General features: G+C 44.1%; 1 protein-coding gene across 2 annotated transcripts; it reads right to left on the bottom strand.

Annotated features, from left to right (window-relative positions):
- Positions 1-27,291: 27,291 nt before the first annotated feature.
- LOC138353889 (uncharacterized) lies at positions 27,292-65,681 on the bottom strand. 2 transcript variants are annotated; one of them, XR_011223308.1, is made up of 3 exons: positions 36,523-36,638; positions 31,574-31,690; positions 27,292-27,558 (listed from the first exon to the last, which is right to left on the bottom strand). XR_011223308.1 is itself a non-coding variant. In XM_069307308.1 (3 exons), the coding sequence occupies exons 1-2, from the start codon at positions 64,814-64,816 to the stop codon at positions 31,580-31,582; spliced, it is 354 nt and encodes a 117-aa protein (XP_069163409.1). In that variant the 5' UTR covers positions 64,817-65,681; the 3' UTR covers positions 27,292-27,558; positions 31,574-31,579. The 2 variants fall into 2 exon arrangements, 1 of the variants encoding a protein (XP_069163409.1); XM_069307308.1 differs by lacking the exon at positions 36,523-36,638 and adding an exon at positions 64,574-65,681.
- Positions 65,682-72,089: the final 6,408 nt, after the last annotated feature.

The following is a 72,089-nucleotide window of genomic DNA, read 5'->3' as shown; positions in this document are numbered from 1 at the left end:
TAACACTCTTTTCAGCAACTAACACTCTCCTCAGCAACTAACACTCTCCTCAGCATCTAGCCCTCTTCTCAGTAACTAACCCTCTCCTCAGCAACTGTCCCCTCTCCTCAGCAACTAACCCTCTCCTCAGCAACTAACCCTCTCCTCAGCAACTAACCCTCTCCTCAGCAACTAGCTCTCTCCTCAGCAACTAACCCTCTCCTCAGCAACTAGACCTCTCCTCAGCAACTACCCCTCTCCTAAGCAACTAACACTCTCCTCAGCAACTGTCCCCTCTCTTCAGCAACTAACACTCTCCTCAGCAACTAACCCTCTCCTCAGCAACTAACCCTCTCCTCAGCAACTAGCCCTCTCAGCAACTAACCCTCTCCTCAGCAACTAACACTCTCCTCAGCAACTAACACTCTCCTCAGCAACTAACACTCCTCAGCAACTAACCTCCTCAGCAACTAACCGTCTCCTCACCAACTAACACTCTCATCAGCAACTAATCGTCTCCTCAGCAACTAACACTCTCTTCAGCAACTAACACTCTCCTAAGAAACTAACCCTCTCTTCAGCAACTATCCCTCTCTTCAGCAACTAACACTCTCCTCAGCAACTAACCCTCTCCTCAGCAACTAACCCTCTCCTCAGCAACTAACCCTCTCCTCAGCAACTAACCCTCTCCTCAGCAACTAACCCTCTCCTCAGCAACTAACACTCTCCTCAGCAACTAACACTCTCCTCAGCAACTAACACTCTCCTCAGCAACTAACACTCTCCTCAGCAACTAACACTCTCCTCAGCAACTAACCGTCTCCTCACCAACTAACACTCTCCTCACCAACTAACAATCTCCTCACCAACTAACACTCTCCTCAGCAACTAACCGTCTCCTCACCAACTAACACTCTCCTCAGCAACTAACCTCCTCAGCAACAAACCTCCTCAGCAACTAACCGTGTCTCCTCACCAACTAACACTCTCCTCACCAACTAACACTCTCCTCACCAACTAACACTCTCCTCACCCACTAACACTCTCCTCACCAACTAACACTCTCCTCAGCAACTAACCGTCTCCTCAGCAACTAACACTCTCATCAGCAACTAACCCTCTCCTCAGCAACTAATCCCTCTCCTCAGCAACTAGCCCTCTCCTCAGCAACTAGCCCTCTCCTCAGCAACTAACCCTCTCCTCAGCAACTAGACCTCTCCTCAGCAACTACCCCTCTCCTAAGCAACTAACACTCTCCTCAGCAACTAACACTCTCCTCAGCAACTTACACTCTCCTCAGCAACTAGCACTCTCCTCAGCAACTAGCACTCTCCTCAGCAACTAACACTCTCCTCAGCAACAAACACTCTCCTCAGCAACAAACACTCTCCTCAGCAACTAACACTCTCCTCAGCAACTAACACTCTCCTCAGCAACTAACACTCTCCTCAGCAACTAACACTCTCCTCAGCAACTAACACTCTCTTCAGCAAATAACACTCTCTTCAGCAACTTACCCTCTCCTCAGCAACTAACACTCTCCTCAGCAACTAATACTCTCCTCAGCAACTAACACTCTCCTCAGCAACTAACACTCTCCTCAGCAACTAACCTCCTCAGCAACTAACCGTCTACTCAGCAACTAACCATCTCTTCAGCAACTAACCCTCTCCTCAGCAACTAACCCTCTCCTCAGCAACTAACACTCTCCTCAGCAACTAACACTCTCCTCAGCAACTAACCGTCTCCTCACCAACTAACACTCTCCTCACCAACTAACACTCTCCTCAGCAACTAACCGTCTCCTCAGCAACTAACACTCTCCTCAGCAACTAACCTTCTCTTCAGCAACTAACACTCTCCTCAGCAACTAACCCTCTCCTCAGCAACTAACCCTCTCCTCAGCAACTAGCCCTCTCAGCAACTAACCCTCTCCTCAGCAACTTACACTCTCCTCAGCAACTAACACTCTCCTCAGCAACTAACACTCTCCTCAGCAACTAACCTCCTCAGCAACTAACCGTCTCCTCACCAACTAACACTCTCCTCAGCAACTAATCGTCTCCTCAGCAACTAACACTCTCTTCAGCAACTAACACTCTCCTCAGAAACTAACCCTCTCTTCAGCAACTATCCCTCTCTTCAGCAACTAACACTCTCCTCAGCAACTAACCCTCTCCTCAGCAACTAGACCTCTCCTCAGCAACTAGACCTCTCCTCAGCAACTAGACCTCTCCTCAGCAACTAACACTCTCCTCAGCAACTAACACTCTCCTCAGCAACTAACACTCTCCTCAGCAACTAACACTCTCCTCAGCAACTAACCCTCTCCTCAGCAACTAACCCTCTCCTCAGCAACTAACACTCTCCTCAGCAACTAACACTCTCCTCAGCAACTAACACTCTCCTCAGCAACTAACACTCTCCTCAGCAACTAACACTCTCCTCAGCAACTTACCGTCTCCTCACCAACTAACACTCTCCTCACCAACTAACACTCTCCTTACCCACTAACACTCTCCTCACCCACTAACACTCTCCTCACCAACTAACACTCTCCTCAGCAACTAACCGTCTCCTCAGCAACTAACCCTCTCTTCAGCAGCTAACACTCTCCTCAGCAACTAACCCTCTCCTCAGCAACTAACACTCTCCTCACCAACTAACACTCTCCTCACCAACTAACACTCTCCTCATCAACTAACCGTCTTCTCAGCAACTAACACTCTCCTCAGCAACTAACCCTCTCTTCAGCAACTAACACTCTCCTCAGCAACTAACCCTCTCCTCGGCAACTAGACCTCTCCTCAGCAACTAACTCTCTCCTCAGCAACTAACACTCTCCTCAGCAACTAACCTTCTCCTCAGCAACTAACCCTCTTCTCAGCAACTAACCCTCTCCTCAGCAACTAACACTCTCCTCAGCGACTAACACTCTCCTCAGCGACTAACACTCTCCTCAGCGACTAACACTCTCCTCATCAACTAACCCTCTACTCACCAACTAACCCTCTCCTCACCAACTAACCCTCTCCTCACCAACTAACACTCCTCACGAACTAACCGTCTCCTCAGCAACTAACCCTCTCCTCAGCAACTAACCCTCTCCTCAGCAACTAGCCCTCTCCTCAGCAACTAACACTCTCCTCAGCCACTAACACTCTCCTCAGCAACTAACACTCTCCTCAGCAACTAACACTCTCCTCAGCAACTAACACTCTCCTCAGCAACTAACACTCTCAGCAACTAACACTCTCCTCAGCATCTAACACTCTCCTCAGCATCTAACACTCTCCTCAGCATCTAACACTCTCCTCAGCATCTAACACTCTCCTCAGCATCTAACACTGTCCTCTGCAACTAACACTCTCCTCAGCAACTAACACTCTCCTCAGCAACACTCTCCGCAGCAACTAACACTCTCCGCAGCAACTAACACTCTCCCCAGCAACTAACACACTCCTCAGCAAATAAAACTCTCCTCAGCAACTAACACTCTCCTCAGCAACTAACACTCTCCTCAGCAACTAACACTCTCCTCAGCAACTAACACTCTCCTCAGCAACTAACACTCTCCTCAGCAACTAACCCTCTCCTCAGCAACTAACCCTCTCCTCAGCAAATAACCCTCTCCTCAGCAACTAACCCTCTACTCTGCAACTAACACTCTTCTCAGCAATTAACACTCTCAGCAACTAACACTCTCCTCAGCAACTAACACTCTCCTCAACAACTAACCCTCTCCTCCGCAACTAACCTCCTCAGCAACTAACCGTCTACTCAGCAACTAACCATCTCTTCAGCAACTAACCCTCTCCTCAGCAACAAACCCTCTCCTCAGCAACTAACACTCTCCTCAGCAACTAACACTCTCCTCAGCAACTAACACTCTCCTCAGCAACTAACACTCTCCTCAGCAACTAACACTCTCCTCAGCATCTAACACTCTCCTCAGCATCTAACACTCTCCTCAGCATCTAACACTCTCCTCAGCATCTAACACTCTCCTCAGCATCTAACCCTCTCCTCAGCAACTAGACCTCTCCTCAGCAACTAACCCTCTCCTCAGCAACTAACCCTCTCCTCAGCAACTAACACTCTCCTCAGCAACTAACACTCTCCTCAGCAACTAACACTCTCCTCAGCAACTAACACTCTCCTCAGCAACTAACCCTCTCCTCAGCAACTAACCCTCTCCTCAGTTACTAACACTCTCCTCAGCAACTAACCCTCTCCTCAGCAACTAACCCTCTCCTCAGCAACTAACCGTCTCCGCAGCAACTAACACTCTCCTCACCAACTAACACTCTCCTCAGCAACTAACACTCTCCTCAGCAACTATCCCTCTCCTCAGCAACTAGCCCTCTCTTCTGCAACTAATCCTCTCCTCAGCAACCAACACTCTCCTCAGCAACTAACACTCTCCTCAGCAACTAACACTCTCCTCAGCAACTAACACTCTCCTCAGCAACTAACACTCTCCTCAGCAACTAACACTCTCCTCAGCAACTAACACTCTCCTCAGCAACTAACACTCTCCTCAACAACTCTCTCCTCAGCAACTAACCCTCTCCTCAGCAATTAACACTCTCCTCAGCAACTAACACTCTCCTCAGCAACTAACACTCTCCTCAGCAACTAACACTCTCCTCAGCAACAAACACTCTCCTCAGCAACTAACACTCTCCTCAGCAACTAACACTCTCCTCAGCAACTAACACTCTCCTCAGCAACTAACACTCTCCTCAGCAACTAACACTCTCTTCAGCAACTAACCCTCTCTTCAGCAACTAACCCTCTCCTCAGCAACTAACACACTCCTCAGCAACTAACACTCTCCTCAGCAACTAACACTCTCCTCAGCAACTAACACTCTCCTCAGCAACTAACACTCTCCTCAGCAACTAACCCTCTCCTCAGCAACAAACCTCGTCAGCAACTAACCGTCTACTCAGCAACTAACCCTCTCCTCAGCAACTAACACTCTCCTCAGCAACTAACCCTCTCCTCAGCAACTAACACTCTCCTCAGCAACTAACACTCTCCTCAGCAACTAACCGTCTCCTCACCAACTAACACTCTCCTCACCAACTAACACTCTCCTCAGCAACTAACCGTCTCCTCAGCAACTAACACTCTCCTCAGCAACTAACCTTCTCTTCAGCAACTAACACTCTCCTCAGCAACTAACCCTCTCCTCAGCAACTAACCCTCTCCTCAGCAACTAACCCTCTCCTCAGCAACTAACCCTCTCCTCAGCAACTAACACTCTCCTCAGCAACTAACACTCTCCTCAGCAACTAACACTCTCCTCAGCAACTAACCCTCTCCTCAGCAACATAACCCTCTCCTCAGCAACTAACCGTCTCCTCACCAACTAACACTCTCCTCACCAACTAACACTCTCCTCACCAACTAACACTCTCCTCACCAACTAACACTCTCTTCAGCAACTAACCCTCTCCTCAGCAACTAACACTCTCCTCAGCAACAAACCCTCTCCTCAGCAACTAACCCTCTCCTCAGCAACTAGACCTCTCCTCAGCAACTAGCCCTCTCCTCAGCAACTAACACTCGCCTCAGCAACTAACACTCTCCTCAGCAACTAACACTCTCCTCAGCAACTAACACTCTCCTCAGCAACTAACACTCTCCTCAGCAACTAACCCTCTCTTCAGCAACTAACCCTCTCTTCAGCAACTAACCCTCTCCTCAGCAACTAACCCTCTCCTCAGTCACTAACACTCTCCTCAGCAACTAACACTCTCCTCAGCAACTAACCGTCTCCTCACCAACTAACACTCTCCTCACCAACTAACACTCTCCTCACCAACTAACACTCTCCTCACCAACTAACCGTCTCCTCAGCAACTAACACTCTCCTCAGCAACTAACCGTCTCCTCACCAACTAACACTCTCCTCACCAACTAACACTCTCCTCAGCAACTAACCGTCTTCTCAGCAACTAACACTCTCCTCAGCAACTAACCCTCTCTTCAGCAACTAACACTCTCCTCAGCAACTAACCCTCTACTCAGCAACTAACACTCTCCTCAGCAACTAACCTCCCCAGCAACTAACCGTCTCCTCAGCAACTAACACTCTCCTCAGCAACTAACCCTCTCCTCAGCAACTAACACTCTCCTCAGCAACTAACCGTCTCCTCACCAACTAACACTCTCCTCAGCAACTAACCTCCTCAGCAACTAACCGTCTCCTCAGCAACTAACACTCTCCTCAGCAAATAATCGTCTCCTCAGCAAATAACACTCTCTTCAGCAACTAACACTCTCCTCAGCAACTAACCCTCTCTTCAGCAACTAACCCTCTCCTCAGCAACTAACACTCTCCTCAGCAACTAACACTCTCCTCAGCAACTAACCCTCTCCTCAGCAACTAACCCTCTCCTCAGCAACTAGACCTCTCCTCAGCAACTAGACCTCTCCTCAGCAACTAACCCTCTCCTCAGCAACTAACCCTCTCCTCAGCAACTAACACTCTCCTCAGCAACTAACACTCTCCTCAGCAACTAACACTCTCCTCAGCAACTAACACTCTCCTCAGCAACTAACACTCTCCTCAGCAACTAACACTCTCCTCAGCAACTAACACTCTCTTCAACAACTAACTCTCTCCTCAGCAACTAACCCTCTCCTCAGCCACTAACACTCTCCTCAGCAACTAACCCTCTCCTCAGCAACTAACCCTCTCCTCAGCAACTAACCCTCTCCTCAGCAACTAACCGTCTCCTCACCAACTAACACTCTCCTCACCAACTAACACTCTCCTCAGCAACTAACCCTCTCCTCAGCAACTAGCCCTCTCCTCTGCAACTAATCCTCTCCTCAGCAACCAACACTCTCCTCAGCAACTAACACTCTCCTCAGCAACTAACACTCTCCTCAGCAACTAACACTCTCCTCAGCAACTAACACTCTCCTCAGCAACAAACACTCTCCTCAGCAACTAACACTCTCCTCAGCATCTAACACTCTCCTCAGCATCTAACACTCTCCTCAGCATCTAACACTCTCCTCAGCATCTAACACTCTCCTCAGCATCTAACACTCTCCTCAGCATCTAACACTCTCCTCAGCATCTAACACTGTCCTCTGCAACTAACACTCTCCTCAGCAACACTCTCCGCAGCAACTAACACTCTCCGCAGCAACTAACACTCTCCTCAGCAACTAACACTCTCCTCAGCAAAAAAAACTCTCCTCAGCAACTAACACTCTGCTCAGCAACTAACCCTCTCCTCAGCAACTAACACTCTCCTCAGCAACTAACACTCTCCTCAGCAAGTAACCCTCTCCTCAGCAACTAGCCCTCTCCTCTGCAACTAATCCTCTCCTCAGCAACCAACACTCTCCTCAGCAACTAACACTCTCCTCAGCAACTAACACTCTCCTCAGCAACTAACACTCTCCTCAGCAACTAACACTCTCCTCAGCAACAAACACTCTCCTCAGCAACTAACACTCTCCTCAGCATCTAACACTCTCCTCAGCATCTAACACTCTCCTCAGCATCTAACACTCTCCTCAGCATCTAACACTCTCCTCAGCATTTAACACTCTCCTCAGCATCTAACACTCTCCTCAGCATCTAACACTGTCCTCTGCAACTAACACTCTCCTCAGCAACACTCTCCGCAGCAACTAACACTCTCCGCAGCAACTAACACTCTCCTCAGCAACTAACACTCTCCTCAGCAACTAACACTCTGCTCAGCAACTAACACTCGCCTCAGCAACTAACCCTCTCCTCAGCAACTAACACTCTCCTCAGCAACTAACCGTCTCCTCACCAACTAACACTCTCCTCACCAACTAACACTCTCCTCACCAACTAACCGTCTCCTCAGCAACTAACACTCTCCTCAGCAACTAACCGTCTCCTCACCAACTAACACTCTCCTCACCAACTAACACTCTCCTCAGCAACTAACCGTCTCCTCAGCAACTAACACTCTCCTCAGCAACTAACCCTCTCTTCAGCAACTAACACTCTCCTCAGCAACTAACCCTCTCCTCAGCAACTAACACTCTCCTCAGCAACTAACCTCCTCAGCAACTAACCGTCTCCTCAGCAACTAACACTCTCCTCAGCAACTAACCCTCTCCTCAGCAACTAACACTCTCCTCAGCAACTAACCTCCTCAGCAACTAACCGTCTCCTCACCAACTAACACTCTCCTCAGCAAATAACACTCTCCTCAGCAACTAACCTCCTCAGCAACTAACCGTCTCCTCACCAACTAACACTCTCCTCAGCAAATAATCGTCTCCTCAGCAACTAACACTCTCTTCAGCAACTTACACTCTCCTCAGCAACTAACCCTCTCTTCAGCAACTAACCCTCTCCTCAGCAACTAACCCTCTCCTCAGCAACTAACCCTCTCCTCAGCAACTAACCCTCTCCTCAGCAACTAACCCTCTCCTCAGCAACTAACACTCTCTTCAGCAACTAACCCTCTCCTCAGCAACTAACCCTCTCCTCAGCAACTAACCGTCTCCTCACCAACTAACACTCTCCTCACCAACTAACACTCTCCTCACCAACTAACACTCTCCTTACCAACTAACACTGTCTTCAGCAACTAACCCTCTCCTCAGCAACTAACACTCTCCTCAGCAACAAACCCTCTCCTCAGCAACTAACCCTCTCCTCAGCAACTAGACCTCTCCTCAGTAACTAGCCCTCTCCTCAGCAACTAACCCTCTCCTCAGCAACTAACACTCTCCTCAGCAACTAACACTCTCCTCAGCAACTAACACTCTCCTCAGCAACTAACACTCTCCTCAGCAACTAACACTCTCCTCAGCAACTAACACTCTCCTCAGCAATTAACACTCTCCTCAGCAACTAACACTCTCCTCAGCAACTAACACTCTCCTCAGCATCTAACACTCTCCTCAGCAACACTCTCCGCAGCAACTAACACTCTCCGCAGCAACTAACACTCTCCTCAGCAACTAACACTCTCCTCAGCAAATAAAACTCTCCTCAGCAACTAACACTCTCCTCAGCAACTAACACTCTGCTCAGCAACTAACACTCTCCTCAGCAACTAACCCTCTCCTCAGCAACTAACACTCTCCTCAGCAACTAACCGTCTCCTCACCAACTAACACTCTCCTCACCAACTAACACTCTCCTCACCAACTAACCGTCTCCTCAGCAACTAACACTCTCCTCAGCAACTAACCGTCTCCTCACCAACTAACACTCTCCTCACCAACTAACACTCTCCTCAGCAACTAACCGTCTCCTCAGCAACTAACCCTCTCTTCAGCAACTAACACTCTCCTCAGCAACTAACCCTCTCCTCAGCAACTAGCACTCTCCTCAGCAACTAACCTCCTCAGCAACTAACCGTCTCCTCAGCAACTAACACTCTCCTCAGCAACTAACCCTCTCCTCAGCAACTAACACTCTCCTCAGCAACTAACCTCCTCAGCAACTAACCGTCTCCTCACCAACTAACACTCTCCTCAGCAACTAACCGTCTCCTCACCAACTAACACTCTCCTCAGCAACTAACCTCCTCAGCAACTAACCTCCTCAACAACTAACCGTCTCCTCACCAACTAACACTCTCCTCAGCAAATTATCGTCTCCTCAGCAACTAACACTCTCTTCAGCAACTAACACTCTCCTCAGCACCTAACCCTCTCTTCAGCAACTAACCCTCTCCTCAGCAACTAACACTCCCCTCAGCAACTAACCCTCTCCTCAGCAACTAACCCTCTCCTCAGCAACTAGACCTCTCCTCAGCAACTAACCCTCTCCTCAGCAACTAACCCTCTCCTCAGCAACTAACACTCTCCTCAGCAACTAACACTCTCCTCAGCAACTAACACTCTCCTCAGCAACTAACACTCTCCTCAGCAACTAAAACTCTCCTCAGTGTAAATATAAATCTTTATATTTAGAAAAACATCTAATCAATTTGGAATTTAATTTTTCGTTCACCTACAGTTACCAGCTACTATTTCATTGTTATATTTTATGTCGCTGGTCATTACAATTTTCCAAGAATTTAAACAGCTAAACAGCAAGTAGCATCTTGTTAGAGTACAGGAATTTACCTATGGAGAACCTCGATAGCTGCCGAAAATTATTAATGATTATATATGTAATTTAAAATAATGAATTATATACCATTTCTTATGTTACGTCTTTGGCGGGTAGGCGGTTCTGCGGGTTTACAACCGAATTGTTTAAAAATCACACTATTTTAAATGTATGAGTCACTAGTATGCTCTGATATATGTTCTGCAATGAAAATAAAGATTGTTTTGTTGTTAATTACTCCATAAATGTGTAATGTGTTAATTCAGTCTAAAATCTTTTTGCAACGTTTATATGCGATATACGTAGCTGGAAACTACCTAATATTTAAAAATAATAGTTACAACATTCTATTAATATATAATGTTGAAATAAATATCACACAAAGTCTGTATATCTGTTTTTAGATGTCTTAAAAATCTTCTTTGAAAACAGTATTAATGATTTTTATGAATCTTGAGTAAAAATTATGTTAATTATTATTAATCTAATTGTTATTATTTTAAGTAAAAGAATTGCAAGTATTCGCATAACCACGGGATCTCTGTTTGTGTATGAATGCACGGATTTGTTTTTGTTATGAGAGGGACGCCTTAGAAAGCATGGTGTAGGCCACCTGTGGCTCGCATCCGATCCCACGATCGTCGTCGCCCCTAAATCAACACAACAGGTATTTAGTATTTACGATTATAATAAGTAATATTTCTTTTATAATAATATTGCAGCAGGTGGTGTAGTGGTAGGACACTCGCCTGGCGTTCCGCGAGCGTTATGTCATGGGTTCGTATCCTGGCCGGGGAGGATTTACTGGGCGCAATTCCTTAACTGTAGCCTCTGTTTAACGCAACAGTAAAATGTGTACTTGGATGAAAAAACGATTCTTCGCGGCGGGGATCGTATTCCAGGGACCTGCCCGAAACGCTACTCGTACTAGTGGCTGTACAAGAATGTAACAACTCTTGTATATATCTCAGGTTAGGGGCTAGGCATTTACACTCTTAGGTCAGCAAACAAGCTAGAAGGTTAGACTATTAGACTCCACTGGTCAATCGGGGCCCTGCATGACTCAGCTTATCCTAACCTAGCCCAGCTTAAACCATCTTAGCATAGTTCATTCTAGCTGTGCATAGTGCTTGCACAGCCTTGCTTATCCTAGTTTACCTCTTCCTAGCCTACCGTAGCCAAGCCTATCCCAGTATACCCTTACCTAGTCTTGCCTAGCCTAACCCTGCCTTGCTTTTAAACATGACCAGTCCTTCCTATCCTAGCCAAGCCCTGACCAGCTTAGCCAAGCCAATCCCTGCCAAGATTTAGCATAGCCTTACCTTTTTATTAATATATAGAGGGTACCACCTCTGGTTGAGTATGTAGGAACCCTCCACTTATAGGGTTGAGGGTTCCATATATATATATATATATATATATATATATATATATATATATATATATATATATATATATATATATATATATATATAGGGGGGTACCACCACTATTGTAATTATAGGGACCCACAGCCTCAGAGAAGGGAACACAGAGCACTCAGGGAAAAACTTGACATTTAACTCTGAATGCGAAAGAGTGTTCACTTCTCCTACCACCCCCCTTTTTTTTTATTATGATGTACACTTTATTATGCAAGGTTATACAGTTACATATCTGATTTCATACAAAAAATGAACATTAAGAGGACACAAGAAAAAGTTCGCTTCCTAGAGGCTGTAGATTTCCTCGAACTCCTCCGACGCCGGGCAGGAACCGAGGATGCAGCGGGCATTTCCCCTCTGGATCGCGACACTGAGGCGCTGAAAGAGAAAACTTGCTGCTCTAGGGTCTCTTGTGGTGTCAATGAGCTTGGAACCAAGATCCTTAAGAAACCTTCTTGCACTCTCACCCCATGGGCCTAGGGTCTCAGACCCTATTGGAACGAAATTGTACCTTTGATCTAATTGCCTGTACTTGACTGACTTTTGTTTTTCTCTGTGTGTCGCTGCGGCTCCTGCCGTGCCGGCAGAGAGGGTGATGTATGTCGTTGCCAGGGTGGATACGCAAGTATAGTCCCATGCTAACTGCCTGCCACCCTTCCACGGACGCAGTGTGATTCCGTCTGGTCGGCCGGCAAAGCTAACAGAGTCACGGTTCAGTAGGTTGCGGGGCTCTCTCTCCGCTGGACACTGAGCAGAGGCAAGGCTTCTTTTAATGATGTCGTTGACTTCGTCGTGTCTAATGTGCCAACCACCCGATTTTCCACAGTGCAGGCCATGCAATCCATATTCGTCAGCATCTGCCTCGCCGCAAATACACCTGTGAACAGTGTGGATAGGGGCAGCAAGGCGGAGAGCGACTGCAATACGGAGCTCCTGCGGATCAAGACGTGTGCCTGTCGCAGACATAGGGACTGCCAGAAGGAAGTCCCCTGCATGTGGAGCCTGCACAGCTGTGAGGCGTGCACGATCACTGGGGGTTGTTGCTGCCTCCAGCAAAGCTGTGGCTTCTTTGTCTACAATGGGGCTGTCCCAACTGGATTGTTTCTTGGCTTTCGGCATGGCTGGTCTGAGTGCTGGGTCTGTCATGGCACCCCATTTCGTGTCACATTCCGTGTAGTGGGGGTCCTGTATCCCCGCTACATCACTCAGGGTGTCAGGTAGAATTTCCTTAACCAGGTCATCTGATGCTGAGGAGGAAGACAGGAAGGCTGGGACTGCAATTTGGGTGGCGGTGCGGACACCCAAGCCACCGAGCCTGACAGGAAGAGTGGCTTGTTTCCACTGGCATTCGTTGAGAGAGAGGTTAACAACTTTTTCCAGCATGGTCTTCAGTAGGAGGTCATACTCGTCAAGCTTTGGGTTGTTGTAAGATGGGGCGCACCTCAGAAAGTAGGTTAGCCTCGGAAGGGATAGGCATTTGGTGAGGAGATAAAAAGCATCGTGGGCATCGATGTCACCTATTCTGTCTTCCATCCTCCTAAGGTCTGCGATTTTCTTGTCGAGGATCTCCTCAATGGCGTTAGACCCGAGGGGAGCTCCAAGGAGGGTGCTGTTCTCGGCCCTAATGACATGGGCTCCAGGCAAGGCAGACCTTATTCTAGCTACGATGTCTGGGTTGGAGGAGACTACTTCACACTTGGAAGGGTTCAGGACGAGACCCAGGCTTACTTCTTGCTCCCTTATTTTCCTGATATCTGACAAGAGGTGGTCTACGGTGCCAGCTATAGTGCCATCATCCAAAAACCAGATGTTGAACTCGCTGGACAAGCTTTCGGTGATTTCTTTTAAGACTAAGCAGAAAAGAAGGGGAGCAAGAGGATCACCTTGCTGAACACCTTCACATGATCTGATTTCATGTTCACCAAAGAGCAGTTTTGACTCGCCACTGTAGCACGATAGTATGAACGGGTAGAGGGGCCGGAAATGGCGATGTACGGCACAAAGTACTGCATCTCTTCTTACCATGTTGAAGGCATTCTTAAAGTCCAGTTTGAGCAGGGCCTTTTCATCAGAAATGTTTGTGATGTATGCTCGTGCTGCATGGGCAGCCGCTTCACAGCCTTGGGGGATTCCAAATCCTAGCTGGATTGGTTTCAGCAATTCAGCCGCTTGCTGGCTGACAACCCTCGTAGCAGCCTTGGCAATCAGGCGTCGGAGAGTGTTGCCAACAGCGATTGGCCTGATTCCTTCGTCCTTCTTTTTGAGAGCACAGAGGGAGGCACCAAAAAAGAGAGGCCTGATGACCTCAGGTATCTCACCAGCCAGACACATGTTGACGAACCTTGTGAGTTCCATAAGAAGATCTTGTGCAGCATCACCAACCGCAGGATTTAACATTTGCTTGATATGTTGAGGTTTTAACCCTGTAAAGCCGCCTGCTGACCCAGGTGGAAAAGAAAGGGCTGCTTTGTAGACCTCAGATTCACCAACTGTTAATGGGTCTGAAATGGTGTCGGCTGATGGCGGAACGATGTTGTCGCCTTGAGGGGCTCTGGGTGGGTGCTTGCTTTGCAGGGCCCGTGCTGTGGCTGAGTTTCGAGGAGCAATTTTCTCGTCACTGGTGAGGACTCTAATAGCACTTGCGGTATTTCCCTCTTCAATTTTCTTGGTGATTTGTGCTCTGATTTTGTACGTTTCCGGTATGTTGTTGTTACCATTTCTGCGGTGGGTGTGTTTTGCTCGGAGAGGCAGGCGAACTAGGTTGTCCCCCCTTGGGTATTCATTTATCGCCCTCAGGACCGAGGAAGCAAGTGATTTGTCCCTCCTTGGAGGGACGGTGAGGCATACATTGCCAAACAGAAGGACATTATGCCACGCTATATATATATATATATATATATATATATATATATATATATATATATATATATATATATATATATATATATGCGGAAAATCCACAGAGAAATATGCAATGAGGTGAACGTTTCGGCTTTGTTAAAGCCTTTGTCAACACCAGACTGACCACGGGATCAGTTAGATCAGTTGCGTTAGGTCAGTCTGGTGTTGACAAAGGCTTTAACAAAGCCGAAACGCTCACCTCATTTCATATTTCTCTGTGGATTTTCCGCATAAAATGATCAGTGTTTTGTGATCGTCAATTGCATATATATATATATATATATATATATATATATATATATATATATATATATATATATATATATATATATATATATATATATATATACATATATATATATATATATATATATATATATATATATATATATATATATATAATATAAATAATGTGTGTGTAAACATGCCATGTGTGTGTAAATCACAAAAATTAACACTTGATGAAAAATGTGACAGTGTCAGATCACGGAGGAAGAATTGAAACAGGAATTTCCTTAAGTACTTTCATATATTAATACATCTTCAGAAGGAATAATTTTTTATATAAATTAAATTAAAAAAAATCATTCCTCCATGGTCTGACACTCATATATATATATATATATATATATATATATATATATATATATATATATATATATATATATATATATATATATATATATATATATATGTCGTACCTAGTAGCCAGAACTCACTTCTCAGCCTACTATTCAAGGCCCGATTTGCCTAATAAGCCAAGTTTTCCTGAATTAATATATTTACTATAATTTTTTTCTTATGAAATGATAAAGCTACCCTTTTCACTATGTATGAGGTCAATTTTTTTTATTGGAGTTAAAATTAACGTAGATATATGACCGAACCTAACCAACCCTATCTAACCTAACCTAACCTATATATATAGGTAAGGTTAGGTTAGGTGGCCAAAAAAAGCTAGGTTAGGTTAGGTTAGGTAGGTTAGGTAGACGAAAAAACATTAATTCATGAAAACTTGGCTTATTAGGCAAATCGGGCCTTGCATAGTAGGCTGAGAAGTGAGTTCTGGCTACTAGGTACGACATATATATATATAATGTGTGTGTGTGTGTGTGTGTACTCACCTAGTTGTGCTTGCGGTGGTTGAGCTCTGGCTCTTTGTCCCGTATGTATGTATTCATATATATATATATATATATATATATATATATATATATATATATATATATATATATATATATATATATATATATATATATATATATGACCGAAAAAGTAAGATTAATAATTCTAACACGAATTTTCTCAATCTTTCGTACATTACGCTTCACTGTTGAAGGTAATGTACGAAAGATTGAGAAAATTTGTGTTAGAATTATTAATCTTACTTTTTCGGTCATATTTAATAATATATGTCTACAGGAAAGACTGCTACCAAAATATACTAATATATATATATATAATATTTTATATATCCTGCCTGAAATGCTGCGTGTACTAGTGGCTTTACAAGATAGTTCTTATAAAGATAGCATTTTGTGGTTATTCTCTATATCTGGTTCACCTAACAGTAAATAAGTACCTGGGAGTTAGACAGCTGCTATGGGCTGCTTCCTAGGGATGTGTGTGTGTGTTTGTTTTCATGTTGAATTTTACAAAGTAGGAAGAGATGTTTGTAAAAAAAAAAATCAAATATTTTTGAAAGTATAAGTAGATTTGATATTTTTCTTTAATTGTTTATGTCTGCTGTCTCGCCTCCTTTATAAAATGGCATCATTCTTGCTTTTTTAAAGATATCAGGAAAAGTAAGGCACTCCAGAGATTTGTTGACTCCTTCCTAGTGTTGCCTAGCCCAGCCCAGCCTAGACAAGGCAGGCTGGGCATCCTAGCCTCACGCAGCTTAGCCCCAACCTACATGTAGCATCCCAGTCCATCCTAAGTGATCATTACCTTACTGGCTGTGTTTTCTCTTCAGCCCTGAATGTAATGTGGTGGAACATAAGCAGATACATATCAGGTCTTAGAGAATCTGTACTTCATACATTTCTTAATAATGTCTCACAAATATTTAAATAATTAAAAAAAAATTGTATAATAACTTCATATTATTCTTGCAATTTATTTTTGCATTTTTTTTTTATACAAAATTTACATTTTAAAAGATTACCTCTATTTTTAGATTGATGACTTGAAGACTACAGTGCCATCCACAGCAAATCATGGTCTTAAAATATCTCCTAGCAATGACGAGACCAATTTTCACAGAGATCAAATTTTTGCTAAGCAGTAGTCACAGGTAAATATATATTATATATATAAAATTAACTACTTCATTGCTCAAAGCACCTTCAGACATTCTGAGAGTTGTGCTATTTTATTAAAAAATTAATTAGGCTATATTTTAATGTTTTGTAATGTTTTCATTACTTTTTTTGTTTTGAAATATAAATTGTTGAGTTTTGAAACATTTTGACATTAACTATACCTGAATATTTATAAACAAAAAAATACCAGAACTATGTCCTTGACAATTGCACTAAGAAATCTTTGCCAAAATCAGGTGCTCAGTGCAGTAGTTAAAAACTTAAAAGTTGTACCACCTCTGGTGCAAGATTAGGGACCCATAGCCTCAGAGAAGAAAATAGAGAGTACTCAGAGAAGGCCTTGAATAATAGGCAGGCTGTTTGTGTGTGTTTCGACGGTAAGCTTGCTGACACCAAATGTAGTTACCTAAGTGTAGTTATAGGATTAGAGCTACGCTCGTGGTGTCCCGTCTACCCAGCACTCTTTGTCACATAATGCTTTGAAACTACTGACGGTCTTGGCCGCCACCACCTTCTCACTTAACTTGTTCCAACCGTGTACCACTCTGTATGCGAAAGGAAATTTTTTTATATTTCTTTGGCATCTTTGTTTAGTTAGTTTAAATCTATGACCTTTTGTTCTTGAAGTTCCAGGTCTAGGGAACTCTTCCCTATCGATTTTATCAATTCCTGTTACTATTTTGTACATAGTGATTTTATCACCTCTTTTTGTTGTCTTCTAGTTTTGGCATATATAATGCCTCTGACCTCTCCACATAGCTCTTGCCCTTTAGTTCTGGGAGCCACTTAGTAGCATGTCTTTGCACCTTTTCCAGTTTGTTGATGTGCTTCTTAAGATATGGGCACCACACAACCGCTGCATATTCTAGCCTTGGCCGAACAAAACTCGTGAACAATTTCTTTAGTATTTCGCCATCCATGTATTTAAACGAAATTCTGAAGTTAGAAAGCGTGGCATAGGCTCCTCACACAACGTTCTTTATGTGGGCCTCAAGTGATAGTTTTCTATCTAGAATCAACCCTAGACCTCTTTCTTTTATCAGAATTATATAAAGATTTCTCACATAATTTGTAGGTTGTGTGGGATCTATGTTCTATTCCACATTCCATAACATGGCATTTATTCACATTAAATTTCATTTGCCAAGTGGTGCTCCATATATTTATTTTGTCCAGGTTTTCTTGAAGGGCATGACAATCATCTAAATTTCTTATCCATCCCATTATCTTAGCATCATCAGCAAACATGTTTATATAATTCTGTATTCCAACTGGTAGATCATTTATGTAGACAATGAACATTTCTGGTGCATGTACTGTGGTACTCCACTTGTGACACTTCTCCAGTCCGATTGCCTCTGATTACTGCCCTCATTTTTCTATCAGTCAGAAAATTTTTCATCCATGTTAGAAGCTTACCTGTCACCCATCCAAAATTTTCTAGTTTCCAGAACAACCTCTTATGTGGAACTCTGTCGAAAGCCTTTTTTATGTCTAGATAGATGCATTCGACCCAACTACCTTTTTCCTTTAAAATCTCTGTGGCTCAATCATAGAAACTGAGTAAATTCGATACACAGGATCTTCCAGATCGAAAACAATACTGTCTGTGTGATATTATATAATTTCTCTCCAGGTGTTCTACCCATTTAGTTTTTATTATTTTTTTTTCAATCTTTTCACTGTTACACTTGTCAATGATTCAGGTCTATAACTGAGAGGGGTGGGGTCTTCCCTGTTGCCACTTTTGTAGATTGGAACTATGTTAGCCTTTTTCCACATTTTTGCTATGACTCTTGTACACAGGGATGCCTGAAAGATCAGGTGAAGTGGAAGGCTGAGCTCAGATGCACATTCTCTCAGAACCCATGGTGAAACTCCATCTGGACCAACTGCTTTGTTCTTACTTAGCTACTTTAGCATATTTTCCACTTCATCTCTAGACACCTCTATACGCTCTATGATGTTCTCAGAAATTCTTATTGTGTCTGGTTCTCTTAAGATTTCATTTTGTATAAACACACTTTGGAACTTTTGGTTTAATGTTTCACACGTTGCATTATCATTTTCTGTGAATCTGTTTCCTATTTTCAACCTCTGGATATTATCCTTTACCTGCAATTTGTTGTTTATGAATTTGTAGAATAGGCCCAGTTCTGTTTTACATTTATCCATTATCCCTTTTTAAAAATTTCTTTCTGCCTCTCCCCTTACTGCTGTATAGTTGTTTCTCGCATCTTTGTATCGCTGGTATGATTGGGGGTTTGGCTTCTTTCTATGTTGATACCTGCTTGATGGGGTTCTGCTCTTCTACTCCCCAAGCCCGGCCCGAGGCCAGGCTCGACTTGTGAGAGTTTGGTCCACCAGGCTGTTGCTTGGAGCGGCCCGCAGGGCCACATACCCACCACAGCCCGGCTGATCCGGAACTTCTCTTAGAAAACAGTCCAGTTTTCTCCTGAAGATGTCCACGGTTGTTCCGGCAATATTTCTTATAGTCGCTGGGAGGACGTTGAACAACCGCGGACCTCTGATGTTTATACAGTGCTCTCTGATTGTGCCTGAGCCACCTCTGCTCTTCACTGGTTCAATCTTGCATTTTTTTCCATATCGTTCACTCCAGTACGTTGTTATTTTACTGTGTAGATTTGGGACCTGGCCCTCCAGTATCTTCGATGTGTATATTATTTGGTATCTCTCTCGTCTCCTTTCTAGAGAGTACATTTGGAGAGCTTTGAGACGATCCCAATAATTTAGGTGTTTTATCTCGTCTATGCGTGCCGTATATGTTCTCTGTATTCCCTCTATTTCAGCAATCTCTCCTGCTCTGAAGGGGGAAGTGAATACTGAGCAGTACTCGAGACGGGACAACATAAGTGACTTGAAGAGTACAACCATTGTGATGGGATCCCTGGATTTGAAAGTTCTCATAATCCATCCGATCATTTTTCTGGCTGACGCAATATTTGCTTGGTTATGCTCCCTAAACATTAGATCGTCGGACATCATTATTCCCAAATCCTTGACATGCTGTTTTTCTACTATGGGAAGATTCGATTGTGTTTTGTACCCTGTATTATGTTTCAGATCCTCATTTTTGCCATGCCTGAAATTTATCACTGTTAAACATCATGTTATTTTCTGCTGCCCAATCGAAAACTTTGTTGACATCTGCTTGTAGTTTTTCAATGTCTTTCATTCCATTTTTGTGTCTTTTGGTCTGTGGCCCTCTCTCAATTTCTGTTGAACCAATCCTGTTTTCTGGCCCTGCATCTCTGTTTTGGTATGAATGTTTGTGTGCATAAATATTTGCAAAATATTGTATATTTTGCAAAATTTGGCATACATTTAATTTACTTCCCTGTCTAGCAACAAGTCTGCCTAATTACTTATTAAAAAAAATTTGAAGTTCCCCATAGTGACCTCTCTCTCTTGAAATCAAGTTTATCAACTGTTTCAATGTCCCCATTTTCTGTGTGTGTGTGTTTGGAGGCTAAGCTTGCTGATACCATGTGTGTGTGTGTTTGGAGGCTAAGCTTGCTGATACCATGTGTGTGTGTGTGTGTGTGTGTTTGAAGGCTAAACTTGCTGATACCCTGTGTGTGTGTGTGTTTGGAGGCTAAGCTTGCTGATACCGTGTGTGTCTGTGTTTGGAGGCTAAGCTTGCTGATACCATGTATGTGTGTGTGTGTTTGGAGGCTAAGCTTGCTGATACTGTTTGTGTGTGTGTGTGTGTGTTTAGAGGCTAAGCTTGATGATACCATGTGTGTATTTGGAGGCTAAGCTTGCTGATACCATGTGTGTGTGTGTTTGGAGGCTAAGCTTGCTGATACCATGTGTGTGTGTGTGTTTGGAGGCTAAGTTTGCTGATACCATGTGTGTGTGTGTGTTTGGAGGCTAAGTTTGCTAACACCGTGTGTGTACTCACCTGTTTAAATAATAATAGGGGTGTGTACCACCTCTGGTGCAATTGTAGGGACCCACAGCCTTGAAGAAAATAGAGTATTCAGAGAAGACCTTGTGGATTCTCACTGAACACTAATCTTTTCTTCTCCTATCACCCCTCTTATTTTGTTTTATGCTGTATTCTATTATATATCATATAAATACATAGCCAAATGGCAATATTTATTATGTCTATACAAAAAGAAGACATCCACTTTATTTTTTTCTCTCCTTTGTTTCTATGTGGATTTTGTTGTGACTAATGATTCTCCTCCTTCCCATCAACAGGTCTTCCTCACTGGGCTTGCTCGGCTTTTGTGTTACTGTGAGGGTGCCATCATCGTTTACCCTTCAAGACTGACTCATGCTGGCATTGCATTTGTGGACTTCCCTTCACAGTAAACAGTCCTTCTCCATATGGTGATTGTCCAGGGCAAGCAGGGTGTGACTGCCATCTTGGAGAAGCAGAGTCTTTTAATATGAAGAATCTTCCGTCTTCTCTACTTACGCCAGCTTGTGCCGGCCTTGCATTCTTGTTACTTCATGGCCCTTGGGCCTTTTTTATTTATTTTACATAATAAATTTTTTTATTAATACCCGTGTTTCACAAGAGATCCTTAACATTTTAAGCACCAATTGTATTGACTAATGTACGTCTTGTAACCTTTAAGACATAAATAGACAAGACATAGATAAATGAGTGAGTAATACTGAGTGACTAGGTTAGGGCGAGGAACATAGTTCAGTGTCTGGCTTTGGAAGAATGCCTACTGTTTTAGAAACCTTATTGCCATGATCATAATCGTATGGGTTAAAAAGCATTTGTTGTCACTCCTACACTGTGGCTTGTTGAGCTTGAAACCTTTGCTCCTTGTTCGTGTTACATCTGACCTTTTGAAGAAATTGTATGAATCAATATCCTCCAAATTGTTCAGTATTTTAAAGGTTTCGCTCTATTACTCTCTCATTTGCATATATCTAAGCATATAGATTAGATATAGATTTAGATTAGATTTTTTAGTCAGGTAAAGGTACATACATTGCAGATGAGTTACAAAGGGAAAGACATTGACTAGAGTTCACTAGCTCTATTGGAAGAGAAACGTCTGCAAGACAAGTGTGGGCAAAAATTAAGGTAGCAGCGGCTCACAACGACCCCCAACGGCTTCATTTTGTATCTTCTCCAACTTGCCCATCCTACCTTTACCAAAACAAGAAATGACAGGTGCAGCATAATCAATAAGAAATCTTACAGTACTCAAGTACATCATTCGTAGCACTTGGACTCCCACTCCTTTCCACAGCATGCCAAGGCCTTCAGAGGTCGTAATCTCTTCCGACATTGACTCAACAGTCTGTTCATCTCAGTTTCCAAACTCTCATAGGTATATCCAACATATATGCCTAAATATTTATATATATTAACTCTATATTTTTACCGTTTATTTCCAATATAATGGGCCTCCGACTTCTACATTCAAACTTTAGTTTTGTCTTCATTAACCACTAGTCCCATGTGGTGACACTGGTTTCCGAAATTGTCCAACACTGTTTGAATCTTTGAAATATCTTTGCCCTGAAACAAAATATCATCAGCATATATGATTGGAGTTACCCAATTTGAGTATTTCTCAGATGCTATCTTATTCATTAGTACATTAAACAGGGTGAGACTCAACACTCCTCCCTGAGGTGTGCAGAGTTCTTGACCTTGATACCTTGAACCTTGAACCATACAACCTTGATACCACACCTGAGCCTTCCTTTCCTGAAGATAATCCCCTATCCAGCGCAATAATCTCCCTTCAACACCAAGACCAGCTAATTCATATAAAATAACCTCTTTGTTGGCTTTATCAAAAGCTCCTTATAAATCAATAAAAATTCTATAATAATCATTACCATTAGCTAGACATTTAATAATACAGTCAGAGGTACTTTTTCCTCTGAGGAACCCGAAAAATTACTAGACAGCTGATCACCTATTATATACAAAAGTTTATTTAAAATGATCCTCTCCATCATTTTACAAAAACACGAGGTTAAAGACACAGGTCTGTACTCTCCATTGGCTTTAGGGATAAGGATGATCATAGTTCTTTTTCATTTACTGGGAATTCTGCCCTCTTTATAACTAATATTAAAGAGGTCTAACAGCGGGCTTTTCGTCATAATGGCAAGTTCATTAAGTATTTCATAAGTTACTCCATCCTCCCCAGGGGGCGGTAGATTTCCCAACTTTAATCGCCGTTATTAGTTCTTCTCTGGTAATACCTGTGCAAGTGACATCACCACTGTTACCTGCTGTAAGTATAAAATCCTTTCTTAGATCTTTCCAAGAATCAAACGACTCTCTCGTTACAGCGGGTAATTAAATGAACTAAGTTTGGCAGCTTCCGCCCATTTATTTACGAGACCTTTTGCAATTCCTTACGGGTCAGGATGTGCAACAAAATTATGCTTTTTACCCCTTATTTCATTTATGTCTTGCCAGATTTCCTTCAAGTTTGTTACTCCCAACTTTCTCTGCAAACTCCTGCCAATACTTGCTCCAAATTTCCTTTCTCTTCTCCGCACACTTTTCTGGGGGGATGCTTTTCTATACCAGATGTTTTCCGGTTCAATGTTGCATTAAATACATCTACCTCCTTAATTAAATCTTAATAAAATGCTTCTGCCGAAACTGGCTTATAAGTATCATACCAAGACTTAATATGACCAACAAGACCCCTTAATTCTCCCTTATTAAACTTTAAGCTTTTCCTCTGAAGGCAGGCATGCTTTTTATCTAGTTTAAGCTGTATTTGTAATGCAAAATCTCTTAGCATTTCATCCACAGTAAGACAATTCTCCTCTATGCCCTCAGCATTTATCAAACAAGCATAATCTAATCTCCCTCCCCTCAGATGAGTAGGAGAGGGCTCGCCCAGCAGCTGAACATCTTCATGTTCAACATGTTCATCTTCATGTTCAGAATGTTACCATCCCTATCCCCAGTTTCCTGGAGTGCTGCTATGTTAATATTCTCTCTAAGAGTATAATAGTGTACATCCACCGCTCTAGTTTTTAATCCATTAACGTTCCAAGATAATATTATCAATCTACTTTCATCCATGAACTCCGTAATATTTTTTCTTTCTCCTCACTTGCACAACTACTACTAACATCGAAGGTAATAGTATTCATATCTATTTTCTTTGTTATTTCTGTATACCTTTTTACTTTAACGAAGGTACCCCCCAGGTGTAGGGAGGAATGATCTTTTCCAGGTATATTTTGAAAATCAGCATCGTTTTGCCACGTACCGCTTCGGTGGGTAGGCGGTTCCATGAGTTAATAACTCTGTGGGTGAAAAAGTATCTCCTGTAACTGGTAACTGGCTATTCAGACAAAGGACTTCGGGTAGATGTAGTTTACATGGACCTGAACAACGGTCGTAGTCTGCTACATGTCTGCTCTGTGTCGAGGCTGTATATATCGTCTTGGGTCGATTAGAACTGTACACGCCGAGTGCTACATTCTTGACTGGAGATTGTACTGTGTGCTATTCGATTGATTGATGAAGATTAAGCCACCCAAGAGGTGACACGGGCATGAATACCCCGTAAGTGGTGGCCCTTTTGAGCCATTACCAATATCAAGAGCTGATACTGGAGATCTGTGGAGGTGCGACTGCACCCTGCGTGACGGGAGATGTCTCCCGTGTGGTGTGTGATTGATAAAGATTAAGCCACCCAAAAAGGTGGCACGGGCATGAATAGCCCGTAAACAGTGTGGTGTGTGCTATTTTGATTTATTTATAAAGATTAAGCCACCCAAGAGGTGGCACGGGCATGAATAGCCCGTAATGTGCTATTCTCAAGTCGCTTGCTTATGTACGGTGACGACACCTCACAGTAAGATATAGAAGGGTGGAAAACCGTTACCTGTAAATAGGGATAGGATTAATGCTTGTGTAATTAGTTATGCCATTATGATGATGAGATAATGGAATATAAGGATTACTCCATCACTACATCACCTTCAACTATTACTAGGGGAACTATTCCATGGTCCAGCGATTTTCTGAAAAGGACTTTCACTGGCAAGCATAGTGAATTAAGAGCATAAGAATAAAGGTAACTGCAGAAGGCCTATTGGCCCATACGAGGCAGCTCCTATCTATAACCACCCAAACCCACTCATATACATGTCCAACCCACGCTTGAAACAATCGAGGGACCCAACCTCCACCACGTTACGCGGTAATTGGTTCCACAAATCAACAACCCTGTTGCCAAACCAGTATTTACCCAAGTCTTTCCTAAATCTAAACTTATCCAATTTATACCCATTGTTTTGTGTTCTGTCATGTGTTGATACTTTTAATACCCTACTAATATCCCCTTTGTTATGTCCATTCATCCACTTGTAAACCTCTATCATGTCACCCCTAACTCTTCGCTTTTCCAGTGAATGCAATTTAAGCTTTGTTAATCTTTCTTCATATAAAAGATTTCTATTTTGGGGAATTAACTTAGTCACCCTACTCTAGACACGTTCAAGTGAATTTATATTCATTCTATAATATGGCGACCAAAACTGAACTGCATAATGTAAATGGGGCCCAACCAGAGCAAGATATAGCTGAAGAACCACACCAGGTGTCTTGTTACTAACACTTCGATTAATAAATCCCAGTGTCCTATTTGCCTTATTACGAGCATTCATGCATTGATCCTTTTGTTTTAAATTCTTGCTAATCATAACTCCCAGATCCCTTTCACAATCCGACTTCGCAATCTCAACACCATCTAGCTCGTATCTTGTAACTATCATCATTACCTAGTCTCAAAACTTTACATTTATCAGCATTAAACTGCATCTGTCAATCTTTTGACCATTTCAAAACCCTATTTAGATCAACTTGAAGTGATAGTGAGTCTTCTTCCGTGTTAATTTCCCTACCTATTTTTGTATCATCTGCAAATTTGCAAATGTTGCTACTCAACATAAGAACACAAGAACACAAGAACAAAGGCAACTGCAGAAGGCCCACCGGCCCATACGAGGCAGCTCCTACCTACAACCACCCAATTAATTTGCCAGTTCCTTTACGACTTGGGACTTAAATCCATTTACACTTTGGGCTTCTGAGTCTTTTAGTTTGTCAATGCTCTTCCTGATTGTGTCGCGTGTAATTGGTATTTCTCTTAATTCATTCTCCTTACCTCCGACAAACATTTGTGTTGGTGATGGGATGTCATTCAAGCTTTCTAGTGTGAACACTGATGTTAGGTATTCATTGAGAGTGTTTGCCGCCCTTTTATCATGCAACTTAAAATTGTTAGTCTCATCTTTTATGGGTCCTACGGAGTCAGTTCTTTGTTTGGGTTTTACTTCGTATATACTTGCCCGAAACGCTATGCGTATTAGTGGCTTTAGGTATTGTATTTTAAATTTTAAAATTTTGCCCCGAGGTGCGAGTTTATTGGGAGTACTTAGCTGTATCATTAGCAAGGTAATTAACTATAGTTTGCTGTCCTCCGTCCTTTAACAAATCCATTGACCCCTCCCCTAACCTGCCTATTTTGTGCAATAGTCGGTTTAGGATGATCCTTTCAAGCATCTTCCAAGTGCATTACATGAGACTGATAGGTCTATAATTGCCAGGGTCATTGGGTTTCGGTATTGGGACCATTATTGCATGTTTCCATTGTGTGGGCAACACTCCACATAGGAATGACTTGTTAAACAGGTGGAGTAGTGGATTGCCAGACACTTCACACAGTGCACCGAGTATGTCGTAGGTGACGCCATCTTCACCAGGTGCTGTACTTTTACCCTTTTCATAGCCCCCTTTACTTCCTTGGCTGTAATTGGTTCCCCATACTCGTCATCACTAGATTGTGCTCTTGTTATCCTAATCCTTCTGTCATTATGTCGGAGGAGCTGTTCCCTGCTTACTTCTGCAGGGAGGGAGGAGGATGATGCTGCATCACTCCACTTGTGAATTAGTTCTTCAGCCTTACCCTGGGGGTCGTTGTGAGCCGCAGGCCGGGCTCTGCTCCCCTTAGCTACCTTAATTTTTGCCCACACTTGTCTTGCAGACGTTTCTCTTCCAATAGAGCTAGTGAACTCTAGTCATTGTCTTTCCCTTTGTAACTCATCTGCAATGTATGTACCTTTACCTGACTAAAAAATCTAATCTAAATCTATATCTAATCTATATGCTTAGATATATGCAAATGAGAGAGTAATAGAGCGAAACCTTTAAAATACTGAACAATTTGGAGGATATTGATTCATACAATTTCTTCAAAAGGTCAGATGTAACACGAACAAGGAGCAAAGGTTTCAAGCTCAACAAGCCACAGTGTAGGAGTGACAACAAATGCTTTTTAACCCATACGATTATGATCATGGCAATAAGGTTTCTAAAACAGTAGGCATTCTTCCAAAGCCAGACACTGTACTATGTTCCTCGCCCTAACCTAGTCACTCAGTATTATTCACTCATTTATCTATGTCTTGTCTATTTATGTCTTAAAGGTTACAAGACGTACATTAGTCAATACAATTGGTGCTTAAAATGTTAAGGATCTCTTGTGAAACACGGGTATTAATAAAAAAATTTATTATGTAAAATAAATAAAAAAGGCCCAAGGGCCATGAAGTAACAAGAATGCAAGGCCGGCACAAGCTGGCGTAAGTAGAGAAGACGGAAGATTCTTCATATTAAAAGACTCTGCTTCTCCAAGATGGCAGTCACACCCTGCTTGCCCTGGACAATCACCATATGGAGAAGGACTGTTTACTGTGAAGGGAAGTCCACAAATGCAATGCCAGCATGAGTCAGTCTTGAAGGGTAAACGATGATGGCACCCTCACAGTAACACAAAAGCCGAGCAAGCCCAGTGAGGAAGACCTGTTGATGGGAAGGAGGAGAATCATTAGTCACAACAAAATCCACATAGAAACAAAGGAGAGAAAAAAAATAAAGTGGATGTCTTCTTTTTGTATAGACATAATAAATATTGCCATTTGGCTATGTATTTATATGATATATAATAGAATACAGCATAAAACAAAATAAGAGGGGTGATAGGAGAAGAAAAGATTAGTGTTCAGTGAGAATCCACAAGGTCTTCTCTGAATACTCTATTTACTTCAAGGCTGTGGGTCCCTACAATTGCACCAGAGGTGGTACACACCCCTATTATTATTTAAACAGGTGAGTACACACACGGTGTTAGCAAACTTAGCCTCCAAACACACACACACACATGGTATCAGCAAACTTAGCCTCCAAACACACACACACACATGGTATCAGCAAACTTAGCCTCCAAACACACACACACACATGGTATCAGCAAGCTTAGCCTCCAAACACACACACACACACACATGGTATCAGCAAACTTAGCCTCCAAACACACACACACACATGGTATCAGCAAGCTTAGCCTCCAAACACACACACACATGGTATCAGCAAGCTTAGCCTCCAAATACACACATGGTATCATCAAGCTTAGCCTCTAAACACACACACACACACACAAACAGTATCAGCAAGCTTAGCCTCCAAACACACACACACATACATGGTATCAGCAAGCTTAGCCTCCAAACACAGACACACACGGTATCAGCAAGCTTAGCCTCCAAACACACACACACACATGGTATCAGCAAGCTTAGCCTCCAAACACACACACACACACACACACATGGTATCAGCAAGCTTAGCCTCCAAACACACACACACAGAAAATGGGGACATTGAAACAGTTGATAAACTTGATTTCAAGAGAGAGAGGTCACTATGGGGAACTTCAAATTATTTTACTAAGTAATTAGGCAGACTTGTTGCTAGACAGGGAATTAAATTAAATGTATGCCAAATTTGGCAAAATATACAATGAAGGCACACAAACATTCATACCAAAACAGAGATGCAGGGCCAGAAAACAGGATTGGTTCAACAGAAATTGAGAGAGGGCCACAGACCAAAAGACACAAAAATGGAATGAAAGACATTGAAAAACTACAAGCAGATGTCAACAAAGTTTTCGATTGGGCAGCAGAAAATAACATGATGTTTAACAGTGATAAATTTCAGGCATGGCAAAAATGAGGATCTGAAACATAATACAGGGTACAAAACACAATCGAATCTTCCCATAGTAGAAAAACAGCATGTCAAGGATTTGGGAATAATGATGTCCGACGATCTAATGTTTAGGGAGCATAACCAAGCAAATATTGCGTCGGCCAGAAAAATGATCGGATGGATTATGAGAACTTTCAAATCCAGGGATCCCATCACAATGGTTGTACTCTTCAAGTCACTTATGTTGTCCCGTCTCGAGTACTGCTCAGTATTCACTTTCCCCTTCAGAGCACGGTTGCACGGTTGTTCCTGCCGGAACAACCGTGGACATCTTCAGGAGAAAACTGGACTGTTTTCTAAGAGAAGTTCCGGATCAGCCGGGATGTTGTGGGTATGTGGCCCTGCGGGCCGCTCCAAGCAACAGCCTGGTGGACCAAACTCTCACAAGTCGAGCCTGGCCTCGGGCCGGGCTTGGGGAGTAGAAGAGCAGAACCCCATCAAGCAGGTATCAAAATAGAAAGAAGCCAAACCCCCAATCATACCAGCGATACAAAGATGCGAGAAACAACAATACAGCAGTAAGGGAAGAGGCAGAAAGAAATTTTTAAAAAGGGATAATGGATAAATGTAAAACAGAACTGGGCCTATTCTACAAATTCATAAACAACAAATTGCAGGTAAAGGATAATATCCAGAGGTTGAAAATAGGAAACAGATTCACAGAAAATGATAATGCAACGTGTGAAACATTAAACCAAAAGTTCCAAAGTGTGTTTATACAAAATGAAATCTTAAGAGAACCAGACACAATAAGAATTTCTGAGAACATCATAGAGCGTATAGAGGTGTCTAGAGATGAAGTGGAAAATATGCTAAAGTAGCTAAGTAAGAACAAAGCAGTTGGTCCAGATGGAGTTTCACCATGGGTTCTGAGAGAATGTGCATCTGAGCTCAGCCTTCCACTTCACCTGATCTTTCAGGCATCCCTGTGTATAGGAGTCATAACAAACATGTGGAAAAAGGCTAACATAGTTCCAATCTACAAAAGTGGCAACAGGGAAGACCCCACCTCTCTCAGTTATAGACCTGAGTCATTGACAAGTGTAACAGTGAAAGGATTGAAAAAAAAAAAAATAATAAAAACTAAATGGGTAGAACACCTTGAGAGAAATTATATAATATCACACAGACAGTATTGTTTTCGATCTGGAAGATCCTGTGTATCGAATTTACTCAGTTTCTATGATTGAGCCACAGAGATTTTAAAGGAAAAAGGTAGTTGGGTTGACTGCATCTATCTAGACATAAAAAAGGCTTTCGACAGAGTTCCACATAAGAGGTTGTTCTGGAAACTAGAAAATTTTGGATGGGTGACAGGTAAGCTTCTAACATGGATGAAAAATTTTCTGACTGATAGAAAAATGAGGGCAGTAATCAGAGGCAATCGGACTGGAGAAGTGTCACAAGTGGAGTACCACAGTACATGCACCAGAAATGTTCATTGTCTACATAAATGATCTACCAGTAGGAATACAGAATTATATAAACATGTTTGCTGATGATGCTAAGATAATGGGATGGATAAGAAATTTAGATGATTGTCATGCCCTTCAAGAAGACCTGGACAAAATAAGTATATGGAGCACCACTTGGCAAATAAAATTTAATGTGAATAAATGCCATGTTATGGAATGTGGAATAGAACATAGATCCCACACAACCTACATATTATGTGAGAAATCTTTATATAATTCTGATAAAAGAAAGAGGTCTAGGGTTGATTCTAGATAGAAAACTATCACTTGAGGCCCACATAAAGAACGTTGTGTGAGGAGCCTATGCCACGCTTTCTAACTTCAGAATTTTGTTTAAATACATGGATGGCGAAATACTAAAGAAATCGTTCACGAGTTTTGTTCGGCCAAGGCTAGAATATGCAGCGGTTGTTTGGTGCCCATATCTTAAGAAGCACATCAACAAACTGGAAAAGGTGCAAAGACATGCTACTAAGTGGCTCCCAGAACTAAAGGGCAAGAGCTATGTGGAGAGGTCAGAGGCATTAAATATGCCAAAACTAGAAGACAACAAAAAGAGGTGATAAAATCACTATGTACAAAATAGTAACAGGAATTGATAAAATCAATAGGGAAGATTTCCCTAGACCTGGAACTTCAAGAACAAAAGGTCATAGATTTAAACTAACTAAACAAAGATGCCAAAGAAATATAAAAAAATTTCCTTTCGCATACAGAGTGGTACACGGTTGGAACAAGTTAAGTGAGAAGGTGGTGGCGGCCAAGACCGTCAGTAGTTTCAAAGCATTATGTGACAAAGATTGCTGGGTAGACGGGACACCACGAGCGTAGCTCTAATCCTGTAACTACACTTAGGTAACTACATTTGGTGTCAGCAAGCTTACCGTCGAAACACACACAAACAGCCTGCCTATTATTCATGGCCTTCTCTGAGTACTCTCTATTTTCTTCTCTGAGGCTATGGGTCCCTAATCTTGCACCAGAGGTGGTACAACTTTTAAGTTTTTAACTACTGCACTGAGCACCTGATTTTGGCAAAGACTTCTTAGTGCAATTGTCAAGGACATAGTTCTGGTATTTTTTTGTTTATAAATATTCAGGTATAGTTAATGTCAAAATGTTTCAAAACTCAACAATTTATATTTCAAAACAAAAAAAGTAATGAAAACATTACAAAACATTAAAATATAGCCTAATTAATTTTTTAATAAAATAGCACAACTCTCAGAATGTCTGAAGGTGCTTTGAGCAATGAAGTAGTTAATTTTATATATATAATATATATTTACCTGTGACTACTGCTTAGCAAAAATTTGATCTCTGTGAAAATTGGTCTCGTCATTGCTAGGAGATATTTTAAGACCATGATTTGCTGTGGATGGCACTGTAGTCTTCAAGTCATCAATCTAAAAATAGAGGTAATCTTTTAAAATGTAAATTTTGTATAAAAAAATATGCAAAAATAAATTGCAAGAATAATATGAAGTTATTATACAATTTTTGTTTAATTATTTAAATATTTGTGAGACATTATTAAGAAATGTATGAAGTACAGATTCTCTAAGACCTGATATGTATCTGCTTATGTTCCACCACATTACATTCAGGGCTGAAGAGAAAACACAGCCAGTAAGGTAATGATCACTTAGGATGGACTGGGATGCTACATGTAGGTTGGGGCTAAGCTGCGTGAGGCTAGGATGCCCAGCCTGCCTTGTCTAGGCTGGGCTGGGCTAGGCAACACTAGGAAGGAGTCAACAAATCTCTGGAGTGCCTTACTTTTCCTGATATCCTTAAAAAAGCAAGAATGATGCCATTTTATAAAGGAGGCGAGACAGCAGAAATAAACAATTAGAGAAAAATATCAAATCTACTTATACTTTCAAAAATATTTGATTTTTTTTTTTACAAACATCTCTTCCTACTTTGTAAAATTCAACATGAATACAAACACACACACACATCCCTAGGAAGCAGCCCATAGCAGCTATCTAACTCCCAGGTACTTATTTACTGTTAGGTGAACCAGATATAGAGAATAACCACAAAATCTTGTAAAGCCACTAGTACACGCAGCATTTCAGGCAGGATATATAATATTAATATTATATATATATATATATATATATATATATATATATATATATATATATATATATATATATATATATATATATATATAACTGAAAACTCACACCCCAGAAGTGACTCGAACCCATATGCTATGCCCAAGATTACCATCCGAGTGCCAGCGGGGAAGTGGGTCAAATAGCCTCGACTATCACTTCCTTATGTCTGGTCGTGATGGTCAAGCGGATTAAGGAGTCCCTGTACATACCAGTTGCGTTGCTCCTGGCAGTATTGGGTTCGAGTCACTTCTGGGGTGTGAGTTTTCAGTTGCATATTGTCCTGGGGACCATTCAGGCTTGTTCGCATTTGTGTTCCTCACGTGTTGCCCCAAAAATGTGGTGATTTGATAAAATGCTATGCCCAAGATTACCATCCGAGTGCCGGCGGGGAAGTGGGTCAAATAGCCTCGGCTATCACTTCCTTATGTCTGGTCGTGATGGTCAAGCGGATTAAGGCGTCCCTGTACATACCAGTTGCGTTGCTCCTGGCAGTATGGGTTCGAGTCACTTCTGGGGTGTGAGTTTTCAGTTGCATATTGTCCTGGGGACCATTCAGGCTTGTTCGCATATATATATATATATATATATATATATATATATATATATATATATATATATATATATATATATATATGAATACATACATACGGGACAAAGAGCCAGAGCTCAACCACCGCAAGCACAACTAGGTGAGTACACACACACACACATTATATATATATATATATATATATATATATATATATATATATATATATATATATATATATATATATATATATATATATATATATATATGAGTGTCAGACGATGGAGGAATGATTTTTTTTAATTTAATTTATATAAAAAATTATTCCTTCTGAAGATGTATTAATATATGAAAGTACTTAAGGAAATTCCTGTTTCAATTCTTCCTCCGTGGTCTGACACTGTCACATTTTTCATCAAGTGTTAATTTTTGTGATTTACACACACGTGGCATGTTTACACACACATTATTTATATTATATATATATATATATATATATATATATATATATATATATATATATATATATATATATATTTATATATATATATATATATATATATATATATATATATATATATATATATATATTTATATATATATATATATATATATATATATATATATATTATTAAATATGACCGAAAAAGTAAGATTAATAATTCTAACACGAATTTTCTCAATCTTTTGTACATTACGCTTCACTGTTGGAGGTAAATCAAAAATCACTTCTCCAAAATTCATTTTTATTTTATATAAAAAAAAAATGAATTTTGGAGAAGTGATTTTTGATTTACCTCCAACAGTGAAGCGTAATGTACGAAAGATTGAGAAAATTCGTGTTAGAATTATTAATCTTACTTTTTCGGTCATATTTAATAATATATGTCTACAGGAAAGACTGCTACAAAAATATACTAATATATATATATATATATATATATATATATATATATATATATATATATATATATATATATATATGTCTATATATATATATATGTCGTACCTAATAGCCAGAACGCACTTCTCTGCCTACTATGCAAGGCCCGATTTGCCTAATAAGCCAAGTTTTCATGAATTAATTGTTTTTCGACTACCTAACCTACCTAACCAAACGTAACCTAACTTTTTCAGCTACCTAACCTAACCTAACCTAACCTAAAAAGATAGGTTAGGTTAGGTTAGGTTAGGTAGGGTTGGTTTGGTTTGGTCATATATTTACGTTAATTTTAACTCCAATAAAAAAATACTGACCTCATACATAATGAAATGGGTAGCTTTATCATCTCATAAGAAAAAAAATTGAGAAAATATAATAATTCAGGAAAACTTGGCTTATTAGGCAAATCAGGCCTTGCAGTGTAGGCCGAGAAGTGCGTTCTGGCTACTAGGTACGACATATATATATATATATATATATATATATATATATATATATATATATATATATATATATGTCGTACATATATATATATATATATATATGTCGTACATATATATATATATATATATATATATATATATGTCGTACATATATATATATATATATATGTCGTACATATATATATATATATATATATATATATATATATATATATATATATATATATATATATTATATATATATATATATATATATATATATATATGTACGACATATATATATATATATATATGTACGACATATATATATATATATATATATATATATGTACGACATATATATATATATATATGTACGACATATATATATATATATATATATATATATATATATATATATATATATATGTCGTACCTAGTAGCCAGAACGCACTTCTCGGCCTACACGGCAAGGCCTGATTTGCCTAATAAGCCAAGTTTTCCTGAATTATTATATTTTCTCAATTTTTTTTCTTATGAGATGATAAAGCTACCCATTTCATTATGTATGAGGTGAATATTTTTTTATTGGAGTTAAAATTAACGTAGATATATGACCGAACCTAACCAACCCTACCTAACCTAACCTAACCTATCTTTATAGGTTAGGTTAGGTTAGGTAGCCGAAAACGTTAGGTTAGGTTAGGTTAGGTAGGTTAGGTAGTCGAAAAACCATTAATTCATAAAAACTTGGCTTATTAGGCAAATCGGGCTTTGCATAGTAGGCTCAGAAGGGCGTTCTGGCTACTAGGTACGACATATATATATATATATATATATATATATATATGTACGACATATATATATATATATATATGTACGACATATATATATATATATATATATATATATATATATATATATATATATATATATATGTCGTACCTAGTAGCCAGAACGCACTTCTCGGCCTACACGGCAAGGCCTGATTTGCCTAATAAGCCAAGTTTTCCTGAATTATTATATTTTCTCAATTTTTTTTCTTATGAGATGATAAAGCTACCCATTTCATTATGTATGAGGTCAATATTTTTTTATTGGAGTTAAAATTAACGTAGATATATGACCGAACCTAACCAACCCTACCTAACCTAACCTAACCTATCTTTATAGGTTAGGTTAGGTTAGGTAGCCGAAAACGTTAGGTTAGGTTAGGTTAGGTAGGTTAGGTAGTCGAAAAACCATTAATTCATAAAAACTTGGCTTATTAGGCAAATCGGGCTTTGCATAGTAGGCATATATATATAGTTTGCATATATATATATATATATATATATATATATATATATATATATATATATATATATATATATATATATATATATATTATATATATATATATCTATATATATATATATCTATATATATATATATCTATATATATATATATATATATATATATATATATATATACATATATATATGGAACCCTCAACCCTATAAGTGGAGGGTTCCTACAAACTCAACCAGAGGTGGTACCCTCTATATATTAATAAAAAGGCAAGGCTATGCTAAATCTTGGCAGGGATTGGCTTGGCTAAGCTGGTCAGGGCTTGGCTAGGGTAGGAAGGACTGGTCATGTTTAAAAGCAAGGCAGGGTTAGGCTAGGCAAGACTAGGTAAGGGTATACTGGGATAGGCTTGGCTACGGTAGGCTAGGAAGAGGTAAACTAGGATAAGCAAGGCTGTGCAAGCACTATGCACAGCTAGAATGAACTATGCTAAGATGGTTTAAGCTGGGCTAGGTTAGGATAAGCTGAGTCATGCAGGGCCCCGATTGACCAGTGGAGTCTAATAGTCTAACCTTCTAGCTAGTTTGCTGACCTAAGAGTGTAAATGCCTAGCCCCTAACCTGAGATATATACAAGAGTTGTTACATTCTTGTACAGCCACTAGTACGAGTAGCGTTTCGGGCAGGTCCCTGGAATACGATCCCCGCCGCGAAGAATCGTTTTTTCATCCAAGTACACATTTTACTGTTGCGTTAAACAGATGCTACAGTTAAGGAATTGCGCCCAGTAAATCCTCCCCGGCCAGGATACGAACCCATGACATAGCGCTCGCGGAACGCCAGGCGAGTGTCCTACCACTACACCACCTGCTGCAATATTATTATAAAAGAAATATTACTTATTATAATCGTAAATACTAAATACCTGTTGTGTTGATTTAGGGGCGACGACGATCGTGGGATCGGATGCGAGCCACAGGTGGCCTACACCATGCTTTCTAAGGCGTCCCTCTCATAACAAAAACAAATCCGTGCATTCATACACAAACAGAGATCCCGTGGTTATGCGAATACTTGCAATTCTTTTACTTAAAATAATAACAATTAGATTAATAATAATTAACATAATTTTTACTCAAGATTCATAAAAATCATTAATACTGTTTTCAAAGAAGATTTTTAAGACATCTAAAAACAGATATACAGACTTTGTGTGATATTTATTTCAACATTATATATTAATAGAATGTTGTAACTATTATTTTTAAATATTAGGTAGTTTCCAGCTACGTATATCGCATATAAACGTTGCAAAAAGATTTTAGATTGAATTAACACATTACACATTTATGGAGTAATTAACAACAAAACAATCTTTATTTTCATTGCAGAACATATATCAGAGCATACTAGTGACTCATACATTTAAAATAGTGTGATTTTTAAACAATTCGGTTGTAAACCCGCAGAACTGCCTACCCGCCAAAGACGTAACATAAGAAATGGTATATAATTCATTATTTTAAATTACATATATAATCATTAATAATTTTCGGCAGCTATCGAGGTTCTCCATAGGTAAATTCCTGTACTCTAACAAGATGCTACTTGCTGTTTAGCTGTTTAAATTCTTGGAAAATTGTAATGACCAGCGACATAAAATATAACAATGAAATAGTAGCTGGTAACTGTAGGTGAACGAAAAATTAAATTCCAAATTGATTAGATGTTTTTCTAAATATAAAGATCGACCTGAAGGAATTTTATGAATTATGGACTAATTAAACAAAAAAATAGGTAATTTTACTTGAAGAACAGATACCAGAGAATAGTTAGTGAGTACATTTATATTGTATAATGGGAGAAAGCCCCTGGTAGCCGCGAATTAAAATAACCACCTACATTAATTGATAACTAGGAAATAGTATCTGGAAACTTTATCTGAACGAAAACACAATACCAATTTGTTTAGATGTTTTTCTTAATATAAAGATCAACAGTAAGGAATCTTATTCATTATGGACAAATTAACAAAAAAAAACGATAATTTTCATTGAGGACCATATATTAGAGCATACTTAGTCACTTATATATTAAAAGTATTGTGTATTTTGAACCATTGGGGTTGTAAACAAACAGAACGGCCTACCCGAAAAGTCGTAACATAAAATGTTGCATATGTTTGCTAATTTATTATTTGATAAATGATTATTATTAATTTACGACAACTATAGAGGTTTCCCATTAGTTAAATTACTGTAGTCTGACTAAATGCTACTACAAAACATATATAAATCCTGCGAAAGTCACAATGACCAGCGACATTAAAGCATAGAGGGTTAAATAGTAACAGGCAACTGTCGGCGAACGAAAAATTCATTTCCAAATTTATTAGATGTTTTCCTAAATATAAAGATCGATAGGCTGGAATTTTCTGGATTATGGCCTAATTAAGGCAAAAATATATATATTTTTACTTGAAGAACAAATATCAGAGCATAGTCAGTGAGTTATAGAATAATAAGAGTGTGGTATTTCATTGTATAACAAGAGATAGTCCATGGAAGCGAAAATAGACGTAGTTTTACACAAAATAACGTCCAAAAACAGCCGTAGAGTCAAACGGCAAATGTTGACGTTCTTTTTAAGAGGACAGGTTGAGCAACTAGCCCTCTCCTCAGCAACTAACACTCTCCTCAGCAACTAACCCTCTCCTCAGCAACTAACACTCTCCTCAGCAACTAACCCTCTCCTCAGCAACTAACACTCTCCTCAGCAACTAACACTCTCCTCACCAACTAACACTCTCCTCACCAACTAACACTCTCCTCAGCAACTAACACTCTCCTCAGCAACTAACACTCTCCTCAGCAACTAACCTTCTCTTCAGCAACTAACACTCTCCTCTGCAACTAACCCTCTCCTCAGCAACTAACCTTCTCCTCAGCAACTAACACTCTCCTCAGCAACATAACCCTCTCCTCAGCAACTAACACTCTCCTCAGCAACTAACACTCTCCTCAGCAACTAACACTCTCCTCAGCAACAAACCCTCTCCTCAGCAACTAACCCTCTCCTCAGCAACTAACCCTCTCCTCAGCAACTAGACCTCTCCTCAGCAACTAGCCCTTTCCTCAGCAACTAACCCTCTCCTCAGCAACTAACACTCTCCTCAGCAACTAACACTCTCCTCAGCAACTAACACTCTCCTCAGCAACTAACACTCTCCTCAGCAACTAACACTCTCCTCAGCAACTAACACTCTCCTCAGCAACTAACACTCTCTTCAGCAACTAACCCTCTCCTCAGCAACTAACCCTCTCCTCAGCAACTAACCCTCTCCTCAGCCACTAACTCTCTCCTCAGCAACTAACCCTCTCCTCAGCAACTAACACTCTCCTCAGCAACTAACCGTCTCCTCACTAACTAACACTCTCCTCACCAACTAACACTCTCCTCACCAACTAACCGTCTCCTCAGCAACTAACACTCTCCTCAGCAACTAACCGTCTCCTCACCAACTAACACTCTCCTCACCAACTAACACTCTCCTCAGCAACTAACCGTCTCCTCAGCAACTAACACTCTCCTCAGCAACTAACCCTCTCTTCAGCAACTAACACACTCCTCAGCAACTAACCCTCTCCTCAGCAACTAACACTCTCCTCAGCAACTAACCTCCTCAGCAACTAACCCTCTCCTCAGCAACTAACACTCTCCTCAGCAACTAACCCTCTCCTCAGCAACTAACACTCTCCTCAGCAACTAACCTCCTCAGCAACTAACCGTCTCCTCACCAACTAACACTCTCCTCAGCAACTAACCGTCTCCTCACCAACTAACACTCTCCTCAGCAACTAACACTCTCCTCAGCAACTAACCCTCTCCTCAGCAACTAACCCTCTCCTCAGCAACTAACCCTCTCCTCAGCAACTAGACCTCACCTCAGCAACTAGACCTCTCCTCAGCAACTAACACTCTCCTAAGCAACTAACACTCTCCTCAGCAACTAACACTCTCCTCAGCAACTAACACTCTCCTCAGCAACTAACACTCTCCTCGGCAACTAACACTCTCCTCAGCAACTAACACTCTCTTCAACAACTAACTCTCTCCTCAGCAACTAACCCTCTCCTCAGCCACTAACACTCTCCTCAGCAACTAACCCTCTCCTCAGCAACTAACCCTCTCCTCAGCAACTAACCGTCTCCTCACGAACTAACACTCTCCTCACCAACTAACACTCTCCTCACTAACTAACCGTCTCCTCAGCAACTAACACTCTCCTCAGCAACTAACCCTCTCCTCAGCAACTAACACTCTCGTCAGCAACTAACCCTCTCCTCAGCAACTAGCCCTCTCCTCTGCAACTAATCCTCTCCTCAGCAACCAACACTCTCCTCAGCAACTAACACTCTCCTCAGCAACTAACACTCTCCTCAGCAACTAACACTCTCCTCAGCAACTAACACTCTCCTCAGCAACTAACACTCTCCTCAGCAACTAACACTCTCCTCAGCATCTAACACTCTCCTCAGCATCTAACACTCTCCTCAGCATCTAACACTCTCCTCAGCATCTAACACTCTCCTCAGCATCTAACACTCTCCTCAGCATCTAACACTCTCCTCAGCATCTAACACTCTCCTCAGCATCTAACACTGTCCTCTGCAACTAACACTCTCCGCAGCAACTAACACTCTCCTCAGCAACTAACACTCTCCTCAGCAAATAAAACTCTCCTCAGCAACTAACACTCTCCTCAGCAACTAACACTCTCCTCAGCAACTAACCCTCTCTTCAGCAACTAACACTCTTCTCAGCAACTAACCGTCTCCTCACCAACTAACACTCTCCTCACCAACTAACACTCTCCTCACCAACTAACCATCTCCTCAGCAACTAACACTCTCCTCAGCAACTAACCGTCTCCTCACCAACTAACACTCTCCTCACCAACTAACACTCTCCTCACCAACTAACCGTCTCCTCAGCAACTAACACTCTCCTCAGCAACTAACCCTCTCTTCAGCAACTAACACTCTCCTCAGCAACTAACCCTCTCCTCAGCAACTAACACTCTCCTCAGCAACTAACCTCCTCAGCAACTAACCGTCTCCTCAGCAACTAACACTCTCCTCAGCAACTAACACTCTCCTCAGCAACTAACACTCTCCTCAGCAACTAACCTCCTCAGCAACTAACCGTCTCCTCACCAACTAACACTCTCCTCAGCAACTAACCGTCTCCTCACCAACTAACACTCTCCTCAGCAACTAACCTCCTCAGCAACTAACCGTCTCCTCACCAACTAACACTCTCCTCAGCAAATAATCGTCTCCTCAGCAACTAACACTCTTCAGCAACTAACACTCTCCTCAGCAACTAACCCTCTCTTCAGCAACTAACCCTCTCCTCAGCAACTAACACTCTCCTCAGCAACTAACCCTCTCAGCAACTAACCCTCTCCTCAGCAACTAGACATCTCCTCAGCAACTAACCCTCTCCTCATCCACTAACCCTCTCCTCAGCAACTAACACTCTCCTCAGCAACTAACACTCTCCTCAGCAACTAACACTCTCCTCAGCAACTAACACTCTCCTCAGCAACTAACACTCTTTTCAACAACTAACTCTCTCCTCAGCAACTAACCCTCTCCTCAGCCACTAACGCTCTCCTCAGCAACTAACCCTCTCCTCAGCAACTAACCCTCTCCTCAGCAACTAACCGTCTCCTCAGCAACTAACACTCTCCTCACCAACTAACACTCTCCTCAGCAATTAACACTCTCCTCAGCAACTAACCCTCTCCTCAGCAACTAGCCCTCTCCTCTGCAACTAATCCTCTCCTCAGCAACCAACACTCTCCTCAGCAACTAACACTCTCCTCAGCAACTAACACTCTCCTCAGCTACTAACACTCTCCTCAGCAACTAACACTCTCCTCAGCAACTAACACTCTCCTCAGCATCTAACACTCTCCTCAGCATCTAACACTCTCCTCAGCATCTAACACTCTCCTCAGCATCTAACACTCTCCTCAGCATCTAACACTGTCCTCTGCAACTAACACTCTCCTCAGCAACACTCTCCGCAGCAACTAACACTCTCCGCAGCAACTAACACTCTCCTCAGCAACTAACCCTCTCCTCAGCAACTAACACTCTCCTCAGCAACTAACCTCCTCAGCAACTAACCGTCTCCTCACCAACTAACACTCTCCTCAGCAACTAACCGTCTCCTCACCAACTAACACTCTCCTCAGCAACTAACCTCCTCAGCAACTAACCGTCTCCTCACCAACTAACACTCTCCTCAGCAAATAATCTTCTCCTCAGCAACTAACACTCTCTTCAGCAACTAAAACTCTCCTCAGCAACTAACCCTCTCTTCAACTAACCCTCTCCTCAGCAACTAACACTCTCCTCAGCAACTAACCCTCTCCTCAGCAACTAACCCTCTCCTCAGCAACTAGACCTCTCCTCAGCAACTAACCCTCTCCTCAGCAACTAACCCTCTTCTCAGCAACTAACACTCTCCTCAGCAACTAACACTCTCCTCGGCAACTAACACTCTCCTCAGCAACTAACACTCTCCTCAGCAATTAACACTCTCCTCAGCAACTAACACTCTCCTCAGCAACTAACACACTCTTCAACAACTAACTCTCTCCTCAGCAACTAACCCTCTCCTCAGCCACTAACACTCTCCTCAGCAACTAACCCTCTCCTCAGCAACTAACCCTCTCCTCAGCAACTAACCGTCTCCTCAGCAACTAACACTCTCCTCACCAACTAACACTCTCCTCAGCAACTAACACTCTCCTCAGCAACGAACCCTCTCCTCAGCAACTAGCCCTCTTCTCTGCAACTAATCCTCTCCTCAGCAACCAACACTCTCCTCAGCAACTAACACTCTCCTCAGCAACTAACACTCTCCTCAGCAACTAACACTCTCTTCAGCAACTAACCCTCTCCTCAGCAACTAACACTCTCCTCAGCAACTAACCCTCTCCTCAGCAACTAACCCTCTCCTCAGCAACTAACACTCTCCTCAGCAACTAACCCTCTCCTCAGCAACTAACCTCGTCAGCAACTAACCGTCTACTCAGCAACTAACCCTCTCCTCAGCAACTAACACTCTCCTCAGCAACTAACCCTCTCCTCAGCAACTAACACTCTCCTCAGCAACTAACCCTCTCCTCAGCAACTAACACTCTCCTCAGCAACTAACACTCTCCTCACCAACTAACACTCTCCTCACCAACTAACACTCTCCTCAGCAACTAACACTCTCCTCAGCAACTAACACTCTCCTCAGCAACTAACCTTCTCTTCAGCAACTAACACTCTCCTCTGCAACTAACCCTCTCCTCAGCAACTAACCTTCTCCTCAGCAACTAACACTCTCCTCAGCAACATAACCCTCTCCTCAGCAACTAACACTCTCCTCAGCAACTAACACTCTCCTCAGCAACTAACACTCTCCTCAGCAACAAACCCTCTCCTCAGCAACTAACCCTCTCCTCAGCAACTAACCCTCTCCTCAGCAACTAACCCTCTCCTCAGCAACTAGACCTCTCCTCAGCAACTAGCCCTTTCCTCAGCGTTTAACCCTCTCCTCAGCAACTAACACTCTCCTCAGCAACTAACACTCTCCTCAGCAACTAACACTCTCCTCAGCAACTAACACTCTCCTCAGCAACTAACACTCTCCTCAGCAACTAACACTCTCCTCAGCAACTAACACTCTCCTCAGCAACTAACACTCTCTTCAGCAACTAACCCTCTCCTCAGCAACTAACCCTCTCCTCAGCAACTAACCCTCTCCTCAGCCACTAACTCTCTCCTCAGCAACTAACCCTCTCCTCAGCAACTAACACTCTCCTCAGCAACTAACCGTCTCCTCACTAACTAACACTCTCCTCACCAACTAACACTCTCCTCACCAACTAACCGTCTCCTCACCAACTAACACTCTCCTCAGCAACTAACCGTCTCCTCACCAACTAACACTCTCCTCACCAACTAACACTCTCCTCAGCAACTAACCGTCTCCTCAGCAACTAACACTCTCCTCAGCAACTAACCCTCTCTTCAGCAACTAACACACTCCTCAGCAACTAACCCTCTCCTCAGCAACTAACACTCTCCTCAGCAACTAACCTCCTCAGCAACTAACCCTCTCCTCAGCAACTAACACTCTCCTCAGCAACTAACCCTCTCCTCAGCAACTAACACTCTCCTCAGCAACTAACCTCCTCAGCAACTAACCGTCTCCTCACCAACTAACACTCTCCTCAGCAACTAACCGTCTCCTCACCAACTAACACTCTCCTCAGCAACTAACACTCTCCTCAGCAACTAACCCTCTCCTCAGCAACTAACCCTCTCCTCAGCAACTAACCCTCTCCTCAGCAACTAACCCTCTCCTCAGCAACTAGACCTCACCTCAGCAACTAGACCTCTCCTCAGCAACTAACACTCTCCTAAGCAACTAACACTCTCCTCAGCAACTAACACTCTCCTCAGCAACTAACACTCTCCTCAGCAACTAACACTCTCCTCGGCAACTAACACTCTCCTCGGCAACTAACACTCTCCTCAGCAACTAACACTCTCTTCAACAACTAACTCTCTCCTCAGCAACTAACCCTCTCCTCAGCCACTAACACTCTCCTCAGCAACTAACCCTCTCCTCAGCAACTAACCCTCTCCTCAGCAACTAACCGTCTCCTCACCAACTAACACTCTCCTCACCAACTAACACTCTCCTCACTAACTAACCGTCTCCTCAGCAACTAACACTCTCCTCAGCAACTAACCCTCTCCTCAGCAACTAACACTCTCGTCAGCAACTAACCCTCTCCTCAGCAACTAGCCCTCTCCTCTGCAACTAATCCTCTCCTCAGCAACCAACACTCTCCTCAGCAACTAACACTCTCCTCAGCAACTAACACTCTCCTCAGCAACTAACACTCTCCTCAGCAACTAACACTCTCCTCAGCAACTAACACTCTCCTCAGCATCTAACACTCTCCTCAGCATCTAACACTCTCCTCAGCATCTAACACTCTCCTCAGCATCTAACACTCTCCTCAGCATCTAACACTCTCCTCAGCATCTAACACTCTCCTCAGCATCTAACACTGTCCTCTGCAACTAACACTCTCCGCAGCAACTAACACTCTCCTCAGCAACTAACACTCTCCTCAGCAAATAAAACTCTCCTCAGCAACTAACACTCTCCTCAGCAACTAACACTCTCCTCAGCAACTAACCCTCTCTTCAGCAACTAACACTCTTCTCAGCAACTAACCGTCTCCTCACCAACTAACACTCTCCTCACCAACTAACACTCTCCTCACCAACTAACCATCTCCTCACAACTAACACTCTCCTCAGCAACTAACCGTCTCCTCACCAACTAACACTCTCCTCACCAACTAACACTCTCCTCACCAACTAACACTCTCCTCACCAACTAACCGTCTCCTCAGCAACTAACACTCTCCTCAGCAACTAACCCTCTCTTCAGCAACTAACACTCTCCTCAGCAACTAACCCTCTCCTCAGCAACTAACACTCTCCTCAGCAACTAACCTCCTCAGCAACTAACCGTCTCCTCAGCAACTAACACTCTCCTCAGCAACTAACACTCTCCTCACCAACTAACACTCTCCTCACTAACTAACCGTCTCCTCAGCAACTAACACTCTCCTCAGCAACTAACCCTCTCCTCAGCAACTAACACTCTCGTCAGCAACTAACCCTCTCCTCAGCAACTAGCCCTCTCCTCTGCAACTAATCCTCTCCTCAGCAACCAACACTCTCCTCTGCAACTAATCCTCTCCTCAGCAACCAACACTCTCCTCAGCAACTAACACTCTCCTCAGCAACTAACACTCTCCTCAGCTACTAACACTCTCCTCAGCAACTAACACTCTCCTCAGCAACTAACACTCTCCTCAGCATCTAACACTCTCCTCAGCATCTAACACTCTCCTCAGCATCTAACACTCTCCTCAGCATCTAACACTCTCCTCAGCATCTAACACTGTCCTCTGCAACTAACACTCTCCTCAGCAACACTCTCCGCAGCAACTAACACTCTCCGCAGCAACTAACACTCTCCTCAGCAACTAACCCTCTCCTCAGCAACTAACACTCTCCTCAGCAACTAACCTCCTCAGCAACTAACCGTCTCCTCACCAACTAACACTCTCCTCAGCAACTAACCGTCTCCTCACCAACTAACACTCTCCTCAGCAACTAACCTCCTCAGCAACTAACCGTCTCCTCACCAACTAACACTCTCCTCAGCAAATAATCTTCTCCTCAGCAACTAACACTCTCTTCAGCAACTAAAACTCTCCTCAGCAACTAACCCTCTCTTCAACTAACCCTCTCCTCAGCAACTAACACTCTCCTCAGCAACTAACCCTCTCCTCAGCAACTAACCCTCTCCTCAGCAACTAGACCTCTCCTCAGCAACTAACCCTCTCCTCAGCAACTAACCCTCTTCTCAGCAACTAACACTCTCCTCAGCAACTAACACTCTCCTCGGCAACTAACACTCTCCTCAGCAACTAACACTCTCCTCAGCAATTAACACTCTCCTCAGCAACTAACACTCTCCTCAGCAACTAACACTCTCTTCAACAACTAACTCTCTCCTCAGCAACTAACCCTCTCCTCAGCCACTAACACTCTCCTCAGCAACTAACCCTCTCCTCAGCAACTAACCCTCTCCTCAGCAACTAACCGTCTCCTCAGCAACTAACACTCTCCTCAGCAACTAACACTCTCCTCAGCAACGAACCCTCTCCTCAGCAACTAGCCCTCTTCTCTGCAACTAATCCTCTCCTCAGCAACCAACACTCTCCTCAGCAACTAACACTCTCCTCAGCAACTAACACTCTCCTCAGCAACTAACACTCTCCTCAGCATCTAACACTCTCCTCAGCATCTAACACTCTCCTCAGCATCTAACACTCTCCTCAGCATCTAACACTCTCCTCAGCATCTAACACTCTCCTCAGCAACACTCTCCGCAGCAACTAACACTCTCCGCAGCAACTAACACTCTCCGCAGCAACTAACACTCTCCTCGGCAAATAAAACTCTCCTCGGCAACTAACACCCTCCTCAGCAACTAACACTCTGCTCAACAACTAACACTCTCCTCAGCAACTAACCCTCTCCTCAGCAACTAACCCTCTCCTCAGCAACTAACACTCTCCTCAGCAACTAACCCTCTCCTCAGCAACTAACACTCTCCTCAGCAACTAACACTCTCCTCAGCAACTAACACTCTCCTCAGCAACTAACACTCTCCTCAGCAACTAACACTCTCCTCAGCAACTAACCCTCTCCTCAGCAACTAACCTCCTCAGCAACTAACCGTCTACTCAGCAACTAACCCTCTCCTCAGCAACTAACACTCTCCTCAGCAACTAACACTCTCCTCAGCAACTAACACTCTCCTCAGCAACTAACACTCTTCTCAGCAACTAACACTCTTCTCAGCAACTAACACTCTCCTCAGCAACTAACACTCTCCTCAGCAACTAACCCTCTCCTCAGCAACTAACACTCTCCTCAGCAACTAACACTCTCCTCAGCAACTAACACTCTCCTCAGCAACTAACACTCTCCTCAGCAACTAACCATCTCCTCTGCAACTAACCATCTCCTCTGCAACTAACCATCTCCTCAGCAACTAACACTCTCCTCAGCAACTAACACTCTCCTCAGCAACTAACACTCTCCTCAGCAACTAACACTCTCCTCAGCAACTAACACTCTCCTCAGCAACTAACACTCTCTTCAGCAACTAACACTCTCCTCAGCAACTAACACTCTCCTCAGCATCTAGCCCTCTCCTCAGTAACTAACCCTCTCCTCAGCAACTGTCCCCTCTCCTCAGCAACTAACCCTCTCCTCAGCAACTAGCCCTCTCCTCAGCAACTAGCCCTCTCCTCAGCAACTAGCCCTCTCCTCAGCAACTAACCCTCTCCTCAGCAACTAGACCTCTCCTCAGCAACTACCCCTCTCCTAAGCAACTAACACTCTCCTCAGCAACTAACACTCTCCTCAGCAACTAACACTCTCCTCAGCAACTAACACTCTCCTCAGCAACTAGCACTCTCCTCAGCAACTAGCACTCTCCTCAGCAACTAGCACTCTCCTCAGCAACTAACACTCTCCTCAGCAACAAACACTCTCCTCAGCAACTAACACTCTCCTCAGCAACTAACACTCTCTTCAGCAACTAACCCTCTCCTCAGCAACTAACACTCTCCTCAGCAACTAATACTCTTTTCAGCAACTAACACTCTCCTCAGCAACTAACACTCTCCTCAGCAACTAACCCTCTCCTCAGCAACTAACCTCCTCAGCAACTAACCGTCTACTCAGCAACTAACCATCTCTTCAGCAACTAACCCTCTCCTCAGCAACTAACCCTCTCCTCAGCAACTAACACTCTCCTCAGCAACTAACCGTCTCCTCACCAACTAACACTCTCCTCACCAACTAACACTCTCCTCAGCAACTAACCGTCTCCTCAGCAACTAACACTCTCCTCAGCAACTAACCTTCTCTTCAGCAACTAACACTCTCCTCAGCAACTAACCCTCTCCTCAGCAACTAACCCTCTCCTCAGCAACTAACCGTCTCCTCAGCAACTAACACTCTCCTCAGCAACTAACACTCTCCTCAGCAACGAACCCTCTCCTCAGCAACTAGCCCTCTTCTCTGCAACTAATCCTCTCCTCAGCAACCAACACTCTCCTCAGCAACTAACACTCTCCTCAGCAACTAACACTCTCCTCAGCAACTAACACTCTCCTCAGCATCTAACACTCTCCTCAGCATCTAACACTCTCCTCAGCATCTAACACTCTCCTCAGCATCTAACACTCTCCTCAGCATCTAACACTCTCCTCAGCAACACTCTCCGCAGCAACTAACACTCTCCGCAGCAACTAACACTCTCCGCAGCAACTAACACTCTCCTCGGCAAATAAAACTCTCCTCGGCAACTAACACCCTCCTCAGCAACTAACACTCTGCTCAACAACTAACACTCTCCTCAGCAACTAACCCTCTCCTCAGCAACTAACCCTCTCCTCAGCAACTAACACTCTCCTCAGCAACTAACCCTCTCCTCAGCAACTAACACTCTCCTCAGCAACTAACACTCTCCTCAGCAACTAACACTCTCCTCAGCAACTAACACTCTCCTCAGCAACTAACACTCTCCTCAGCAACTAACCCTCTCCTCAGCAACTAACCTCCTCAGCAACTAACCGTCTACTCAGCAACTAACCCTCTCCTCAGCAACTAACACTCTCCTCAGCAACTAACACTCTCCTCAGCAACTAACACTCTCCTCAGCAACTAACACTCTTCTCAGCAACTAACACTCTTCTCAGCAACTAACACTCTCCTCAGCAACTAACACTCTCCTCAGCAACTAACCCTCTCCTCAGCAACTAACACTCTCCTCAGCAACTAACACTCTCCTCAGCAACTAACACTCTCCTCAGCAACTAACACTCTCCTCAGCAACTAACACTCTCCTCAGCAACTAACACTCTCCTCAGCAACTAACCATCTCCTCTGCAACTAACCATCTCCTCTGCAACTAACCATCTCCTCTGCAACTAACACTCTCCTCTGCAACTAACACTCTCCTCAGCAACTAACACTCTCCTCAGCAACTAACACTCTCCTCAGCAACTAACACTCTCCTCAGCAACTAACACTCTCCTCAGCAACTAACACTCTCTTCAGCAACTAACACTCTCCTCAGCAACTAACACTCTCCTCAGCATCTAGCCCTCTCCTCAGTAACTAACCCTCTCCTCAGCAACTGTCCCCTCTCCTCAGCAACTAACCCTCTCCTCAGCAACTAGCCCTCTCCTCAGCAACTAGCCCTCTCCTCAGCAACTAGCCCTCTCCTCAGCAACTAACCCTCTCCTCAGCAACTAGACCTCTCCTCAGCAACTACCCCTCTCCTAAGCAACTAACACTCTCCTCAGCAACTAACACTCTCCTCAGCAACTAACACTCTCCTCAGCAACTAACACTCTCCTCAGCAACTAGCACTCTCCTCAGCAACTAGCACTCTCCTCAGCAACTAGCACTCTCCTCAGCAACTAACACTCTCCTCAGCAACAAACACTCTCCTCAGCAACTAACACTCTCCTCAGCAACTAACACTCTCTTCAGCAACTAACCCTCTCCTCAGCAACTAACACTCTCCTCAGCAACTAATACTCTTTTCAGCAACTAACACTCTCCTCAGCAACTAACACTCTCCTCAGCAACTAACCCTCTCCTCAGCAACTAACCTCCTCAGCAACTAACCGTCTACTCAGCAACTAACCATCTCTTCAGCAACTAACCCTCTCCTCAGCAACTAACCCTCTCCTCAGCAACTAACACTCTCCTCAGCAAGTAACACTCTCCTCAGCAACTAACCGTCTCCTCACCAACTAACACTCTCCTCACCAACTAACACTCTCCTCAGCAACTAACCGTCTCCTCAGCAACTAACACTCTCCTCAGCAACTAACCTTCTCTTCAGCAACTAACACTCTCCTCAGCAACTAACCCTCTCCTCAGCAACTAACCCTCTCCGCAGCAACTAGCCCTCTCAGCAACTAACCCTCTCCTCAGCAACTAACACTCTCCTCAGCAACTAACACTCTCCTCAGCAACTAACCTCCTCAGCAACTAACCGTCTCCTCACCAACTAACACTCTCCTCAGCAACTAATCGTCTCCTCAGCAACTAACACTCTCTTCAGCAACTAACACTCTCCTCAGAAACTAGCCCTCTCATCAGCAACTATCCCTCTCTTCAGCAACTAACACTCTCCTCAGCAACTAACCCTCTCCTCAGGAACTAACCCTCTCCTCAGCAACTAGACCTCTCCTCAGCAACTAGACCTCTCCTCAGCAACTAACCCTCTCCTCAGCAACTAACACTCTCCTCAGCAACTAACACTCTCCTCAGCAACTAACACTCTCCTCAGCAACTAACACTCTCCTCAGCAACTAACACTCTCCTCAGCAACTAACCATCTCCTCTGCAACTAACCATCTCCTCTGCAACTAACCATCTCCTCTGCAACTAACACTCTCCTCAGCAACTAACACTCTCCTCAGCAACACTCTCCTCAGCAACTAACACTCTCCTCAGCAACTAACACTCTCCTCAGCAACTAACACTCTCCTCAGCATCTAGCCCTCTCCTCAGTAACTAACCCTCACCTCAGCAACTGTCCCCTCTCCTCAGCAACTAACCCTCTCCTCAGCAACTAGCCCTCTCCTCAGCAACTAGCCCTCTCCTCAGCAACTAGCCCTCTCCTCAGCAACTAACCCTCTCCTCAGCAACTAGACCTCTCCTCAGCAACTACCCCTCTCCTAAGCAACTAACACTCTCCTCAGCAACTAACACTCTCCTCAGCAACTAACACTCTCCTCAGCAACTAGCACTCTCCTCAGCAACTAGCACTCTCCTCAGCAACTAACACTCTCCTCAGCAACAAACACTCTCCTCAGCAACTAATCGTCTCCTCAGCAACTAACACTCTCTTCAGCAACTAACCCTCTCCTCAGCAACTAACACTCTCCTCAGCAACTAATACTCTCCTCAGCAACTAACACTCTCCTCAGCAACTAACACTCTCCTCAGCAACTAACCCTCTCCTCAGCAACTAACCTCCTCAGCAACTAACCGTCTACTCAGCAACTAACCATCTCTTCAGCAACTAACCCTCTCCTCAGCAACTAACCCTCTCCTCAGCAACTAACACTCTCCTCAGCAAGTAACACTCTCCTCAGCAACTAACCGTCTCCTCACCAACTAACACTCTCCTCACCAACTAACACTCTCCTCAGCAACTAACCGTCTCCTCAGCAACTAACACTCTCCTTAGCAACTAACCTTCTCTTCAGCAACTAACACTCTCCTCAGCAACTAACCCTCTCCTCAGCAACTAACCCTCTCCTCAGCAACTAGCCCTCTCAGCAACTAACCCTCTCCTCAGCAACTAACACTCTCCTCAGCAACTAACACTCTCCTCAGCAACTAACACTCTCCTCAGCAACTAACCTCCTCAGCAACTAACCGTCTCCTCACCAACTAACACTCTCCTCAGCAACTAATCGTCTCCTCAGCAACTAACACTCTCTTCAGCAACTAACACTCTCCTCAGAAACTAACCCTCTCTTCAGCAACTATCCCTCTCTTCAGCAACTAACACTCTCCTCAGCAACTAACCCTCTCCTCAGGAACTAACCCTCTCCTCAGCAACTAGACCTCTCCTCAGCAACTAGACCTCTCCTCAGCAACTAGACCTCTCCTCAGCAACTAACACTCTCCTCAGCAACTAACACTCTCCTCAGCAACTAACACTCTCCTCAGCAACTAACACTCTCCTCAGCAACTAACCGTCTCCTCAGCAACTAACACTCTCCTCAGCAACTAACACTCTCCTCAGCAACTAACACTCTCCTCAGCAACTAACACTCTCCTCAGCAACTAACACTCTCCTCAGCAACTAACACTCTCCTCAGCAACTAACCCTCTCCTCAGCAACTAACCCTCTCCTCAGCAACTAACCCTCTCCTCAGCAACTAACCCTCTCCTCAGCAACTAACACTCTCCTCAGCAACTAACACTCTCCTCAGCAACTAACCCTCTCCTCAGCAACTAACCCTCTCCTCAGCAACTAACCCTCTCCTCAGCAACTAACCCTCTCCTCTGCAACAAACACTCTCCTCAGCAACTAACCTCCTCAGCAACTAACCCTCTCCTCAGCAACTAACCCTCTCCTCAGCAACTAACCGTCTTCTCAGCAACTAACACTCTCCTCAGCAACTAACCCTCTCCTCAGCAACTAACCCTCTCCTCAGCAACTAACCATATCCTCAGCAACTAACACTCTCCTCAGCAACTAACACTCTCCTCAGCAACTAACCCTCTCCTCAGCAACTAACACTCTCCTCAGCAACTAACACTCTCCTCAGCAACTAACCCTCTCCTCAGCAACTAACCTTCACCAGGAAACAGTTTGGTGGAAGTTGATCCTGGGAGAATTTTATTAAGAAGTTATTAAGAGTTGTTCCACATTGAGAATGTATTAGGGAGGTGCTGGAGACAATTGCTCTCTCATTTTCCTGGGCAAGTTTGGTGGTGAAGTGTCCTTTTTATTATTTCAAGTATTTTACAAGGGGATGCTTGTCAGTGATACAGGTCTGTAGTTAAGTGCCTCCTCCCTATCTACTTTTTTGAAAATTAGTACCACATTTGCCTTCTTCCAGCAACTGGGCAACTCTCCTATCATAAGTGACTCATTAAAGATCATTGCCAGAGGCACGCTGAAGGCCTGTGCTGTCTCTTTTAGTATCCACGGTGATACTTTGTCTGGTCCAACCGTTTAGTTATGTCCAGTGTTGTCAACTGTTTTATTACCTCCTTTGCTTTCCCCTCTATGTCTGATAGACTTTCATCTAGGGTAATCTCTTCTAACAATGGGAGTTAGAAGACTCAGTTGTGAACACTTCATGGAAACTGGCATTCAGTGCCTCTCAGAATTCCTTGTCACTTTCAATATATGCCCCCTCTGTTTTCCTTAGTCCTGTCACTTGGTCGTTCACCGACAACTTCCTTCTTATATTAAGTGCACACCTGCCATCTTGATGGACAGGGTTCAAGTCTCCTGGTGGATGTGTCTAAAAGTTGTATACTTCAAACGTGTGGTTTAAGCAAGTTGGTGCATTAAGCATGGACACCATCTTCTCCCATATAACAGAGTTTGACAAAAAACGTGAGTGATCCCTCACTGTCTCTAGCCTTGGAGGGGTGGGGGGGGGGGGTAGCTCGGGGTTGAATACCTCGGAACTCTTTCCTCTTTTAGGGCTCTGAGTATGGTGTGTACCTGCCATCTTGATGGCCAGGGTTCAACTCTGCTGGTGGGTGTGTCTAAAACTTGTATGCTTTAAACTTATGGTTTAAGCACATCAGTGCATTATATATATATATATAATGTGTGTGTGTTAAAGGTTAAGAGTGTGGAGGCAGCCGTGGAGTAGAGAGTAGAGGTGTAGGCAGAACAGAACAATATATGACACAGACTAACACACAATATTGGTATCCAGCCAAACTCCTAAACCTGGAGGGTAATGACAGTGTTACAATGGTCAGCCGCCCGTGGCAAGGCTGTAACACTACATGTCTAATTGGACCATTGATCTTACAAGTTATGTGTACGTCTCGTAATAATTTGCACCCTTGTTAAACCAGGATATTGACCCCCCCCCCCAGAGGTCAACTATGTTAACATATATACCTGCCTTAACCGCTGGCCGTGAAGGTTCTCCTTGTATGATTTTAATGGCAGGAGCTCAGTTTTCCTTCTTGAAAACAATTTAGATTTATTCATCTGGTTAAATCCACTGCCCATCCCTAGAAGGATGGGCAGCTATCACAATGAAGAACAAGAAAGAAGGTAAATCGAACAGAAGATCCGGTAAAACAGTCTAATAGGGGATACAAGTGTTATGTTAGTTGACTCTTCAGAGGTTTCATGGCGGTTATGTTGAAGACGTCATAAAAAGAAAGGTGAAACGTCATGCAACCTCTGAAGAGTCAACTAACACAACACTTGTACCCCTTATTTGACTGTTTTACAGGAATTTCTTTTCCACGCCTCATAAAACGGAGGAAAGTGTCCTGAAAGATTTTATTAATAGGAACGTTATCCCTACAGACAAAAATCAGAAAATACAATTGACAATTTCAAAAAAAAAAAAAAAAAAAAAAAAAAAAAAAAAAAAAAACCGGCCAACCTACTCATGAAAAACTCCCCCAGACACCAAACAGAATGCCTTGAGGGAAATCAACATCATCTATGCCTTCACATGCCCACTTGGGGACTGTAAGGTCCAAAGAACTCAGTATATAGGCAAGACAACAACGTCTCTAGGCAATTAACAATGCACAAACAACAGCGCTCTATCAGGGAACATATAATCTTTTCTCACAACCAGACCATCACCAGAGAAATCTTAACAAGCAACACAGAAATCATCGATAGATACGGCGATAGCAGGAGACTCAACATCAGCGAGGCACTATACATCAAAGTCAACACCAGCAATCAACAACCAATTAACGCATAACTATATTCTACCTATTTCAAGACCCCGAACCAACATATTAGCAGCAAGGAAGGTATGGGCCAATAGGCCTTCTGTAGTTACTTCCATTCTTATGTTTATACCCATTGTTTCGTGTTCTGTCACCTCACCAAAAATTTTGTGTCACATCACCTCACCCAAAACAAATAAAAGCGTGATGTATGTGTAAACCAAGTCTTTGAAAATGTAAGAAGCCTTACGAAATGCTTTTAGGAATCAGATCAAAAATATAAATGTAAAAAATAAATTTTCGAGAAGTAAGAGTCGATCCTATGGAAGTGACTCACAGAAAACGGGACCCACACCAGCTGGAGGTGACGTCACGCGCCAGTCAGCTGGTAGCCAAGCCATAGCCGCGCTCCCCCCCAGCTAAGGAACAGAAGCAGCAGGCGCAAGGAAAACGGGGCAAGCCTGCTCCTTTCCGCCAACAGAAAACGGGAAGAAACCCAAGGAGGTGGGTGGGGGCTCGATCAGCTGATCCACCCAGGTCCCGCCAACCCCGGGGGTGGGCAAGGGTCACCGCCTCGGAGGTAGATAAGAGGAGAGGGGGAAGACCCCTGGTGACTGAAGGTGTCACTGCTGCTCCCAGGGGGAACAAGGCTTTAGTAGCCGCGGTGACCACACGCGCAATGAGTGCGCAACCCACCAAAGTGGTCAAGCCGCTGAAACTACATTCTTTGAAAGGAGTAAGCGCTAAAGAGTTCCAGGAAGCTCAAAGGAAAGACTCCACACTCAGGAAGATGAGAGAGCATGCCGCAGAGGGTAGGGTCTTCACCATGAATAAGCGCAAGTATAAGTACTTGGAGGTTAAGGGTTAGCTAGTGCGCAGGGTGGAAACACCCCAGGACACTTGGGAACAATTACTGGTCCCCAAAGAGCACCGCCTAGCAGTGTTTACTCTCGGTCATGAGGGAGTAATGGGGGTCACATGGGACATGCTAAGACCAGTGAACGAATTCAGTCATCGTTCTATTGGCCAGGGATGACTGGGGACATACAGCGGTACACTCGGTCGTGTGACGCCTGTCAACGCACTGCTGACAGAGGTAAGGTGCAGCCAGGGAAGCTGCAGCCTTTCCCCATCATCGATCAACCATTTAAGATGGTCAGTGTAGATATAATTGGCCCGATTGAGCCGAGGGCATCAGACGGCAGCAGATATATCCTGAACATGGTAGATCATGCTACTCGGTATCCAGAGGCGGCACCTTTGAAGAATATCGAGACCGTCACAGTGGCGGAAGCATTGGTTGGGTTCTTCAGTCGCTTAGGTATACCGGAGAAGATACACAGCGACAGGGGGGCACAGTTCACCAGTGAGATGATGGCGGAAGTAGCTAGGCTACTCATGTTGCAGTCATCATTCACCACACCTTATCATGCTATGGGAAATGGGTTGGTGGAACGGTTTAATGGTACCCTAAAGAGAATGCTCAGGAAGATGTGCATAGAGCAACCCAAGGAGTGGCCAAGGTACATTAACCCGGTACTGTTTGCCTACAGGGAAGTACCCCAGGCAAGTACCCGGTTCTCACCGTTCGAGCTCCTGTATGGTCGCACGGTAAAGGGACCGCTGCATGTGTTGAAGAATCTATGGGAGGAGGAAGACTGTACCCCAGAAACCAAGACGACGTATGAGTACGTCATAGATTTGAGGAACCGTCTAGAAGAGACGTGTAAGTTGGCCAGGGAGGAACTCGCCAAGGCTAAGGAGTACCAGAAGAGCAGGTACGACCAGAAGGCCAGGGAGAGGAAGTTTAAGGTGGGAGATAAAGTACTCCTACTCCTCCCTACAAGCAGGAACAAGCTCCTGCTACAGTGAGGGCACTACGAGAGTCAACAACAACCACAAAGGAAGATTGACAACGAGAAAGCAGGAGACGAAGAGCATAAAGAATAGCATAAAGCTCCGCTGTGAAGATGCTAGTCTCCGGAGGTAAGCGACACATATAAGTGTGATCAGGAAAAACAGCAGAGTTGTCAACACCGTCCGCAGACTTAGACCCATCGGTGAAGACGGAAACGGAGTGGGAGCGAGAAGAAAAGTGCTCAAGGAAAAGGCGTTTTAGAACCGTAGGAGGGGTAAAAGCATTAGGGATGCGGATCAAGGATGTACAAAACTGCGGAAGGGAGACTCTTCACAGAGGCAAAGAAGAAACAACACAAGGAGAAATAATAGAAATACGAATGGAAAGAGAATCCTATAAGCGAGATAACCGGACAGAAAGAGGGAGGTGGTGAAGAGGAACAGGAACCGCAGGAGGGGTAAAAGTTAAAGCACGACAGAAGCGAGAGGAAGGATGTTGCAAGGACCGCGCAAGACAGCGAAGACAGTAGCGATCACCGCTACTGTCCATGAGATGACCATAAAGTGACAAAGAGGGACGAAGAACGACCCGCTTCTGAGTAAAAGTCATGGCACAAGTCTTAGTAGTAGAGAACTTTAAGCCATGATCGGTGGCCCAAGATGACACGGCATCAATTGCAAGTTGAAGCCGGCGCTGAAGGAGAGGCGAATCATCACCCTGACAGCAAAGGGTAAGATCATCGACATAGAGAGCGGAGAAGACACCTGAAGGAAGAGAGGAAAGAAGACCATTGAGGGCAACCAGAAAAAGAGTAGTGCTCAGAACACTACTCTGGGGCACACCTTCGTATTGCTGAAAAGAGGCAGAGAGCGCGGTACCAAGGCGCACCCGAAAGGAACGACGGGAGAGGATGCTGTGGAGAAAGAGAGGGAGATGACCACGAAGGCCAACAGAATGAAGCTGGGATAGAATATGATATCGCCAAGTGGTGTCGTAAGCCTTTTCCAGGTCAAAAAGAACGGCAACAACGGAGGTCTTCGCTGCAAAAGCAGTACGAATATAGACCTCCAAGTTCACCAGGACATCTGTCGTGCTGCGGCACTTACAACCCAAATTGAGAAAAGGAGAGGAGGTGATGTTTCAGGAACCACATCAGACGAATGTTAACCATAAGTTCAAAGAGTTTGCATACACAACTTGTGAGGGCAATAGGGCGAAAGTCTTTAGGGGATGTTCCCAGTGACCCTAGTTTACGAACAGGGAGGACAAAGGCATCGAGCCAGTCCTCAGGGACTGACGACGACTCCCAGATCCGATTATACAGACTCAGTAAATACTGAGACGTGCACGGAGGGAGATGGCGAAGCATTTCATAATGAATACCATCGGAGCCCGCCGCCGTAGAGCCGCAGAGGGCCAGGGCAGAACGAAGTTCAGAGAGAGAGAAGGGATCGTTATAGGGAAGTCGAAGACGAGTGCAGAAATCTAAAGGACGAGATTCAAGGACAGGTTTACGAAGAAGGAAAGATTGGAGAAGATGAAGACCAGAGCTAACAGAAGAAAAGTGGGAACCCAGTTCGGTAGCGACCTGCAACGGGTCCGCCACAAGAGTACCATGGAGGTGAAGGACCGGTGAAACATCATCTTCTATCTTGAGGTTATCTTGAGATGATTTCGGGGCTTTTTAGTGTCCCCGCGGCCCAGTCCTCGACCAGGCCTCCACCCCCAGGAAGCAGCTCGTGACAGCTGACTAACTCCCAGGTACCTATTTACTGCTAGGTAACAGGGGCATTCAGGGTGAAAGAAACTTTGCCCATTTGTTTCTGCCTCGTGCGGGAATCGAACCCGCGCCACAGAATTACGAGTCCTGCGCGCTATCCACCAGGCTACGAGGCTCCAAAACTCCAAGGAACAAACTTACCGCTATCTTGCGGATACGCTTCCAGATCTGTGGCAGAGGAGTTTCGGACGTAATGGTGGAGACATAGATGCCCAACACGCATGTTTAGCCATACAGATGGCCCTACGGGCCACCGCACTTGCCTTCCGAAAGAAAATAAAAAAATCGGCCGTCTGTCGACGGCGTTGTCTTTTCCAGGTTGCACACTTACAGGGGACAGCCCGAGCACAGTCTGCATTCCACCAGGGAACGCACTTCCGTGGACCCCGAGAGGAAGAGCGAGGAAGAGAGCGGAGGGCACCTTCAAAGACAGTGTCATGAAAATGGAGGAGAAAGCGAGGGAGAGGTCAGAGAGAGCACCTCAGCAAGGGCAGCAACCGAGAGGGAAGCGGGGGCCAAAGAAACCTCCATAGCAGGAACAGGGGGCGCAACCACCGAAATGGGAGGGGAAGGAGTGATAAAGGCAGAAGTAGGGGGCAAGGAAGAAAGCGAAGCTTTTTTACCCGCTGGGGAGGAGGAAGGAGAGGAGCCAGGCTTACGCTTCTGACTTAAAGAGACAGGTGTCCCAGCAACTACGTACTGGGCAAAAGATTTCAGCGTCTCAACAGAAGCTGAACGAGAGCACACACAACGGCCAGTAGGAGAGCAATGGACATCAGCCCGCACTGACAGGCGGCGGGGAGAGTTAATAGACGGAGGAGAAGGATGGGAAGGAGGAGCAGAGGGAGATAAGGAAGACGACACAGGAGACATGACAGACCGGGTAGAAAGAAGAGGAACCCTAGACAGAGGACCAGGAGGGGGACCCTTCGTGACAGAACTCAAAGGAACAGAGGAGGGGGCAGTGGGCGTATCAGGGTCCAAGGCCCGGAAATGGTTGTGAGTCTGAGGAAGGTGGGAAGGACGAGGAGAGGAAGAGCGCAACACGTTAGCATAAGAGACGTTAGTATAAGGCGGGAACCAGCGAACCTGGCGCCTCGCCTCAGGAAAAGACAAACGCTCCCGGTGCTTCAAGTTGAGGACGGCTGCCTCAAGCTTGTAATGGATACACGGACGGGAGAAGGTAGGATGGGCCTCACCGCAGTTGAGGCAACGAGCCTGGGAAGAAGTGCACTCCGACTTAGAGTGACCTGCGCCACCACACAAAGGACAGAGAGAGAGACAGTCCCAGAGCAGCAGAGGGCACCATGCCCAAACCTCCAGCGCTTGTTACAGAGCCTAGGAGAAGGAATATACTCCTGGACAGAGCACCTGGCACCAGCAAGAGTGACAGAGGGTGGAAGGGTCCTACCATCAAAGGTAATCTTCACAACGCGAAGGGATTGACGGCGACGACCACGAGGGGGACGAGTAAACGAGTCTACCTGGAGGACAGAATGGCCTTGGCCATCAAGGATATGCCGAATATCATCGTGGCAGTCCTGCAGATTCTGAACACCGGTCGCATCATGGGGCGGGAGGAGAACAGTGCCAACACTGGCATTCAACCGAGCGTTCTTTGAGACCCAAACAGGGATCTCGCCAAGGTAGGATAAGGCAGCCAAGCGGGAAGCTGCATCCTGAGAAGGAGCAGCAACGACACATGTAGCGAGACGAGTGGGGTTGAAGGTAACAGAGGCATCCACGGAATCAACAAGATGCCGATGGAGAGAGAAATCGTCAGGAGGCGCAGAATCAAGAGGAAGGAGATCAAAGTACTTGGCCCATGAAGTGGGACCAAACAAGGCCTGATAAGCATCAGTACGGGAAGGAATCGAGCGAGTGCAGCCGTGGTGCGGACGACGTTGAGAACCCCCAGAGGGGTTAAAAGGCGCAGTAGTCAAAACGAGAGACTTAGCCATGCCAGGGGACGAAGTGAACACCACTGGGGGCTTGAGGCTCGACCGAACCACAGAGGAGGGAGGGGAGCTGGGGGAAGAAGTCAGGAGGATGAAAGGAGGAGCAAGGTCGGGGCCCAACGCAGCGGCAGGCTACAGAGCCCAGTCTTCCAATACAGGCCGACTCGGGGGCTTGGTCGCCCACCCCACGAGCCTGAGAGGGTAAAAGAGGAACATTCAATGACATAAATACGAAGAGTCACAAATTCATCTATGAATGTTCCCTCATACCCACCATGGAGCAAACCGTTCTCGCACTTTCGTTCAGTTAATATTGACTTATTGAATACGTGCATAGGTGACATACTAAACATACTAGTTTACCTTAAAAAGCTTCATAGAAAAACACCGACCTTACCTAACCTTCTTAGTATGTTAAGATAAGCATCTTATTGCTTCGTAATTACAATTATTACTTAACCTATTATAGGTATAGGTTAAGTAATAATTGTAATTATGAAGCAATAAGATGCTTATCTTAACATACTAAGAAGGTTAGGTAAGGTCGGTGTTTTTTATGAAGTTTTTCAAGATAAACTAGTATTTTAGTATGTCTCGTATGCACGTATTTAATAAGTCAATATTGACTGTAAGAAAGTGCGAGAACGGGTTGCATGGAGCCACAAGAAGCTATCGCCGATCATGCCGGGGCCCCCTAGGGGTGCGTCGTGAGTATACGCCCCACAAACGCCACCTTAAAGAACCGACAGTCCGTCGAGATCGGGTTCAGTGACGAAAGGGGGATTGACAATAAAAGGTTCCCCTCGCTCGAGACGTTGTCAAAATAGAAGAAGTCCAAAGGAATAACCAAACAAGCAAGGTCGGTAGGAAACGACAAGTAGATAGGAGAAGAGGGGGGGAGAAAAACGAAACAGAAGGAAAAGGAAAAGTCGTTCAGCACAATTAGAGAGAACAGCAGCAGGAGCACAAGGCTACAGAAAGACAGAGGACTGTCCCAAGGAGCATTACACTCCGGCAGCCGCCCACCAAGCCCAACTCACGACAACAACGAGCTGAACGGGCAGGGGGATATATTATAGAAAACGGTCGTGTACGTCAAACCTTCCAATATTACTGCCCCACATTTTATGTTCTGCAACGCTTTGCCTGCTTATGTTCATATCAAGTCTGTATCTAAAGCTTCAGTCCATTGCACAGCACCACACTTCTATAAATAAGAAGTGAGAATCTGTCGACTACCCTTTATTACTTTGTTAACTAGGAGGAGCCAGCGACCTAAGTGACAGGTGTTACCCGTGTGGTGTAACCTGGCGGTTTGCTCCCGCGGTCCTATGATCTTAGGCTTTAAGATTAAATATCTGCCACTGACAGCTCTTGCTGTTTAAGGTCTGCCTCTCTTGCCAGGTAGTTACCATTAACGTAACATCAATAGGAATTAATTCTTTTGATAATTGTCAAAGAAAAAAATCTCACAAAAGCAAGTTGTAACAACGTTCTAATACGTCATAAACACGTTAAGCCAAGATTTAACAACTTTATTACAAGTTGTAACAAGCTGGAAACAGAGAGTTTCGGTTTGTGTTTCCAGGGCAGTGTGCAGGTTCTAATCATCATAATGGCTTCTATTGATCTTTTCACTGATTCATCACTTTAATGTGATTTGTTAGTGAATACCGTAAGTCATTTCAGATTAAATGAAATGTAAAATTTAGTAACGGAATTTTGACTTAAACGTCGCTCTACGCTGTTGATAGCGTGGATATGTTGTATTAGTCCTTAAGGGGGATTCTCGCTGCAATTTACAGCCTCACGATTTAAAGTTGCAATTTTTAAAATCAGTAGAGGAGTAAGCAATAATTTAGATTTTTTCCTTTTTGGATTTAAAATCATCCATCAGCCAAAGTATTCCTAAAGCTTTTTTGTATATTACAATGGACAGTCCCATTTCCAATTTTACTTGGCTAGAGCATAATGAAAACTAAAGATATTCTTCAATTAATTATTAATTCCTTATAAGTAATGCTTAAAAATTATACCACTCAGAAAATCTCATCATAACTCTGTGCATACAACTACAATGTTCTATAAAACTGGTTCATAGGCGAGTAAACCATAAATGAGTACAAGTGTAAACGTACCTATAATGATGATTAAGGAGGCACACGATGTCTAATCACTTTGGACGTAACGATACAAACGACGCAACAACTGAACGGGTACAAACCCTGAACGACAGTATACCGCGCAGATACATGGCTTGGAAAGGCAAGGTGTGTTTAATTTTCTTATTACATATTATTACTAAAACAGCTGTCAATGATTGTATTTGTCTTTGATATCACTCGACTTAGTAAAAGTGTATTTTATTATGTTAAAATATACCAACTCAGCAAAGACGTTTGATATTTATTTGCTTAAAGTGAGCCGTAGTTTCATGTCCCAGAAAAAAAGGAACTGGGATGCCACATTAGACACGTGTGCCAAAGACTGCCCATCCCTGCCTTAAGCTGTCCATAGTCCTCTGTAAGACACAATTACCATTTATCTTTGAATCATGACAATTTCTTCCTACGCTGTATCTTGAAGGATTTATCTGCTCTATTGTGTACCAACCTCAAAGCCTCCAATTAACTTACCTTTGTACCTGGAGATCTGCTCTTCTCTCTCACGAGCCTATCTAAAGGTTTACACTTTTCCCACTTTTGTCCATTACGTTGTAACTCCAATCTTACCCATTCCACCAGCGAGTCCCAATGTTTAAGGTTCCTTACCGAGCCTTGAACCCAGGCCCAGACTTTATCAAGCGCTTCTCCATTGTTCACTGACGAGTGCACGTCTCTCAACACTCACCAGCAGTGACAGTCACCTCTGCTCTCCTCAACACCCTCACCAGTCACTACACCCACTAGCAGTGACAGTCACCTCTGCTCTCCTCAACACCCTCACCAGTCACTACACCCACCAGCAGTGACAGTCACCTCTGCTCTCCTCAACACCCTCACCAGTCACTACACCCACCAGCTGCACCAGTCACCTCTGCTCTCCTCAACACCCTCACCAGTCACTACACCCACCAGCAGTAACAGTCACCACTGCTCTCCTCAACACCCTCACCAGTCAATACACTCACCAACAGTGACAGTCACCTCTGCTCTCCTCAACACCCTCACCAGTCACTACACCCACCAGCAGCACCAGTCACCTCTGCTCTCCTCAACACCCTCACCAGTCACTACACCCATCAGCAGTAACAGTCACCTCTGCTCTCCTCAACACCCTCACCAGTCAATACACTCACCAACAGTGACAGTCACCTCTGGAAAAACTGTAGCCTTAGAGAACTTCGCAGTTTGCTACATCTCCTTCAGTGTATATAATTGCCGCAGTTTTGGTGTTATACAATTAGGAGAACTTATCCACTGTTCCACATTGTGTTCCTCTGAGAACAAGTTTACAGTTAGTTCTTACTTTACACTTAGAAACTTATAACAAAGTAACTCAATACTTCAGATTCCTGAGAGACCAAACAAATTAACAGGTGGTCGGTCAACAGAGGTTTACCCTGTTGTGTGTGTTGGTGTTCCCTTCACCAGACTGGTCTACAGGGACCTCCGGCTCAGTCCTTCACGAAAACTGTCCGGCCAGCTCACTGCTGGTTGGCCAGGCAGCTTGTCACTCCCTGCTGGACGTAGTTCAGGTGACAAGTGCGCCTCCACACACCCAGTACACAGGACTGTACCCCAGGAATCATTCACTCTGGGGCCCCTTTACCCCATATAACTACGATTTCTAGGACTCTACACTTGGCGACCCTCCCATTTCCTCCTAATAAGCCCAGCTTACACTGACACTATAATGACCAGAGACATTGTGTCTCTGGTGACGTTGTCCCCCGGACGGTCACCCTCGACGTCACAGTCTTGTCTTTGTTTATGAAGTGACTTTGTTGTTCAACTTTCCTTAAGGTGTGGCTAATTACCACACATCATAATATGGCAACAATGGAAACTTAAGGAAATTGTTACATACCTTCAAGATTGGTGGATGTCTGTCCCTCGATGACTTACCTGAAATGTCACGAGAATTATTTATATTCTTTTTGGCAAGTTTTTATACATTAAAATTCTGATGTACCACAATAATAATAATATTTTAATCCACATATATAAGCAACGCAGGTAAAGGTGATGTTTGATCATCAAGGTGTTGTTTACCTTGACGGACGAGACGCTGGAGTAGCTCGTCTTGACGGACGAGACGCTGGAGTAGCTCGTCTTGACGGACGAGACGCTGGAGTAGTTCGTCTTGACGGACGAGACGCTGGAGTAGTTCGTCTTGACGGACGAGGCGCTGGAGTAGCTCGTCTTGACGGACGAGGCGCTGGAGTAGCTCGTCTTGACGGACGAGGCGCTGGAGTAGCTCGTCATGACGGACGAGGCGCTGGAGTAGCTCGTCATGACGGACGAGGCGCTGGAGTAGCTCGTCTTGACGGACGAGGCGCTGGAGTAGCTCGTCTTGACGGACGAGGCGCTGGAGTAGCTCGTCTTGACCGACGAGGCGCTGGAGTAGCTCGTCTTGACGGACGAGGCGCTGGAGTAACTGGTGTAGTGAGGCGAGGCAGGACAAGTGGTTGACAGCGTTGCCAGCGACACACTCACACAAATATATCAAGCCGACGTAATATTTCAGCACAAGACGAGAAACACTGCACGAAAGAATTAAGAGGCACCGACACGCACGTAATTTTGCCACAGCGGTTATGGCTTACCTTCGTCTAATATTTCCTGTAAATCACTAAACTATCCCGAGTAAGTCCTTCGCCGCGTACAGCAGTTACCGCGTGTTCTGCCCTGGTGTTTGCCTCACACATTACTTAATGAAACTTTAGTTCACTCTTAGCACATGTCCTAACAACGGTGGAGTAATTACGGTACCTGCACCTTTTAAAAACATTATAACTGTACTGTTGACAATTAGGTGTTAATATGACCATCCGGTCTCAGTATGTCACTTTGACTAAACACTTGTTTCAATTATCCATCAAAAGCGGTGAAATTTTCCAGATAAACTTTTCGTATTTCCCTCACATTCCCCACAGCACAGCACAGCACAGCACAGCACAGCACAGCACAGCACAGCACAGCACAGCACAGCACAGCACAGCACAGCACAGCACAGCACAGCACAGCACAGCACTCACTATATCTAATGACTCACTGCTCCAACAACTCAGCCTTCCTGGTTCAAGCGGCCGCCCACCACGTAAACACATTTATCATTTTAACGTGTCTTGTACTGAAAATCGGCCTTTTCTCAAATATAAATTTATAGTAATATATATACTAGAACTTGGTGAATAGTTAATTCTGGGTCAGGTTACGTTGTGCTGTTTAGGTTCTACTGGAAATTGTTGTCGGGAAGCATTTATAGGTGTGATTCGAACAGATTACGTCAGCAAAGCACTGGTAGAGAAGCGGGCGAACGACATCTGTTGAGCAACCTGTCCTCGACTCTAGTCCATTCCATTCAGCGGTCGACCCCACAGACGCATTCATAAATATTTACAAGCTGTTCATTCAAAACTGGAATTTTCTCAAATATAAATTATTATAATATAGTAGCATATTATACATATATAGGCATAGGTTAGGTTAGGTTAAGTGTTTAGGTTCTGTTAACGATTATTTGTAATACGTGGGTGAAGCATTTACAGTGTTGTTGTTCGAACAAAATTCGTCAGTGGAGCACTTGTTACGGAAGTGTTCTAACGAAATCAGGTCTGAGTCGTGTGTAAGCCGTTTTTCATTTATAAACATGGGTAAGGCGGGTGCATGGAATCACTTTTGGATCTTTGTTTGGAGGACGGGCTGCATTTATAGCGTTGTGATTCGAACAAAATTCGTCAGTGAAGCACTTGTTCCGGATATGTTCGAACGTCAGCAGTTGTGAGTCGTGTGTAAACTGCTTTTCATTCATAAACATGGGGTTCAGCGGGTGCATTGACTTGACTTTGGGTCTTAATTTAGAGGACGGGTTGTCACAACAGCAGCCCGTCCTCCAAACAAAGACCCAAAAGTAATTCCATGCACCCGCCTTACCCGCTGTTTATAAATGAAAAACGGTTTACACACGACTCAGACCTGATTTCGTTAGAACACTTCCGTAACAAGTGCTCCACTGACGAATTTTGTTCGAACAACAACACTGTAAATGCTTCACCCATGTATTACAAATAATCGTTAACAGAACCTAAACACTTAACCTAACCTAACCTATGCCTATATATGTATAATATGCTACTATATTATAATAATTTATAGTCAAAAAGTCCTGGTGCAGCGTCTGGTGTGACTGATGAGGCCAATCCGAGAGTGGCAGTCCATCCCACACCGAGCACAAACGAAGTCCGATTCTGGTCTGTCTTCCTGGTTACCGGCTTTCCTTCTCTGTCTCTTTTTATTATTTATAATTTATTCAATAATAATTTATTCAGGTTCCAAGGGGTTGTCATAGCCAGGGGGTGGTAATGGGGGACGAGCTCCCATGACCTATAAAATGCTCCTATACGGCATGCGTCTCAAATAGCCTCTGACAACCAAGTCCAACTCCTGGCCTGCACGGGTGGCTTAGTCTAAGTCCGGCGGAACTGCTTTTACCGACAGGAGAAGGGGCGAGGGCGTGCCTCTGGCGCCTTAAAACCAGCTGCTCCGGGTAGATGGGACTCGATAGCCTGGGAAGGCAGCCCATCTAGGGGAAGGAAAACCCTGATTTTAAACCTCCGCTGCCTTGCGGCCATACCCTTGTTTTTGGGAAGGCTTCAGGAGTCAACCTCGAGGAAAAATCCGGAGTTGGAGCCCCTAAGGCAGTTCGTTGTTGACGTCGACCTCGTTCTGGCAGCTCCTGCGACGTTGCTGGAACCATGCGTATTGGCATTTGCCTCTCTATTGGATAATTTCAGCAACGTGGAGAGGGGGGACCTGCTGCATGGGTAACAGCTTCTCCTCCATATCTACCTACCCTGGCTTTGCGCCCTGGAGAGGACACTCCAGCTTCGCCTCACAGCGTCGAACCAACACGGGAAGCGACAGTCTACCGGTTTTAAGTCTTCTGCTCGATTGGCGAAGAGTGTGACGCCAGGGGTTGCTTCCGACGGTGGGAGGGGTCATCGCGTCCCACTGGGCAGCTACCGCCCGCCTCAAGCTGGGCAAACCCCAGCCAATAAGGTGTTGCCTCGCCACGGTCCGTTAACTTCACTGGGTGCGTGGGGTTTAGGGTGAAAATTGACAAGCGGCCCGACAACTTTGCACCAAGCAATACCAAACCAAAGAAGAAAATATCAACTGCCCTAAAGCTGGGCACATGGAACGTCAGGACACTGACACCAGGTTTCTCTGACGACCTGCAAGAAATCAATGACGCCCGAAAAACAGCAATCATCGATAGGGAGCTGAGCAAGCTGCAGATGGATATTGTTGCTCTCCAAGAGACCAGGCTCCCAGGATCAGGATCTGTGAGAGAGAGGACCTTCTCTTTCTTCTGGCAAGGAAAACCTCCAGATGAGACCAGAGAACATGGTGTGGGATTTGCCGTCAGGAATGCACTGTTGGGACACATTATGCCACCGATGGGGGAAACCGAACGAATTCTGTCTCTGCAACTGTACTCCCAAACAGGACCAGTCAATGTAATTAGTGCATATGCACCAACCCTGACTTCTCCAGCAGAGGCAAAGGAAAAATTCTACGATGACCTCAACAGAGTCATAGCGAGAATCCCTGTAAAGGAGCCACTGTTCATCCTCGGCGACTTCAACGCCAGAGTGGGTGCCGAGCACAACATTTGGCCCACTTGCTTGGGTCAATTCGGCATAGGAAGGATGAATGAGAACGGGCAACGTCTGCTAGAACTCTGCTGCCTTCATGGTCTTTGTGTCACCAACACGTTCTTCGGCACAAAGCCTCAACACCGAGTATCTTGGAGACACCCCAGATCCAAGCACTGGCACCAGCTTGACCTGATTCTTACCAGGCGTGCAAGTCTACCCAGCGTCAAGATTACGCGTAGCTACCAGAGTGCTGTCTGTGACACCGACCACTCCCTGGTATGTAGCAGGGTCAAGATGCAACCAAAGAAGATTCATCATTCGAAAAAGGCGGGCAGACCTCGCATCGACACCACCAAGACCCGCAACCAGGACAAGGTGGAAGATTTTGCACACGTGCTCGAGGAAGCTCTTCCTGGCCCAGCTGGGGTCACTGCCTGTAAAAGATGGGAGCACTTCAGAGACGCTGTGTTCAACGCTGCCATTTCCACCTTTGGCAAGAAGACCAGCAGGTCGGCAGACTGGTTCGAGGCTCACTCGGAAGAGATGACACCTGTAATCGAAGAGAAGAGAAACGCCTTGGCAGCCTACAAAGCCTGCCCAAGTCGGCGCAACTTACAGATCCTTCGGGCCGTCCGCTGCAAAGTGCAGCAGAGCGCCAGGCGATGTGCCAACAACTATTGGCTCCAGCTCTGCTCCCAGATACAGACTGCAGCGGATACAGGCAATGTAAGGGGAATGTATGACGGCATCAAGCAGGCCCTTGGCCCAATCCAGAGGAAGACCGCTCCTCTGAAATCTGCCACTGGCGAGGTGATTCAGGACCAGACACTGCAGCTGAAGCGCTGGGTCGAGCACTACTCTGAGCTATACGCCAGGGACAATGTGGTCACCGAAGATGCCCTGAGCGCCATTGAGTGTCTGCCTGTGTTAATGGAGCTCGACAGTGAACCGACCCTGGAAGAACTCAGCGATGCCCTAGACTCCCTTGCTTCTGGTAAAGCTCCTGGCAAAGATGGCATTCCTGCTGAGACCTTGAAGTGCTGCAGAGGTAGCCTGCTCATGGAGCTGCACGAAATTCTCTGCCTCTGCTGGGAAGAAGGAGAGGTGCCACAGGACATGAGGGATGCCAACATCGTCACACTGTATAAGAATAAAGGTGACAGGGGCGACTGCAACAACTACCGTGGAATCTCCCTCCTCAGTATTGTCGGAAAGCTGTTTGCTCGAGTCGCATTGAAGAGGCTCCAAGTACTTGCAGAGAGAGTTTATCCAGAATCACAATGTGGATTCAGAGCTGGCAGGTCTACCATCGACATGGTCTTTTCCCTCAGACAACTGCAGGAGAAATGCAGGGAACAGAAGCAGCCACTCTTTGTAGCCTTCATAGACCTGACGAAGGCCTTCGACCTCGTCAGCAGGGATGGCCTGTTCAAGATCCTCCCCAAGATCGGATGCCCACCCAGGCTCCTCAGCATCATCAGATCTTTCCATGAGAACATGAGGGGCACCGTGGTCTTTGATGGCCTAACATCAGGCGCCTTTGACATCCGAAGTGGAGTAAAGCAGGGCTGCGTACTGGCTCCAACCCTATTCGGGATTTTCTTCGCAGTTATGCTGCGGCACGCCTTCGGATCTGTCACGGAAGGCATTTACCTCCGGACCAGGTCGGATGGGAAGCTCTTTAACCTCGCCAGGCTGAGAGCCAAGACAAAGGTTCGGCTGAGGTGTCTGCGCGACTTCCTCTTTGCCGACGACGCAGCAGTCACTGCCCACTCAGCTGAAGACCTCCAACGGCTCATAACCCGCTTCAGCGAGGCCTCTCAGGCTTTCGGACTCACCATCAGTCTGAAGAAAACACAAGTCATGGGACAAGGAGTGGACTCCCCACCTGACATCGGCATCTCTGATTCCAAACTGGAAGTTGTTCACGACTTCGTGTACCTGGGCTCCACAATCTCTGACTCCCTCTCTCTTGATACGGAGCTAAACAAACGCATCGGTAAGGCATCTACTACCATGTCCAAACTGACAAAGAGAGTGTGGGCCAACAATAGGCTGACTGAGTATACTAAGATTCAGGTTTACAGATCCTGTGTCCTGAGCACTCTCCTTTATGGCAGTGAGTCTTGGACACTCCGCGCCCGTCAGGAAAGACGGCTGAATGCCTACCACATGCGCTGCCTTAGACACATCTTGGACATCACCTGGCAGGACAAGGTGACAAACAACAACGTCTTGGGGAGAGCAAGAATCACCAGCATGTACACAATGCTGAAACAGAGACGAATGCGCTGGCTCGGGCACGTTGTGCGAATGGACGACGGCAGGATCCCCAAGGATCTCCTGTATGGAGAGCTGAGGCAGGGAAAGCGTCCAGTAGGCAAGCCCCAGCTACGGTACAAAGACGTATGCAAAAGGGACCTGAAAGCCATGGACGTCGATCTTGCTATATGGGAGACACTGGCTGCAGACCGTTCAGCCTGGAGGCGGTCTGTTCAACGGGGGTCTCTCCAAGTTCGAGGAGTCACTTGCCAAGGAATCGGAGGCAAAGAGACAGAGAAGGAAAGCCGGTAACCAGGAAGACAGACCAGAATCGGACTTCGTTTGTGCTCGGGGTGGGATGGACTGCCACTCTCGGATTGGCCTCATCAGTCACACCAGACGCTGCACCAGGATTGACAACTAGGGCGCAACTCCATAGTCTCCCGAGACTGAAGGATGCCTACTATAATAATTTATATTTGAGAAAATTCCAGTTTTGAATGAACAGCTTGTAAAAATTTATGAATGCGTCTGTGGGGTCGACCGCTGAATGGAATGGACTAGAGTCGAGGACAGGTTGCAGCCCGTCCTCCAAACAAAGATCCAAAAGTGATTCCATGCACCCGTCAAACCCCCTGTTTATGAATGAAAAGCAGTTTACACACGACTCACAACTGCTGACGTTCGAACATATCCGGAACAAGTGCTTCACTGACGACTTTATAAATGCTTCACCCATGTACTACAAATGCAAATAATCGCCAACAGAACCTAAACACCTAACCTATCCTATGCCTATATATACACAATATGCCAATATATTATAATATTTATTTATACTTGAGAAAATTCCCGTTTTGAATGAACAGCATGTTAAAATTTATGAATGCGTCTGTGGGGTTGACCGCTGAATGTAATGGACTTGAGTCGAGGACGGGTTGCATAAATGCTACACCCATGTACTTAAGATACAAATAATCGCCAACAGAACCTAAACATCTAACCTACGCCTTACTATTCATAGAATTTTTATGTTTATAATATTAATTTATATTTGCGAACAAACCAATTTTTAATACACAGTATGTTAAAATTGATTGTAGTTCCCCGAAATGCTGTGCGTATTAGTGGATTTAGGTATTGTATGTACTAAGTCTATCTATCAATTCAACACTATGTTTGTAACTCATCCTCTATGTATATACTTTTACTGAATGAAGAATTTTGTTTTGTACTTTGATGAATGCGTCTTGAGAGGACGGCCGCTGGTTTAACCAGCCTAGTGTGAGAACGGGTTGTTGTAGTGTGACGACGGTTTGGGTTGTGAGTCGCGTGTAAAGTGTTTTATGTTCGTAAACAGGGAGTTTAACGGCAAGATTAATGAGTACTTGGCCTTTGTTGATGGGGACGGGCTGTGACTTGACCCGCGGAAGTAAAGGGCTCGGGTCTTCCTCTCAAGATGCGAATAAACACACTCAACCACCCATTGGAAGAGAGGTGGTGTTTCATCACTGTTTCTCCTCAGAACATCGGCCAAACGCACCACTCGTGTTGTGTTTTCCATGTGCACCTTCCCTAAAGATTTCTCCCACGTAATTTTAAAGCATGTAATTCAGTCCTTCCTGAAAAGCACGTCCTCATAA

Source organism: Procambarus clarkii, chromosome 60 (genome assembly GCF_040958095.1).
Source record: "Procambarus clarkii isolate CNS0578487 chromosome 60, FALCON_Pclarkii_2.0, whole genome shotgun sequence".
In the NCBI taxonomy this organism is placed as follows: domain Eukaryota; kingdom Metazoa; phylum Arthropoda; class Malacostraca; order Decapoda; family Cambaridae; genus Procambarus; species Procambarus clarkii.
The sequence above is the reverse complement of the archived record's forward strand: the minus strand, read 5'-3'. Positions and strand labels throughout refer to the sequence as shown.

Excerpts from the sequence above, each read along its gene's own strand:
- LOC138353889 (XM_069307308.1), bottom strand. The coding sequence starts at position 64,816 with ATGACGAGCTACTCCAGCGCCTCGTCCGTCATGACGAGCTACTCCAGC. Across the intron at positions 31,691-64,573 it reads CCAGCGTCTCGTCCGTCAAG|ATTGATGACTTGAAGACTAC; the intron begins GTAAACAACACC and ends CTCTATTTTTAG.